We start from the raw sequence: 69,410 nt of genomic DNA on the forward strand, positions 1-69,410 counted from the left end.
TATTTATTACCAAAGTCAGTAATGAAACAGCACTGAATTAGAACACAGTCAAAATCCACACGGAAGCACCGCGGTCTGGCAGAGCTGGAATTCCAGTTTTACAGTTTTCATGCAGATAATTGAAGAGATACGGCAACCCTGAACCGAAAGGGATTAACTCCTTACTTACACATTACACGCTGCTTTCATGAGCTGAATCAAGTTATGCAAACTGCTCTATTCAGCAGGGAAGAGCGGCACAGGACTGACAGCAAACACAGCAGTGACTTCTCATTCGAGGACACTGCATTCAACTAAAAGCAACCAGCAATCCCTGAAAAATTACACTCCGTTTTTTGTCTCCCACAAAAAACACGATGACATACGTTTGCACAGAAGACCGTTCTGATGTTATGTCATCCCAAAAGCTGCACCTGCATGGAACAGCCAAAGCCACGCCGCTGGGCACAGAGCAACGATGCAGGTCCACCACCCAGCAGAGACAGAAGGGAACTCGGGGGGATTCTGGCTTCAAAGCAACTCAGTGCAATTCTGCAAACCTTCTCACCGTTGTTGCTCTCCCCTCCAGGATGAAGCGAGGAACTGACTCTCAGATACAGCAGAAGAGCTCATGCTTTTCTTCATCCAGAGCTCCCAGGAATAATGCTGCTTTAAGGAAGAAAACTCTTCTGGCTCAGGGAACAATACACAATTTAACTAACAGGTGTGGACGTGAAGAGATAGCTCTTAAGAGGAGGCATCCTGAAGAGCCAGAAGAATGCATTCAAAGGCCTTAAATCAGAGCAACAACTGAAACCTGAGGAGTTTTTTCCACTCGGAGTGCATGCTGCTCATTATATTTTTTAGACTTTCAGAATCACCAGCTGAAAAATAACTTCAAGCAGAAGCTACCAAAAAAAAAAAAAAAGCCCAAAAAACTTTGAAAAAAAAAACATTAAGGAAGTTGAATCTTCCGAGACAACGAAACCCAGCCATTTTCTGCAAGCAATGGTTACAGCCAGCCAAGAGCTCAGACAGAACCAGGGAGCTGAAGCCACGGCTTCTAATGAAGATTCATGTTCATTCACACTGAGCACAGCAGCTCCTGCCATCGCAGAGCCAACTGACACTTCAAGGATTTTAAGCAAGTTAGTTCCAGGCTACCAGGCAAACTTGGACTGTAAGAGCAACAAAAAAAACCCTCTGTGTCACAACCAACACACACATGCAGGTGTCTCAATCACAGCTGTCTGTCTGAGCAGAGCAGCTTTGCTTTCAGGACACCTGGAGCACCAAGTTACCCCGTCCTACAAACCCTGTACCCGTGGGGTGGCTCTGGGGCTGATGTCACCACGGTGCCCAGCTCAGGTGATTCCAGTCCTGTGCTGCCTGAGAGGCCCCAGCGAGCAGAGCACAGCACAGAGCAGCACCCTGAAGGGAACAAATTCAGACCGTTCAGCAGCACAGCAGTTGCTTAACTGGCCACATGAGGCCTCGTTATCATTTGAAGCTAACGCACTAAGAAAGAATAGAATAATTAGAGCTGGTGAAATCACAGCACTCATGGAAGCGAGATTTAAACAAAGGAGTGTGCGAAAAGGAATGGCAAGATGCTCTATGCCAAGAATAACATGTTCGTATAGAGAGGAATGGGAGGTTACAAATTGCACACACCTACGGCTGCTGACAGCCATCACGGTGCTTTGGGCACAGCACCAACCCACGGCCTCGCTCCGTGGGGCAGAGAACACAGCCAGAGAGGGAAGGAACCATTTCTCCAGCAACAAAGTGGTCCATCGTTCACGATCTGCACTTAACAGATGGCGTTCAATTTAGTATTCATATCTCTCGAGTGTCTTACCAAACAAGACTAAACAGTATCTTGAAATTTCCATTTTCCACTTTCCGTGAGATTGCTAGAAGGATCACAGACAGATTTCACTGCTGCCAACGAAAGCTGTTGCTGCCTTTTAATGAAGGATGCTCAGAGCAGCAGGCAGCTCGGCTCCCACCCGCTGCACACCTGCACTCAGCCCCACTCAGAACAGGCAGCTTGATCCCTGCACGGGATCTTAGAAAGATGCAGAATGGATGGGCTCGGAGCTCAGACACGTGGAAAGAGTCATGCATCACCACCTCTGCAGCTCCAGCACTGCTGGGAGCACTGGGATGGGAGCAGAGGAGCCCTGCGGAGCTCTGCCTGCTGCCTCTGTGCTCCTCCATGCACCCCCAGCTCCGTGCTTCACCACGGTGTCAACAGAAACAGCAACAGCCTGCTGCGTTTAAGGACAGCAAGTCTGACACAGAAGCTTGCTGCCAAAACCATCTGATGTGGTAAATAAGCTCACAATATGTTCTAGCATGGCAAAGCTGCACCACCTCGAGCACGGATATGATTTATTCCAAAAATTACATAAAATCAGCAGAAAAATGCCAGTTGTACACACAAGGCTCAGCCCAGTGCTCAGCACCAGCCCCGTCCCACCACGCTGTGTGGGGCATCGTGGGACCCTCACCTGTCCTGCAGCACCTTCCCGCTTTACACCGCATGCACTCATCCTAATGTCTGTTCTGGCAGCTTTAATGTGAAGTGTGGGACATCTCTGCTATGGAATCCCAGCGCAGGAACATCCCTGCTGCCCTCCAGAGCAAACGCAATTCCATTTGATACTCGTTATAGTTCCATCTCCCATTGACTTCCTCTTTTAAATAAAGATTACCGCCTTGTATTAATGAATTTGTTCCTTAATTTATTTACCTTTTCTGTTTTTTCTATTTTCCCCATTTCAATCAGACTTCCAGAGCTCTCCCGGATCCTCCATGGGTCACTTCTGTTCTGCTTTACGCAGGCGATACCCATCGCAGGCGATACCCATCGGGGCACAGCAGATAACTCTTAATTAGCGGTCAAAGGAGGAAACCGCCTTCAGGTACGCATTACCTACCAGCAAACGGCAGCCCGGTGATCGCAAATAAGCACAGAACAAAGCGGATAGATAAGAAGCGTGGAGCTGCCAACCCCTGCGGCACTGCTGGTGCTCATAGGGGCACAGCGAGCATTACAGCCTGGGGAGCGGGGAGCCAACGCAGCCGGACCGACGGATTTATCGCAGCGATGCCCGCGCTCAGAACCGACCCAAACCTTCGCCGAGACGCATCGAACGGACCGCGCTCCCGCCGCGGGACGCCGCGAAGGGCGCACGGAGCGCCCGCACCGCGCTGCCCCGCCGGGCCCGGCGCCGGAGCCGCCGCCCCCGCCCGCCCCGCAGCCCCGCCCGCCCCGCTCCAACTCCGGGTCCCGCCGCCCGAAGGCCGCGACGCCGGGCCCGCAGCGGACGGGCGCGGCCTGCGGGCTCACCTGGCCGCACGGTCTTGAGTCGCACGGGCTCCCTGAAGTGCCGGATGACGGCCAGCGTGTCGCGGTGCGTCAGGCCGCTCACCGGGGTGCCGTTCACTTCCAGCAGCACGTCGCCCGGCGCCGGCGCTTTGCCCGACAGCAGCGCGGGGCCCGGCGCGCCCTCGGCGCCCGTCGGCAGCCGGCCCGCCAGGTACGGGAACTCGCCGCGCTCGGCGCCGCCGTGCAGCAGCTCGGGGTCGGGGCCCGCCGGGCCGCCCCAGGACACCACGCACTCCTGCACCTTGCTCAGCCAGTGCCGCTTCTTCCGCAGCGTTTTGGACATGCCGCACCATGGGCGCGCCCGCGCCGCCTCCCGCACCGGCCGCTGCCGCCCGACTGCCGCCCGCCGCGGCGGCGCCGCCCGCCCCGCCCCGCCCCCTACGCGCGCGCCTCGCCCCGCCCCCACCCCCCTCCGCGCGCGCGCGCGCGCGCGCTCCCGGCTCCGTCGCGCCGGCCCCGCCCCCATTCAGACGGGGCGGGGCGTGTGACGTCACGGCGGCGCGCACCTCCTGGGTTGGCGCGCGGTGTGGTCGGAGCGCGCGCGAGCGCTTTGTGGCTGCGTGCCGCGGGGCGGAGCTGCGGCTGCCGTTGCGGAGCGGCGATGCGGAGCGCTCGCACCGCGCGAGCTTTGCTCTCAGCTCCGCATCTCAGCTCCGCATCTCAGCTCCGCATCTCAGCTCCGCATCTCAGCTCCGCGCCGCCCGGCACGGCCGGACGAGTGAACCGCCTCTGGCAGCGGTCATCACCGCTGTGAAAGGCGGAAATGAATCCCGGCGATGCGGTTTGATGGGCGTTTTTTTTGCCCGCTCCTCTTCAGTCTCAATTCCCGCTGCGTTCCGTGCGCGGTGCCCCATCCCGACGGAGTGGCCCCGCTGAGAGCTGCTGCGGAGCCCGGCGGTGTTTGCAGCTGCAGCACAACGGGTGTCTGTCTGTCTGTCTGTCTGTCTGTTTGCAGCGCTGCGCCCCGGCGCTCACCTCTGTTTGCACAACAGCGCAGTTTGGAGGAATCGCGTTTCAACACGGAGCGCTCCGCAATGGTAAACAGCAACAAAGATTCGTTTCTGCGTAGCACAGAAACCGCTGAGAACCTCCTGTACTGCAGCAGAACTGCTCCTAACAAACACCTCCGTGCTGCCCCGTTCCTGCACAGCTCCCTCCCTTTGCAGGCCTGCTCCTCTATGGCACACAGCTAACAGCTGCCTGCCCACCGACAATAACTCACATCGCTGTTCCTTTGGGCCGTACTTTAATTATCCATCTGCTGCTCGTTACCTCCGGGCTGCAGGTGATTGGAGCCAGAGCTGTGCTGGGTGTTCCACATTGTCTCCTTCTCTGCTCCCAGAGCACAGAGCACTGCTGGGCATCAGGCATCAACCCAACAGCGAGACCCAAACTGATGCAGCTCCATGTGTGTGTCGTAATGTATTTCATAGAATCCTAGAATGGCCTGGGTTGAAAAGGACCACAATGATCATCATCATCACAATGATCATCTCGTTTCAACCCCCTGCTATGTGCAGGGTCACCAACCACCAAACCAGGCTGCCCACAGCCACGTCCAGCCTGGATTTCTTACACATAAAAGCAGTTAATTCAGTGTTAATACAACAAGGATTTCACATTCTCACTTCAATCCATTTGTGCTTTGGGGCGATGTGATGCCATACAGACAGGGCTGAGCTCTGCCACATCACAGCCGAGGGAAGGAACTGCTCTGAGACCGCAGCTGTGCAGGGATGCAGTGTTTGTTTATTGCACTGTCAGAGTTCAAAAGCGATCAGAACAGCAAAAACATGTCAGACTGCTGTTTAATTAGAGCGTGAAGACGTACTTTTGGTGGAGAGGACAGGAAGGGAATCGTGGTGCTGCATTTGGACTCCTACAAAGTCATTCCTGTGCCCAACGCTTGCAATGCCACTGCTTGAGTTGCCAAGCTCCAAAAAAAAAAAGCCCAGAAAGCAAAGCCAGGTCTGAACACAGAGCTGTGCCATCCTGGCTGAGCCCTGCTGGCTGCACCCCTCACCTGGAGCTGGAGAACCATCCCCAGTGTTTGGTCCGTGCATCACCACAGTGCCAACAACAACAGCATTTGTGCATTGTGATGTCTTTCTCTCTCTCCCCCCCTTACACAAATAAAAAACACCCTGAGGCACTGCAGATATTAAATTGGTGCTCATTACGTTCAATGGGCACCGACTCTCGTAAATAATCACATAAAGTTTACAAACAACAGGAGGTCGGGGAATTCACCACCTTTTGGCGAGATGTTGCAGCAAATTCATCCCAATCACATCCTCTGTATGCCTCGATTTCCCAGCTGAAAACACAGCACTGCTGGACGTGGGGCTGCAGCCCCCAGCAGTAATTGTACCACTGGGGTGTGCAGAGCTCAGCCATGTGCCCCCAAGCGCTGTTCATCCACTCTGAAATAAAGAAGGCGACCACAGGGATTGCTCTACGTGTGCTGTAAGTGCAGCTGGTTGCTGCTGGAGCTTTGTGCATAGAAGAGCTAAAAAGATGAACTAAGAGGACTTGTCAGTGTGAATCAGGAGGCAGCCTATGCAAATCCCCCTCTGCTGCTCGCTCTGGGATGCGCGCTGAATGTCTGCGATGCGATCAAGCACTGCTGCTGCCTATGAATGCAAAGCGGAGATAAAGACCCAGAGAGTTGAACCGAGGGAGTCGTGCAGTCACACAGAATCACAGCTGAGCGTGGGTTTGAAGTCTACGTGTTGGATTTAGAGCCTAAAAGTAGTAATGGAGCATTTAAGTCTGGATCTTGAGCTTAGCGCCGTGCGGAACCATCAGGGAGGGATAAGCCTGTGGATGTGGGGAGGTGATGTGGGGAAATGAGGGCTGTAGGGCCAGGTGGGCACTGTGAGTGCTGCTGGGGGTCACAGCACAGCCTGGGATCAGCACACGTCCCAGCTGATAGCCAGAGCTGAGCGGCATCCCTGGGGGAGATGTCCCCCCTTTGCCATACTGATGAGCTAGGAAAGCTCCAGGCTTTCACCCACTCATAGAGGATGCACAGAAATGCCTCATATCAGCTGTGCTGACAGCCCCGCTGTCCCAGACAGGATGAGCAGTGCTGCTCCTTTCTAGAGCAGAACATAGCAGCACTCTGCAGCCTTCAGCTCTGATGGCTCCCAGCCTGCTGGGCCAGGTGAAGGCAAAGCTCTGCTCCTTGCAGCACGTCCTCACGTTGCGTTGTTCAGACTGCTGCAAGATCCAGAAGTGCCCTTTGAGCCAGGCAGTTCGGGCATTGGGAACCCAGCTGGGCTCCGTGCTGATGCACCCACTTACAGGGAGGGCTTTGATTCCATGATTCTGCAGTCATCTCCAGGAATGGAATCACCTGTTGCAAATATCACCTCCTGAGAGCTTACCTGAAACAAACCGAACCTCACAAGCTCTTGGCTTCATCAGTTCTGCCGCTGCCCTCCATTTTTGCACATCTCTGAGCACCACTCACTAAATCCCCTGCCTGAACCTTCCCCTGGTGTCAGCGCTCTGCCAGGAGCTGGGTGAGCAGCTGTAAGCAGTTCAGCTCCATCAGTGGTTTTACATCTGTAATGGGATCTGAAAGAGCTGAAGCCGCCTTGTCGAGTTTTACAGCCCCCGCTCACAGGGATTTGGGAGAGCTGACATGGCCCCAAAACCCATCCCAGCCCCTGACACACGTAATCCCACCAGTCGCTGTCTTCACCCCAACTGGAACAGCTGGGGCAGCAGCTCACAGAAAGCTGCAAACTTCCCTTCAGAATGCATAAGGAAATGCAGGTTGCTGAGGGTAGACGCCCACTCCTGCACATCACTGCCTGCCAGCACCGGGCCCTGGTAGCCCTGCAGGCGTCTGAAGGCTGTGCTGCATCCTGCTGCTGTCTGTCACAGAACAAACCACTGCCATTGCAGCAGCACAGCTGGGTGTAGCAGTGCTGTGCTGTGCTGTGCTGTGCTGTGCTGTGCTGTGCTGTGCTGTGCTCCCCAGGGCCCTCCAGTCACACTGCTCCCACTGCAGAGCAGACATGGGGAGGAGGGGGTGGGCTGTGGATCGAGGAGTGCTTCCATCTGCAGGAGGGCCACGATGCTCCCAGCAGCATCACTCCAATCTACCTGCACTGCTCTGTGCAGTGCTGTACGATTAATACATCTCCTATCTTCCCAAGATCAGGAATTAAGCAGCAGCAATGCCATACAAGAGTTTTTACAGAGCGATGTAGGAAGGCTGTCCCCGTTCTTCCCTTTTCATTGGAGTCTCAGCAGATCTGTCACAAAACCGTTATCAAAGGCAGCAAGATAAGCGCGGCATCACTGCATCACAGAAAGCAGTGATAACACGAAATAATTTCGATCAAAGTTTTAGAGAGCGTTTCTTTTTTCTCCATAGCCCGGTGTTAATTACAGCCACGTGCAGTAAACGACCTGGTGTTAATTTATGTGTTAGCAGAAAAGGTGAAACACCGCAGTGTGACACAACAGCCCATAGCTGGGAGGGGCTGGGGGGGATGGGGCCCAGGGGTGTCACTGTGAGCTCTGAATCCTCCCTGTTGTTTTGAACTCGATGATAACATCTCCGATTCTTGAGGCCCCCTTCTGTTGTACTTCAGTTTTGGGGTTATTGCTCAGAACACGAGGCTGATGTGCTCAGCCCTCCTCCCCAGCACTGTGGGCTGGGACCTCATCGGTGCTCCCAGGTTTTGCCATCACTGGAAAAGCAAAAGGGCTCCTTGGGAACAAATGGGACGCAGCAGCAGCTCCGTGGCTTTGCAGGGCACAGAGCTGATGCTCGGTGCTGATCAGAGGGCGATCAGGACAGAAATTAAACAGGCCATTAAGCAGCACTCCAGTGGATTAACGTTGCTGTGTCTCCTTACACTGCAGGATTTCAAAACTCCTTTGAAGTCTGCGCATTAGAAAATCACTTTCCAAGCCACATAACTTTGAGCTTTAGATGTTTCCTAACAATTCCGTGGCTGAGGAACAGCTGACTAATCCTTTAGGATTTAATGAGGTTAACTAACATGCACAGCTTTGTAGGGAGCTGTAGGTGGTATGTGGTAGCAAACACGAGGAGCGGTGGCTCTGAGCAGAGCTCTGCAATGAGCCGTGACGGCACCACAGCATCAGCTCCCAACCTTCTGCCAAAGCTCTGCTTTCCTCCCAGGAGCACAGGAAGGGCTCTGACCTTCTTCGGTCACCGCAATTCAGAACAAATGGCTGTTTGCTTCCATCTCTTGCTGAATCACAGAACGGTTTGGGTTGGATCCTCAAGGATGATGAATCTCCAACCCCCCCTCACATGCAGGGCCACCAACCTCCCCATTTCATACCAGCCCAGGCTGCCCAGGGCCCCATCCAACCTGGCCTTGAACACCTCCAGGGATGGACGGGGCATCCACAGCCTCTCTGGGCAGCTGTTCCAGCACCTCACCACTCTCACAGCAAACAACTTCCCCCTGACATCCAACCTGAATCTTCCCTCCCTCAATTCAAACCATTTCCTGAAGTCAATAGGCATTCCCATTTCTGCTCCTCACTCAGCCCAGTTTCTGGCTGGGCAGCCCCATCCCAGCACTCTGTGTGTGTTGGCACTTCTGCCCCTGTGTGCCTGAGAAGCGAGCGGCGCGGCCATTCAGCGCTTACAGAAGATGCCAGAGTTGACACATCAATTCATTAGGATGCAATTACGGAGTTCAGAACTTAGGCTACTCAATTATTCTTAGCAAGAAGACGCAATTAACGGCAGGTTCACATCCAACACCGCCTGGTGCCTCCAGTCAGGCTCGGCGTGTTGGCACCAGCACAACCCGCAGTGCTTGGTGCAGGTGGGTGTGTGAGGACAGCAGGTGGGGGTCCGGAGCACTGCAGCAGCAATGGGACCTGCAGAGGAGGGGGCTGACATTGCAAGAGCCCCTCGTGAGCGAGCACACGTGTGTGAGATGCTAACAGGGAAGGAACTGCTGAGCACTCCGGTAGGAAACGGCTCTTAGGCGAAACATCCTCACTGCCAGATCGCTGCCACTCAGTTTCCATGTCAGCAGACGCTCAGCCTCAGCTCGGTGTTGATTTCAAAGCTCATTTTCTGACTTGTCAGCTCTGCGTGGCTGCTGCTCCACGTGGCCCAGCCCCGCCGAAGTGGGGAGCGCACAGATGGGTGCTCGTGGCTCAGGCTGAGCCCCTGCACCCTGTGAGCACCAGGGTGCTGTAACTGGGTCGGGTGCTTCTGTGCTGCTGCCGCCTCGTGATTAAGCACCATAAATATTTATGATTTATCATTGCAGCTTTGGGAAGATCTGTCTGTTACGGCTCACGGATCGTAGTAGCACTAGTGGCAAATAGAAGGACAAAACTGCCTCGTGCTCGTTTGCAGCTCCCCGTCAGCTCGCAGGAGCCTGCAGACAGAGGCAGGGGCTGCTCTGTTTCTCTACCATCTATTCCATTCATGAATTATTTCATGGGAAGGTTTCTTTTAATAATAGGAATGGAAAACTCAGAGCACCAATTAATACCTCGGCCGCTCTCGGGCTCTCATGGTCCCTGAAAAAAAAGAAAGCAATGGAGACAAAAGCCCTTAGAGAGCAGCAGCCAGGTGTGGGAGCTTACAGGGCCTGCACATGGAAAGAAGGAAGGAAGGAGGGAAGGAGGGAAGGAGGGAAGGAGGGAAGGAAGGAAGGGAGGAAGGGAGGAAGGGAGGAAGGAAGGAAGGGAGGAAGGGAGGAAGGGAGGAAGGGAGGAAGGGAGGAAGGGAGGAAGGGAGAAGGGAGGGAGGGAGGGAGGGAGGGAGGGAGGCAGGGAGGAGGGAAGGAAGGAAGGGAGGAAGGGAGGAAGGGAGGAAGGAGGGAAGGAGGGAAGGAGGGAAGGAGGGAAGGAGGGAAGGAGGGAAGGAGGGAAGGAGGGAAGGAGGGAAGGAGGGAAGGAGGGAAGGAAGGAAGGAAGGAAGGAAGGAAGGAAGGAAGGAAGGAAGGAAGGAAGGAAGGAAGGAAGGAAGGAAGGAAGGAAGGAAGGAAGGAAGGAAGGAAGGAAGGAAGGAAGGGAAGGGAAGGAAGGAAAGGGAAGGGAAGGGAAGGAAGGGAAGGGAAGGACGGAGGGAGGGAGGGAGGGAGGGAGGGAGGGAGGAAGGGAGGAAACCATCCAGGATTTGCTGGGTGCACAAAGCTGTGGAGTGCTGCTGGTGGGAGCAGTGCAAAGGACTCAGATGTGCACCGTCTGCAGATGGAGAACTGCAGCCCTCGTCCTGCAGCAGCACTGCAGGGCTCAGAGTTCTCTCTGCTGCTCCTTCCCTGCCCAGCAGGGCTCTGCAGGGAGGGCTTCAGTGCCTTGCTTTGCTTCCTCAGGTCCTTGAAACGTAGAAAGTAAAACACTGCAGGATGAACAAAAGAGGGGAGCAGGCGGTCACGCTGAGGACGTTTGGAGGAATGTGCTGTTACATAAAGTGTGCTGAGGAAAGGTTGGTAAATACCACTCCTTCCCCTGGGAGCCCATGGCTTGCAGGAGCCATCAGTGCACCACGGGACAGCAGATCCTCCTCACTGATTCTCCGGGTCATAAGCAAATTAGAACAGCAAAGCCCATAGGCTCTCAGTCTCCATTGGGCACAGCAGCCTGCTCACCTGCTGACTGCTGCTGTCACAGCAAGGTCGGGGCTGCAGGCATCAAACTCCCAAACAAACGCCAGCAAAGGGCTTTAGAAGGCTGCAGGATTCCAGGCTCTGTGTGGTCACACCACAAAGTGGGGCACGGGTTGCCAGTGAGCTTCAATTGCTTTTCTGCTGCAGCAATGCCCTCTGCTTTGGCTGCACACAGCACTGCACAGCAGCAGTGGGGCAGCTCTGCACAGCAGTGCTGTCTGTGAATGCCCCATAGCTGCATCTGCAGGGAACAAAGTGCCGTCAGCCCGCAGCACAGCGCTGCAAATCCTGCCTTTAATCTCAGGTTCCAGTAACAACCTTCTCCGCATCCAATTACTTGTCTTAAAACTGACATCACGATATTAAATTCCTAAGAACTAAAGCGCTTTGAAAATATAACCTACTTTAAAGCAGACAAGATTTATGGACGAAGTATTTACTTTGCAGTCCTCGATGCTACCAGAACTGCTGCCACCCACCCAGCAGCCCCCAGGTGCCAGGCAGTGGCTGCTGGGCACGTGGAGGTTCCCTGGTACTCAGTGATGCTCAGCCCTTCCCTTCTCCTGTGGCAGTGCCCTGTCTGATGCACTGACTGCTGTGTGCTGCCCGCTGTGCTTGGGGCATCGCTGATAAGGAGCATCTCAGATGTGAGATGGGAAATCTGTCCCCTGGTGCAGGCAGAATGCCTCAGACCAGCAGGCAGACAGCGCTGCTCGTGGTTCACTTTTCTGCCTGGCCTCACCCCTAATCACATATTGCTGCGCTAACCGAAATGGAGAGGCATTAACTTTCACTCCTGAAGCAAGGTGCAATTAGTTGGGCATAAAAGAACACTGAAGTGATGCTAATTACCCTCTGAAAGATGAATAGAATTGAGCCAGAGAAGCAGAAAATTACCTTTGTGGAATATCAGTTTTGGAGCTCAAACCAAAGCCAGGAGGGCTCACAGTTGTTGGGTGGATGTGGCAGGGCTGCACGCTGCCCCTTCCCCTCATGGCACTGCTCTGCAAAGTGCCTGGAAGAAAAACACCCAACAGCAGCTCAGGGAGTGCAGCCCTGCAGGGACCTCAGCTCACCCTGCAGTGCTGCAGTGCTGGTGCTGCTGTCCCAGCACTCTGCAATTGAGAACAAAGGTGAGCATCAGCAGGGACACCATATTTCTCCTTCCCAGCTGGAAGCTCATGGATGTGGAGGCTGAACTGGAGGACCCAGATGCAGGTGGGGAGAATGGGAGCAGGGCATTGCCCGCCTGGCACCAGGATGTGCTCAGAGCCCAACATGCACAGCGTGGTTTGTAACAACAGCCCACCCTAACTGTCCCATGCTATTTCCTCCTGGAAACCATTCAGATTTGTAATTAGCCCTTAACTATTCCCCACCCATTTAGCAGCATTCAGAGAATCGAACCCATTTTCTCCCAGCCATCTGCAGGCTGCTCCATTTCTGCCTCGCGGCGCTTTGCTGACCAGCAATCGCTTCCAATAACAGCACAAAATAAATCACTGACAAACTCCCCCCCCACCCTGCACAGAAGGGACAGCTCTGCAGATGGGCAGAACCTGCACTGCCAGCTTCCTGGGGACGATGAAGCTTCCCAAAACACAGCACCCAGCCCACGACCAGGGCTGCCAGCTGCAGGGGGCTGCTGCCAACAAAGGGTCCCATTCCTGAGCAGGGCAGGGCTGTGCCATCCCATAAGCAGCCCCTTCTGCACGTGTGCTTTGTGCAAGGGCTCCAGTGTGGCTGGGTGCTGCTGGGAATGGGCTGAGCTGGCACCGACTGAGCAGCCTCCAGCTTCCCCTGCTGCTCTGAGTTCATACCTTCACGTTCCCACCAAAGCCTCTCCCTGATTTATGCTTCGGGGAGAAGCCCATGGAAGACGTTGTGGGAACCAAAAGCTTAAGAAGGCAATTAGGAAAGCAGTGCAGAAGGCAATCTGCTCCCAGGTCCCGCTGCGCCTGCCCTCCCTGCTGCACAGGACCGGCTGTGCCTGCAGCATGGGCTGCTCCTTCCAGTCCTCATTTGAACAGTGTTTTCATCTACAAGATGCATTATTTACCAGTCTGGCATGCAGCTGATTTACAAACAAGATTTATCAGCAAAAACATCGTGCTTGCTGCAGTGACTTCCAACCAACCCGCTTTGCTGGGCTGCTGCTGAGTGCGCAGATCCCAGCCCCATCCATCACCACGCTGTGCCACCGTGGTCCCCTCACACCTAGGATGCAAACCCCCACAGCACCAGCAGTAGCACCCAGGGCTGGCACAGACCCAGGCCCAGCAATCCAGCATTTTTGGGCAGCTACAGAACGAGCTCAAAGGAAATGCCCACACTCCTGTGCCACAAAACCAAGTAGGTGCCTCCAATGCTGCGGGCTCCCAGCCATGCCCTGTGCTCTGCTGGCAGGAGCTGAACAAAGCCAGAAGAACTGCTTTGGTGCTACGGAATTTTTAGCAAGCCGTGGGAAGCGTCAGTGGCTTTGCAAAGGTGTGACAGTTCCCAAAGAACAGAGAGTAACCGGAGCCCAACAGCTGATCAGAATCTGATCTGGAAATGGGACACCGGCACCCAGGGGACGCTGCCCTCACCCTGCACGCCCTGCCCTGGCTTCCCATCATTTGTGCCCCATGAGCCAGAGCTGCTGCAGAGCTGTGGGGGTCTGGCAGGGCCTGCAGCCCCCAGCATGGCTGGGTCACATCCTCCATCACTGCTCCATCAATAATGGAAAGCAATTTCCCCGGACAGAGCCGGGAGATTACGCAGGCATCCGCGCTCCTTCATCTGCTGCTGACAGGATGGGAAAAACTTTAATAAGATGTGATTTGACAGTAACGCAAAACAACAACAGCATTAAGGGAAGAATAATGGCAAAGGCAGCTGTCAAAAACCTCATGTTCTCTAACCAGGAGAAAGAAATCAGAGCTGTCAGGCCGGGCAGTGCAGCGTGGCAGAGGGCAGCCAGGTGCCCCTGTGCCCCTCTGCAGCACCCATCCCTTGGGGTTGGGGGGGGTCAGGATGTGGATGCTGGAAAGACAAACAATCAGGGCGTAATGAAACCTTTATTTTTTAAAAATATGGTTTTTAATTTAAATGCAAATTCGGTGCTTTGCTATCTGTAGGTCGTTTGCACTGACACGCTGCTTAATTAGCAGAGATGAGACTCAGGAAGCAATAGCAGCTAATGGCTGGCCCTTTCCTGCGCATTTGTTTTAAGTTAATTAAAATTTCTTAGAGGGATCCAGCCTGCAATGCCAGGCTGGGCTGAGTGCTGCCAGGGCTCTGCGGGCTCCTCGCCATTCATCGAGCGGGGCGCATTTATTTCTGCATCCTGAGATCCCCTTTGGCAACCCACAAATCACAGCAGCACTCGATGGCACTCAGCGCCGGGCAGGGCCAGAGCAGCAGTGAATCTGAGCGTGGATATGGGGGGATTTTTCTAAATGCTGGGATGAAATACACACATAAGTCTTCAGATGAGACATTCAACGTAATGTGAAATCGGATCCTCAGAGCAAGGAGCAGAGCAGCGATCCCCTGTGTTATACATGAGTTATGCTCACGAGGATCTCATTTAGGGGAGATCTGCCTCCACCAAGGGCTGGGCTGGAGGTGAGAGCTGCAAGTCGCAGCCTGGGGTCTGCACTGACCCCCACAGCCCTGCTCTGCCCCAGCTGGGACACGGCAGAACCCAGAGCCCTGCACAGCACACACTCCTGCCAGTGCCCCACCGACACGAAATACAGGCAGGACCTGTGGAAAAACACAGCAGCAGTGCAGGAAAACTGCAGCAGGGGGGGGAACTCACAAAGACTCACACGTGGCTGTGAGTGTGACACGCTGCACAGGGTGCAGCCCTGAACCACGCTGTGCCCCGGCACGGGTGGGCAGCACTGCAGGCAGGCTGGAGAAGGCAGAGAGGCAGGCAGACCCTCCCAAAGGGCACACAGAGCTTTGGTGCAAGGCCCTGCCTGCCAATAAACACGGATCAATCAGCTCAAACCCTTTGTGGTGCAGATCGATCACTTCTCGTGGGGAGAAAAGGAGATAAGTGGTGGTGTTCATCACGCTCCATTTCCCTGCAGAGAGGAACCCTGGATGGATCTGCTCCCAGCCTCAGGGCTAACAGGGATAATGAGAAGCCTTGCTTAGGGTTTGCCAGAGCTCTGCCACGCTGCACCCCACCCCACCTCCTCCTGTCGCTGCTCCATGCAGCGCAGCAGCTCCAGCTGCAGGATGGGAAGCAGGGAACTGCCCTGTGCTGCGCCCACCCCCTGGTGCAGAAGCTTTCCTTAACAGCCACGCTGACCTCCTGACTGGAGGAAGGCAGAGCTGTGCTGGGAGCACTGCAGGGCCAGGATGGGAGCTGCTGCACTGCAAAGTGCAGAGGGAGAGCAAGGAAGGGATGAGATCTTCCACGAAAACTCAGTCGTTAGCAAAGCCCAAGGGTAGATGCAATTGTTTTCTGTTTTTCCCCTCTCTTTGATGACCCAGTTTTTTGTTTGTTTGGTTGTTTTTTTTTTTGTATTTTTTTTCATCTCATCTCAAACCAGACTGCAGTGTTAATTTTTAAATATGCTTGGGTAACTGAGAGCATTAACTATTCATGATCTTATCTTCAATAGCTTCTGGTTCTCTGACACCGTGCCAGGGCTGGGATGTGCACAGCGAACCTGGGAGGGCTGAACTCACCAGGATAGCTGATAGCTGGTTTTTCCTGCACGCCGTGTTGAACTGATCCCAGGACAGGTGGGGTCCCATTGCTCCCTGCAGCCTCGCAGCACCGATGCAACGACAGCGGGTTGAAAACAGGAGCGTGCAAAGAGCTGAACTCTGGGGGATGCTGCAGACACCGTGTGAATTCAGAAACATCAGCATGCATCTCGCAGCAGCTGGGCAGGCAGGCAGCTGTGCTCAGTGCCCTGTAAGAGCTGGGCAGAGAGGAAGCCAGGTCAGCAGGCACGCAAAGCCCAGAGCCTCCATGCAGGGAAAGGGCAGGCCTTTAAGTCTTGCTGAAAAAGCAAAGGAACACACATTTACATACAGCCAACTCCGCTCTGTGGTTGCTGCAGTGAAGGTCCTACAAAGGTGATGCTGCTCTGCCTGGGGGAGCAGTGCTGGCAGGCTCACTGCATGCAGCACAGAGCTGGGCAGGGACCCAGGGCTGAGCTGCTGGGCAGCTGCTGCCAAGGTGAAATGGTGAAAGCCAGGAACTGCCAAGGCGATGGACAGAACACAGAGTAATAGTGATAGAAATAGGGAAAGGTGTTTGAAGGAATGGAAAAAGTACTCACAGCAGCTTGTAGGAGGTATGGCAGCTGGTGGGCAACCTTCTGAGGAAGGGCTGCACAGTGCCAGCATCGCTTTGCTGCCATGTGTGCCAGTTAAGTCATGAGCCAGGCTTAATGCCAGCTGTTCTTCCCCTGTTACAGCAAAGGACTGATGTAACATTCACAGTAAAAAGATCAGAATCCCACCTGAAACTCACTTATGAAGTTGACTTTATTTTCTTCCCTATAAAAATTAAATATTCAATAACAATACATTATTTAATCTGCAAACTAATGAAAATTACAATGGATACTCAGTGTACACAGCATTTTATTGAAGGTATAATACAATAGACAAACATATATTACACATTCTATACAAAATATACATTCTTATGTGAGGGAAAAAAAAATAATAGGAGACAGCAATAGGGAAGCAGAGCAGCTTTGATCACACTGCCCCCCATTCCCTACCATGAGTACTTTGGCATTGATTGAAGAAACTGTGTTTACTGAAATCAGAATGGCCACTGCACTGTCTGTACGTCATGGAGGAAAGGCTTAGGAAGAGACCCCTGATCTTCACGTGCAGGCCTTCCAAGGAAGTGTTTCCACAATGCTAAGTACTGCGAGGTGTTCACCTACCTGCAAGCTTCAGCTATTCACAACCAGCTTATGGCCTTCACAGAGATTCCATTTGTGCAAGGATGCCAATGTCCTAATTCATGATGGCAGCTTTTATAGGTCAATTAGTCTAGAAATCAGTGCAGCTTTACCTCCTAAATGCATTTCAGAGCTCAGGCTTCAGCTTGTTCTGGTGCACAATGTTAAAGCTTTGCTCCTGGCTAACCACATCTTGCCAACCTCGTGTGAATCTGGTCGTACTGCAGAGCTGTGCATTAAGAGCACTTCAGCTCTGGGTGCCCCTCATGCACACCAACATCAACAGCTGCACCGAGACAGCTGAGAAACCTGTGTTAGCTTAACCCAAAGGAGAGAGGAATGGAAGGAGAACTTCAACATTTACCAAAGGATGATGGCAGATCAAGCAACAGCAGCAGGGATGCTGCTTTCCTGCTCGTGCTAAGCAGAGCTCTGCCACATCAGCATGTGTGAATAGCTGCAGCCAGCAGTCCAACAGGAAACTCTTTGCTGCTGCTGTAGTTTTATGACCTGACCTTTCTCATTTGAATTTAAACTGACAGCTCCTGCAACAGAAACAAGTTTGGATAGAAAATAACCACAAGGTCTTCAATGCTGTCTGGAAGGGAAAAGCCTGGAGAAAGCAAAACCAGAAAGAAACAAACATATAATTCCTCGTATGTTATGTGCAAGTCCTTAAAATAGTTGAGCTGTCAGAGGCCAAGGAGAGTTTAACACACCTCTTTCCCCACTTTATACAAAGGTCAAAGACAATTAGATCCTCTTCCTACTGAAGCTGCTGGCTACCAAGGCAACTGCTGTTGCTTTCAAAACAAAGGTAAGAGCCCTCAGTAACATCTGCCCATTTACATACATCTACTATTCAGGCCCAAAGAGACGTGGGAAAATATTTTTCCCAGCGTTTCCTGGCTCTTTTACTTAACTATTCCCCAGTCTCCAAAGTTTCAGCTGTGATTTTGCATGACTGCATCAGATACCTCAGTCACACACTGCCCAGGAATGGAGCAGTGGGAATCCCAACATACCTAGCTTGGGCTGCCCCAGGAAGGTTTTTGTCTTTACAGATACACCATGCAGCTGTTTTCACTTTGGTACGTAGCCCATGGCTTGGAGAAAGCAGAGCAGTGACTGAGAAAGCCCCGAGCTCTTCAGGCATTGAAGCACTCCAAGCTCTGAGTGCAACCTCCTGCTGAAAACCCATCACTGATGGGACCATAACACCTCGTACACATTGATGTGTTTTCCCAGAAGAACAACTCTTCAGAACAAGTCTTTGTAATGTTCTTCCTCCTCATTCTGTCAGGCATGCCCCACTGTAACCAGTGAAGCTTCTGCACTTCCTCTATTTCTCCCAGCAAGGACTGGATTTTCAATAGTGGTTCTCCCCTGTACCATTTAATAGCTCACCTGTCAAATACTCACACATCTTGACCACTCTGTGGCCTACAGAACCGTTAGAGAGTTCAACAAAGCAAGAATCCTGCTGCTCTTTTATAAAAGAAAAGGCCCACGTGCTTCCTGGCAGCGCAGAGGAAACAGAAAATCCATTCTGGATTTCATGGAACATCCATCACATGCTTTTCCAACTTACCCTGTGCCTTTCATCAAGGCATTCCTTTCAGAAGTTCGTTTAACTGTCAGCTATGAAAGATACACCCGTGCCTCCCTGCAACAGCACAACACAAAGGCTTTTTAAAGACAGAACTTTACATAAACTTCTGAACCAAACCACTCTGAGGTTCCATCTTAGAGCTATCTTAACAGATGAAAACTGGTTTGTGTATCACAGAATTGCCAGGGTTGGAAGGGACCTCAAGGATCATGAATCTCCAACCCCCTGCCACACGCAGGGCCACCAACCATCCCACCTAATGCTAGACCGTTCTTGTTTGTTATTACAGAAACTCCTGAGAAGCTGGATAACATTGGAGGCTGGAGCAGGCTAGCAGGGCCTGTTGGGCTTTATGCTCTACTGGAAAAGACAGGCTGCCTAATACAGAAATTTAAGGACTCAATACATAAACGGATCAGACTTGGAATTCTGCTAACAAAATGGATCAGCTTGCAGGCAGGTCAGCCAAGCTTAATGCACACAGAGTTGTATGCAACAATGAAATTCATCAGTATCACAGTTTCACTAAGTACCTATGGTAATTCACTTCTTTCCAAAACAAAGTCACCTTTATCCCTTCAGAAACGAGCTTTCAATCCCACATAACAAATTACGACTTGATATGCAGCTGTCAAGACCAACAGTATAATACATACTTTGGCATAATAAAAAATATATTTACATTACAGCCAAGGCATTTATATGCTTAGTGTGTACAAAATATTTATAAATGCAACTTTATTTACAACTAGAGTTTGTTTTTTCATAGGGAAAAACAGCCCCACAGTGAGACTGGTAACAAACGCCTGCCAACAGACTGAGGAACAAAAAGCTGGCCAAAAGTTTTATGCTTACAATTACTGGGGAATTCCATGAGGAGGCCTTGAACATTTGTTTTTAAGCAGACAATGTGGTGTGAAATAGCTATGCATTCTTGAGAGATTTTCAAAGCATGCACCAACACAAAGGCTGTTCCCAACATCAGAAAATCCATGTTGTAATGCTAGTCACTAATCACTGTGTGTTCTGTCCCACGTTCCAGCACATATGAATCCAAGCAAAAAGGGCAGTGCCACCTCCTCCTAGGGGGTCTGTCTCAGCTCAGGCAGCCTGGAATTGCAGACACACGTTCTAAAGCATCTTTGGCCTAAAGGTTAGTCCTGAGGTAGTAAATACAAGTCAGCTGATACGGATTTGCTTTCCAAGACTTCATTTTCGTGCCTTACGTGGTTTCGCTGTAGTCACGAATGTTCCGTGTCCTATTAAAATCAAAGTTATGCTCACGTAACCTGTGGAAGGGTCTGGGTGAAGCAGCTTGCTCCCTCTCATTGTCAATGATACCCTCAGTTTGAAGAGGTCGCGGGGCCTCACGAGCTGATTGCTGATGCAGAAAGTGCGAGTGGGAGAGCGCCAGGTCTTTGTTTACTGCCCATAAGGGAAGCTGAAAGGGTTCTGAAAAAGAAACAGCAGAAGATGAACAGGAGTGGGTTCATGGTAAGTAAACACAAGGTTTAGATTTTTCGAGTTGTGTTGTTTAGCAACAGCCTCCTTCTGAGGCTACTCTCTCTGTTTTTGAGAGCACCCTTTGCTGGATGCCCTCTCATTTCAGCAATATTTGTTACAGTAACACAAAAACAACATACAGTTTCAGTGTGAATCTTTAAAAAGGCTACCTGGAAAAAAGGCCAGATGAAAATCAATAAATTTACAAAAATAATTCTTTTGGAGCCATCTGAAACTCAACCCAGCTCACACAGAATGTGAAAGACATTCCTTATAGTTTAAAATATAAGTGGCTCACAGACCAGAAGCAAGGTGTTTTTATGGCTATTTCCGTGCTTCTGAGTTAAAAGTGGACGGCTACACTTGAAGAAGAGGAAACACTTTAGCTACACGTGGATTTGGACAGTAGGATTTGGACACATTTCCTATGTGAAGTTTTAAGTCTGGGCTAACAGATGTGGAAGGGGTCACATGTCACAAGCTTTAAGAGATGCACTGCACACTACAAAACACAGCTTTTGTAACATCATCCTCTTCAACTCTTGCATACGGGATGCAAACTGAAGGCTAGCTCTGCTAACAAGCAGTGCATAAACAGATGAACTACTCCACACACTATGGAGTCTGTAGAATTAGCAGTGAATCAACAATGACAGTACAAGGAAGGTCAGCAATAACAGCAAATAAAAAAATATCTAGAGGGAAAAGGACAAACTCACCATTAATCTGTTGGGAAGAGATTTTCTTCTCACTTATTCTGTCGTGACTGGTAAGGAAGACAGACATGTCTCTGTCTCCAAAAACATTATCAAGAGCACTGGTTTCATGCTGGGTGTGTGCTGGGTATGTTTCCTTTGGCATCTGCACCATGAGATTAGGGAGAGTTTGATCCAGGGGGTCCTCTTCTGTGATGTAGGAGTAGGGACAGTACTCTCGTGTCCTGGAGTAGATGTTTGCGTTGTCGTAACAGTCTGAGCAGATCACCAATGGTGCTGTGCCACCTGAGCAGTGGGAAGGAAATAAAATGCTCTCAAAGAGGACAAGAATGCTTAATTTCCATCGACTTTCATGGCTTAGTCTGATCCTTGACTTTCGAGATGCCAAAGGAAAGGAGCAGCACAAAACTCCACTCAACACTGAATTGAGGAGCTCTAATGACAATGCAGCCTTGCTGGGCAAATCACAAACCCTGAATCAAGAAGCCTCTGGAGGCAACTGCACTACTCTGGGACTTGAAGGATGGCAGTCATGACATCTATACACAAAAGCACTCAGAGCAGATGTGACCCCAGACATTGTTGGACCAAAGATTACCCTACCTGCATGCAGCTTTGATCGCAGAATGTAAATACTAGAAGAAAAACAGGAGATGCTTCAAACTCAAAACATTCAATGGATGCTCAATTCTTCTCTAAGGAAAGTCACCTTTGATGTTAACATGCAGCACTGCCCTACATTGTGCAACACTGCTGCCAGCTACGAGGACTACAGCACTGGCATCCTGCTGAATGCAAACAGTACACGTGAGGACGTTGCTTACCATCTGTGCTTTTGTGCACGTAGCTACTGGCTGGAGGCATGAGCTGCTGATGGCTTCCTGCCTCTGAGTTGCTGTATCCTTCCTGAGGCTCTGACAGCGTTCCTTGGGAGGATAAATAACTGGGAATGTCAGCAGGTAGGTTCATCTCCTCTGCAAGGCAGAATTCACGCTGATGTTGTTAAGAGCTCAGTACTCACATTAACACACAATTTCAGAATTTGGTGGAGGGTGAGGAGGTACCATAAAGGTACTGTCAGCTTTAAGTCATTGATGAAAAATTCATATAGCTAGTTCGAAACTAACAGGGCCCTAACAGATATTCACACACTATTTCAGGTCCTAAAGACATCTGTAACCTAATTCAAACATTCATTTCCAAACTTTTTGTGCTTTCCCTCAAGGTAGAACAAATTCAGCGTGTAAGAAATGAAATATACTGCTGACATTTAATAAATAAGTAAATCATTCTATGCTTGCCTCTTCACCTGAAAGGTGAATCTGAGCAAATCCCTTAAGAGACTTTAAAAGGAAACCTTTAAACCTTTCATCCTATTCAGCTGTAACAAAACCAGAAATTTCACCTTTTGTGTTTTGGATTGAAAACATGACTGTAGTACTCTACCTGTATTAGTGATGCTATAATCTTCACTCTTCCTTCTCATGTGGTAGATCACAATAACCCATACCAGGGAAGTTCCCACAACGCAGCAAACCACAACAATAATCACAACACCTACTGTTGTCCAACCATCTTCCTCATGGATAATGCCATTTTGGGAGGAGTCACAGTTGGGGGAAGCCAGCACATTGAGATAAATGTGCCCACGCTCAGTGCCCAGTGTGTTGGACATAATGCATGTGTACTTTCCAGCATCCTCGAGCCCAGCATCCACGATGATGAGGAGCTGATTGGCTGCAGCAAAAAAATGCCTCTCTGTGACTGCCAAAGGTCCATCATCTTTAGTCCAGTTGAGGCGAGGGGCAGGGCTGCCACCAGCTATGCACTGCAGGACTGCAGTTTCACCTCTGGTTACTGTTCTGTCTTCCAAGGGCCTAATAAAGGAAGGAGTTTCTGTGGCAGTGGAGAAAACAAACAGAACAACTGTAAGATAACTTCACAGTGCAACCCCACTGTGTATTCCATGAGAAATAAAAATCCACTCTTACAACCTGAATGCAAACTTTAGCAATGAAGCATAGGATTCAGTATTCAAACAGCCCCAACCCCTGCCAAGCAGTTAGAAATGTTCTTCCAGAGGCAGAACGTTTAAATTTCAAGTTTGGTGGACAGGGCTGTTTGTGGTGCAACTATAGAGACAAAAAACAGTCTTCTCTTTTTCCTTATAATAGAATACCATCTAGAGCCAGAGGTAGAAGAAACTATTTTCTTCATATTTTAACTTCTTTCTGTAGGAGTTAAGCCTGCTACTTACAGATAAGCTATACAAGTTGAGTTAAATGATCCATGCCAGCAGAGATGAGCACGTCTCTTACCTAACACAGTCAGTGTAGCATTTGCTGACAAACCACCAGCAGCGTTTTGTGCCATACAGCTATAGATGCCCATGTCTTCTATTTTCACATTTGCAATAAAGAACACGTCGTCCTCAGGCATGACATGCATTCTCCTCTCTCGTGCAGCAGGGAAGTCTGTGCCACCATCTTTCTGCCAGGAGATCTGAGGGGTGGGGTGACCCTCTGCAGCACACTCCAGTCGGGCCATAGCCCCAGTGCGGATTGTAAGATCCATGGGGGTCTTCAGGAAGGAAGGCAGCTCTGGATCAAGAGAGACATTAAAGCTTCACTGTTTTCAGCACCAGGGAAAAAAAAAAAAAAGCGAAAAAAAAAAGCAGCAAAAGTGCTGCAGTACAGAATACCTGAAAATAAACAAATCTGAAATTTACTTCTTCCTGTTCAAAGGAGATCCTTCTAAAGAACTGCACTAACTTTCAGTGGTCGTTTCTAAAAGCCTAGCCTTCAAATTTAAATACAGTACCTAAGTATGGTATCTCTGGTGTTTATTTAAGATCTGTAGGACAACGCATTTCATGGGGAACAGTCAGGCTGAAGGAGCTGGGCCAGTGTGGAGGAGAGAAGGCTGCAGGGAGACCTCATTGTGGCCTTCTGGTATTCACAGGGAAATTATGAACAGAAAGGAAATCAACTTTTTAGACTGGTTGTGGAAGGACAAAGGAGAATGGTTTTAAACTAAAAGAGGGGGAGTTTTTCACTGACAGTGTGGTGAGGGGCTGCGACAGGCTTCCCAGAGGCTGTGGATGCCACATCCCTGGAGGCATTCAAGGCCAGGTTGGATGGAGCCCTGGGCAACCTGACCAAGTACTCGATCCATCTCTTGGCAATCCTGTCTGTGCCAGGGGTTTGGAACTCGAAACTGAGGTTCCTTCCAATCCAAGCCATTCTCTCTTCCCCAGCAATAGGGAAAGTGAAACTTCCACTTTCAAAGTTGAAATCTGCATTATCTGTTCTATGTAACCAAAAGAAAGAGCATGTGCACTTCTGCTCTCCAACATAGCAGTGGTTTGCTAGCTGATGTGAATGCTGTCTTCCCAACACCCTTCTCTGAAGCCAAAATAATAGAAACCCTTCATTTTGGCTAATAAATATAACAAAGAAACTCATGAAATGATTTTTCAGAGTTGGTTTCCAGTACCACAAGCTATTTTTTTTGTTGTTGAATCTTCTCTAGCTAGGGCAAGGTGCCTAGTTAATGAAGGGACAGCAGAGGGAGCTTTTAGTTAAGAGACTTCTACTTCCACTCAGACAGATCAACAACTAATTGAGCTAAAATCTCCCACGCTTTCATACCTGCCCCTTTCCAAAAGTGAACAGAAAGCCTTCCACTAACAACATTACTTCTTTCTGCTTTATTAAAAGGTATTTGAGATATCTAAACTCCAGCAAGACATCATTGCACAGCTACTTTGGGCCTGCTCTAATCAGGAACTAAGGAATCCAAATAGATTTTATAAATCAAAAGGGAAGTGTCAGAATCAGACTTGTTCCACTTGTAACCTAGAATGTTTCTTCTACATTACCATTATTACTTACCATTAACGGTCAGCTTGGCTTTGTCAGAATAGTTGGAGCCAAAGTGATTGGTGACAATGCACTGATATTTTCCTTCATCAGTGAAATTCACGTTGAAAAGGTGCAGGACAGTGGTGTACTCAACAACCTCACCATTCTGCTGCTGATACCTGGCAAAATTCTCAACCTCTGCATCATACAGCACTTCGCTGTCCTTACGCCAGGCTGTGGACATGGGTGAATCACTGCTGCTCACAGCAGTGCAGGTCAGAGTCACATTCATGCCACGCAGAGCAATCGTGGTCTCAGGATGTACTCGTATCTGTGGTTTAGGGAAATTATCTGAAAATAAAAGCAGTAAGATTAGCTACTCTCCTCTTCCACATGCAATTAATATTGCAAGAAAACTCACTCGAAAGACACAGTAAGCAGAATGAAAGCTGCAGGAACAGATGTCCTGCTTGGGAGGCACGTATTTAGCTGTTTTTATTTAGAAATCAAGCTGTGAAGGAGGATTAGAACCACAGGTAGGAGTGCAGAAGAAGCACTGAGAACAATCAGTGCAGAATCACGGTCTTGAGCAGCCCTTTCCTTTCCACAACCTTCTGGAACTCGCCCTATTTAGATCACATGCTCAGCTGAAGAGCTGGGTTAGTTCACAAGGAGCAGATTTATTTTCAGGCAGTTTAATCTCCTGAAAAGCCTTTAAGTTATACAAACACAAAGCATTGCAAGAAGTTTACACTATCTCAGTTGAACAGTTATTCTGACACCTCTTGTTACAGCAGAGACATCCTCACAGGCACACAGCACTCAGCATTGGTAACATCAGAATGGAGAAGCAGATGTTTGTGCCTACATGGTGATTATTGTATCCTTTACCACCAAAACAATTAAAGAATTATGTATGCAAAAGCAACACTTGTTAGACTACTCCTTTGGATAACAGAATAGCAGGCTATTTCCAGCACTGCTGCAGACTTCACACATGACTGTGGGCAGTCTCTCAGTTTTCCATTTCACAGTTTGGTTACAGAAATAAATAGGCTTATGTCTGAAACTGTGGCAGCACAGAGACCAGATAAACGTTACAGATTCTGAGCATCAGAAAATATGTCAGAGCATTAGCTATCCTAGCCTTGCTGGTATGGAGAAGAGCAAACAAGAAAGAGCCAAATACCCCTTCTAAAGCAAAAGGCATTCACACACAGGAGAAATGGAAACACAGTCAGTTTTTAAACAGTAATCTAAATGAAAAAAACAAAGCAGTCTCACAGAATTACACAGACCAAGCACCTCCAGCAGTGCTGCAGCCTGGTTTCAGAAAGATACCTGCACAGATCTGCATTACTACGTTTTGATGTCACAAGTAATTAAAAATACAAACCACAGACGAAGTCATTGGGGTCCACGCTGAACAGGCTTTGCCCTGCCAACCACTCAGGGTGAGCACAGCTGACGTTCACAGCCTGCTGTAAGTGACTGTCAGTGAGCCACTGTGGCAGCCACTTCAGCTGGCAATCACAGAGCAAGCTGCTAGTGTTCAAAATCCTGCAGAAACAAGGCAAAATGCAAGTGTGATCAAAGGTCATGCATTTCACCCAGTACAACAATTTTAAAGCATATACTTTCAGAACTTATAAGATTTACAGCATTCTTTATGCTCACATGTAAGTGTGCTTCTCCTCACCTTCCTCAGACTAGCAGACCTTGCAGACTAACAGTCCATATGGCCAACACTAACCAGATAACAGTTTTAAAACAGATTACATGATATTCAGAGACTTTATCTCATACAGACAACTGTGTTACGCTGGGATTACTCTTGGGTGCTAATGTCACTTCATGTTATCATACTTCACGTGTCTGAAGGTGACAGGAGGCTCTATAGCAGCTTAAGCATCCACTGAGCATCTAAAATCTTCTGTCTAGCTGTGAATGTTAAGGTCTTTCCCTAGCCTGAAAAAGGAGATGACAAAATGGATGTTTTGATAACCTCCCCCCTGCCCCAAAAGTCCTGGTGAACAATTTATTCTGAAATACAGATCATCAATTCTGATTATAATTAAGGAAATGGAGATGCAGATTTTGTCAAGCCCTACATCAAACTTAGTGTACTGCCAGTGACTTTTAGCAGGTAAGTTACAAGAACTGCTTGCTTTAACTCTCTTGTTATGGGAGTGGGATGTACATCAGTCAATTCCACAACACCTGATGGATTCTTTACAAAAGTCAGAATTGTAAGAACTGTAAACAACTGTCATAAACTTACAGCTCCTTCAGTTGAGCCTGGGCAAATGCATTTTCTTGGATGGACATTACTGCGTTGTTGCTTAAATCTCTGCAAAGAACAACAATGGGTAGGAGTGATTTCACACGCTACCTTCAGTTAAATCACTGTAAATTTGAGAGAGAATATAAAATTGAAAGCAATAAACAACTAAGAGTTCTACAGAGCAAAGTACTTACAGATGTTCAAGTCCTTCAAGACCAGAGAATGCTTTCTTCGTAATTGATTTAATCTGATTTCCTTGCAAGATTCTGCAACACAAGTACCAAGCCCAGAAAGCAGTCAATCTCAAGGCGAGCTCATAAATAAGACCCAGAGAAGTTCCCTAAGATGTTTAACAAAGGTGTTTTTCATTCTAGAAGAGTTTAAGCTCAAAAAAAAAAAAAGGTATTCAGTCATTTAATTTTCTGAAGGATAGTATTTTTCTTTTCTATCTTTGAGAAGGGCCAGAAGAAAATTAAACCAGCAGAACGGAACAGTTCTTGGGAGGGAGCAACAAGTTCCTAATCTGCCACAGACACATTAGCTCCTGAGACCACACACTTATGCTGTTTGTCATAAGCAGTGTTTGCAGCTCCACAGAATGCTTTATTTTCCTACAAAGCACACAGCACTGAAAAGAGTGCCAAAGTACTGAAAAACTGATAATTGAATGCTGTTTCGTATTTGCTCAACAATACTTTTTTCCCCCCTTCCCTCAGAGAAACATAAGTTTTTCCCAAACTAAGGCACAAAGAGTAACAGTCACCAAACTGTGACGAGTGAGCTATTCAGTAACAGCTGCATTCAAATGCCTGACTTCTTCAAACTGTCCTGCAAAACGATCCAGCACTACACAGACTCAGTGGTCACAAACACAGAACCCAAATCCACAGTGAGTTGTCCTAGCATAGAAGAGGAAACTCAGTTGCCAATCAGAAAGGCTTTCTGACTCAAGCCATTCACAATTACTCTATATTTTGCATTTTCCCTCTTTTATCTGCTTCTGAAGCACTGTCACTCTGATGCTTTGTAATACGTACAGCTTATCCAGCCTGCTGAGTCCCACGAATGCTTCATTCGCATCCTCTATGGCCCAGGAGATCTCATTGTTCCCCAAGTCCCTGCAGGAGCAGAAAAGTCTTCTTACAAACCTTGCAACATCATCACGACCACTGCTAGTGCTTAGCTATGGAAGAAAACTTACTGTTATATATGCCTGGGAAAGGTGTTCTGGGTCAGGCACTGGAACAGACTCCCCAGGAAAGTGGTCACAGCACCAAGCCTGCTGGAGGTCAAGAAGCGTTTGGAAAACGCTCTTAAGACATATGTTTAAATTTCTAGGTAGCCCTGTGTGGAGCCTGGAATCAGACATGATGACTCTCATGTGTCCCTTCCAGCCTGGGGTATTCTATGATTCTATGGGACAGTGTCAAATGGAAGGTCTCAGAACTTTTATAGAACTACATTTGTTAGAAGATGATCACTCAACTTGAGAGATGCGAGGGAAAATAGATTTGTTGAAGATCAGTGCCTCAGACAGAATCACAAATGAATTCTGAAGTATGATTTTTTGATGTGGTTTTTAAGGAAAGACCCAGCCTGACGAGCAGCACTCACGTGATGGACCATTTACCAGGAGCTGGGAGAGGCTCCTGCAGCAAGTTGGTTCATGCAAGTGAGTTAACCAATACACTTGCAGCATTAACCTGCCTGAGTAACAGGCTTATAACAGCATTAGCATACTAAGAGATTACACACAGGTTATGGAACAGGGTTGCCAGGCACAAAGTAGTATATTTTCAGACTGAAGTTGATATTCTGCTCACAAATCTTGTTACAAGCTAATGAGATTTCTGTTTGATCTCTGCACAGCTTTTCTGCCCCTCACACAGAACAGTGTGGTCTAAGCAGTAAAAGCAATAGAGCAGAACAGTCTGGGAAGGATCAAATGATTTTTAGAGAGAAGATGAAATAAATTCAGAAATTTTCAGCTAGAATGGCATGGACTAAACAAAGAGTTTTTGTGCCTTAAAACCACTGTGCACAGAAGAATTTGCAGACAGAAGTGTTTAAAGGAAGATAAACAGATGAAAAACAGTTTATATTGCACCTTACCAGGTATCATTACATGCCTCAGCTTGATGGACCTTCCAAAGAAGTTGTGACACAGAATGCTAACTACACATACAACTGTGTGTGTCATCTCATATAATGCTACTTCCCTTTTGCTAAAGGTGGAAAAAGGCAGTATCTATATTCCCTTGGGTGGAGCTGTAAAATGTGTAGATTAATGTCCTGGAAGATACCAGGATCAGTCTCCAGGATGCTGTCAGGGGTATCACACTTTCTCACTTTGAATGACAGAAGCCTTGTCCTTAATACCTTGCACGAGTCATTTCTGCAATAGGTGTACTTTAAAGTTTAGGACAAAAATAAAAGAGTGCTTGTGATTCCACAATTCATGTATCCCAGGGACTTCAATACAGCCTCAGCACTTGCTGACATTAAGATATTTTCCTCTTTGGAATGTGTTCAGTTTAATGTACTGGATACAGATATGATCTAATGAGAAAAACGACTAGATGAGTAATATGCCAAACACATTCCCATGTTGCTAATTCTTATGATTTAAACTATTTTCTTGAATTCTCTCCAGCTCTGCTTCAGAATTTTATACTACGAATGCCAGAGCGGCATCAACGCCAAGTCACAGTATTAAGAATTAATTAATTGTTTTGAAGTTCTAAATTCTCAAACTTCAGGGCTGTTCTTCAATCCACCTTTAATCTTACTGTGCTCTTATTACCTTGTGCTTTACGTACAGATTTGAGTTTGTTTTTGGTCACTGAAGCGACCGTGCAGAACGGTGGCAGGGGCTGAACATACAAACACTTATGCCAGTCTCAGCACTGAAACAAATCATATACAAGCAACAATGGAAGCAATCTGACAGCAGCACAGTATCTCTTGTTTGAAGTATTTTCACACTCCACTACTTCAACTGCTCAGTAAAATGAGCGAGCAGCCCAAAAGAAAAGCACTTCATTGTGTGAGTGGAGGAGTTTGCTCCTTCTGCTTGGTTGGGCACGAATGCTTGGAGCTGCTGTCCTGCAAATTCCAGCCTGAAGCAGACTGCACCCTTTCAGCTGTTCCTCGCCCCTGAGGAGCCCGGGAAAACCGACTAATTAATCTGCTCTTGTTCTTCTTTCATGCTACTCTAAATCTAAGAAATTAGTTCTAATTATTTCATTAAAAGGTTGCATTAAGGTTAACAGAATATGACTGCTTACATAAATTTCTCTGCTAAGTTTGCTTATTTAAGCATTTATTTAATGAACTGACAGAGGGGTTATAAACTTTCACTCTTTTCTCAACTATCTTTGTTTAGGATGATCGTAAGCATTTGGACCTACTTGAGGTTTTGGGGTTGTTTTTTTTTTTATTAATTAATACTTGGGTTCTGTCAGCAGTATTGAACAGCTCCAGCTGGTGACAAAGGTCCTGACAAAAGCAGAGCTGTGCCTCTGATGGAAAGGAGCAATCCTACACCTCTCCTACATGCTGTGCTGTGACTCCTGCATGCATACAGCAGCCAGCAGGTTCCAACCCTAAGAACAACACCTGGAATGAAAGAGAGGTCCAGGCTGGCATTTCTGCAAGCTGACTGTCCACACCTCCTCACACCTGGTATGGTATGCAATTGAGAGCTCAAGGTCATCAAGTCACTGCTCATTAGCACCACTAACATTAAGTGGTTGGTTTGTGTTAGCTATGCCAAGGTTCTGTTATCTCAGCACACCAAATGATGATCAGCCCTGTCGTATCTGAAGGCAGGACAGCATATAAGAACAGCAAAACACCGACCTCAGACTTGTTGAGAGCAATGCTCATCACCTTCACCTCCTAAAAGTTTTGCTGCATTAAAATGAGGTTGTTACTAGAAACGTTCTTCACTCACAAGGTTCGAAGGTTTGTCAGACCTCTGAAGACACCATCAGCAATGTGACTGATGCGATTGTCTCCCAAGTTCAGATTCTCCAGCAAACCAAGTCCCACGAAGGCAGATTCCCTGAGGCGAGTTAGCTGGTTGTATGACAGGTCTCTGAAAACATTGAGCAAGCACTTCAGAGGCATGTGGAGGAGATTTATCGTAATGACACCATCAAACAATTAAGTACTGAATCTTGATTAATTTCTAACAGAAGACTTATTAAAAAAAAAAAAACCTAAAATACACAGGCTTAGCAAAGAAGTCAAGTACTTCCTTCAGTAACTCACTGTATTTGTGCTATCCAATATGTTATTTGCAACATTACAAAATCCCCACTGAAAAGCAGCCCAGGGCTTACAGCTCAGCAAGTCTTTGGCAGAACTCCCACGCATCTGGGCTGATCTTGTTAATGGCATTCTGGCTCACGAAGAGTTGTTGCAGTGTCCGCAGACCATACAGCCAGCCCTTGTTTACTTCTGTCAAGTTATTATGTTCCAGTTCTCTAAGGAAAATAGAAGGAAAAACATTTGCCAAACGGATAATCAATGAAATATTTCTTTCCGAAAATTTACCAAGTAGATCTCAGAATGATTTACTAACACTAAGCCTTATAGAACCTGAAATGCATGATTATATTCATTTAATAGAAACCAAGAATGAACAAAAGGGTAAATAAAAAAACCCATAACAGCAGTGGCAAAAGCAATCCAGCAGAACTGAAATTACAGTCTCTAAAATATTACTTAAAAAAAAAAAAAAAACTTTTGCTAACACTGCATGGCACAGAAAGGAAGTATCCTTCCACCTCTAGAGTAACCAGATACACCAACATAATGGGAAAATGCAGATCTATAAACTCATATCCGAGTTGTTTCAGCACAGCCCTGGTGTAAGGGAAGCCAAACAGGACATGATTCTGCCCCTCCACACAGCTCAAAAATCCCTAAGAGAAATTCTAGCACTAAGTGTACTCACAGTTCTTCTATACTGTTGAGGCCAAAGAATGCTCCATCCATGAGTCTGCTAATCCCATTGCGCTGCATTTTTAAGGATTTTAGGGACTCCAGGCCTTGGAATGTAAGACTTTCCACGATTTTAATCCGGTTCCTTTTCAGTTCCCTTATATAAACAGGACAGCAAAATATTAAAACACAATTGATCGTCAAGAAAATACATCACAATGAACAACACAACAACACAAATGCACGCAGCATCTTTGTGAGCTTTCGAGACTACAACTTACAGAAACTGCACATGAGGCAATTTGAAGATCTTTGGTGGAATCACACTAATCCTATTTCTGTTCAGCTTCAGCACTATGAGAGAGCTAGATAAATTATCGAGACAGCCTGCTTCTAGGGTGCTGATTCTGTTGTTACTCAGATTCCTACGGGAGAAAGAGGGAAAAGAAACCTTTTAGAACATGGAGAACTCTATGAACAAAACCACAGGCCCACACTTCAGTTAGGCATGGTTAAAGCAATGTCAACAAGGATCTGCATAAAATGAGCAGAAATGACTCCACGTCCCTGCTGGCTGATGTACCAGCATTCTGACAGCACTGTTTTCCATACTATCTGAGAAAAAGCAAGACAAACTGCTAGGAGCAGCATTTTATTTCAGGCACGTTTGTTCCTGCCAGCTCAAATCCTATATTAAGACAGAAATATAGAGCAGGTGAGGTGTTCAGCACTGCTGCCAGGAACCCCAGGCACAACACACACATACTTACAGGTACTTCAGTTGCATCCGTGGAAAAGAAGCAGCTTTAATTTCTGAGATAAGATTGGAACTCAGATCCAGATTTTCCAATGAAAGGTAAACTTGGAGCTGCTCAGCATTTATTTCTGGAATGGCATTGTGCACCCTGAAAAAACACCAGCAAGAGATGATTCCCAAAACATCCCATCCTCCATGCTGCACAGCTGAAACAGCTATAGGATGCTGCATATCAGCATCATCAGTGCACCTCCCAAACTGGAAACGCAGCACACACTTCAGAACATTCCTTCTTAAAGCAATACTGGAAATCCAACAGTTATGTGCTGCTCTGACATATGAACAGATTCACATTCTGGGTCTGTAATCAGGCTGCTCCTTATGGGAAGTGTCATTCTAAGACCCAATCCCTCCCCTTCAAAGCTGCCTGCCATATCTGACTGCACTTCATTGGTAATTCAGGGTGACTCGATTGTCTCGCTGATTCCTACTTCTCTAAGGAGTGCTACTATTCCCCAAAGCACTGCTACAATTCTCCCATTTGCTGAACAAGAAAGCAGCCAAGCTGTTACTTACAGTGAGAGCAGGGTGATATTAGAAGTCGTTTCTCCAAAATATGGAATTTCACTCAGTTCATTGTAATTCATTTTCCTTAAAGCAAAAAACAATCTTTACTGACACAAAGAGGAGAAAACCACTTCCATATACATGCAGCAGAAAATGCAATCACCAAACATTCAACAATTTCATCTTAATAACATCAGTTGACAAAGCAGAGCATAAATACCAATAATTTGAAGAACTTCACAGTGAGGCCCATCAGCTTCCACCATTTTTAATGGACACCATCACTTCTCTTTAACTCATAATTTGACAGAGTGAAAACAAATGTCTCATTTCTTTTCACAAGTATCAGTCCTCTCATCTTTTATGAGAAAGTTTTCTTTCTGTGAGATCAGTTTTACATAAAACACGCTGCCAGCAAAGCATCCATGTTAAATTAACTGGTATTGCATATTTCTGCAAGTCAGACCAGTTATCTTGGTATGCAGTACTTATTATAATTAGGCTGAGTTTATCATTGTGAAAAATGCTTACACTTCTTGCAGCATGTGAGCAGACAAATCCATGCTCCAGTTGGATGACAAGATATGATTGTGACTTAAATCCCTGCAGAACAGAGAGAAAAGTTATTCTGGGTGCAGGAATTAAGAAAAATCGTGCATTTTATGCAACCTAAAAGCTGTAAGCTGTGTTTCTGATGCACACAGCTCCTCTTTCACTAAAGGAGGGAGATGCTGTGATGGTTAAACTGGGATGATGCTGTTAACAAAGTTTTCATGTAGACTTCTTAGGAGAAATTTTGTATCTGGTTCATCCTTGGAGAAGCACTGACTTATTTCCACCTTGTTACTGCTGCCCTGTGTGAAGCAGACTGATGGATGAATGAACACAAAGTGAAAAGCACAGTGTGGTCTACAAACTGACAGTGGGACTGATGCTGCTCCATCCAGAACCAAACAGCATCCCATTGCCCTGGAAAAGCCAAAAACTGACAACACCCCATAGGGTGAGTTCTGAACAATGCTACAACACAGAGCAGCATTCACCAAGTGCCTGATTCTCCATCACCCTTCACTTATCCACACAGCACATGTGATTTAGCAGGAAAAATGCACTTACAGCTGTCTGCTTTCATCAGGACAATGTGCACCAAAGGTGCTTTCTTGGCAGCAAGGAAAACCAAAGCACACAGCCAGCATCACTGCAGGTCTGGCAGTTATGAGAAAGGGGATGTTTTGGTCCTTACAGATGGGTGAAACGACAGCAATGGGGGGGGGGGGGAACCCATCTGGGACTTTGTGATGTGAGGAAAAATACGCTTTGATTCATTTTAAACAGCTTTTATGCATCACAGCTCGCTGAGATTCAGAACCACCACAGCTGTCAGACGGAAAGAAAAACGTCACACCCCCCCCCCAGAAATGCTCCACGTGCCAAAATCCTGAAAGCCACAACAGAGAACGCACTGAATGTTGTTTGCAGCAGATGCGGGATTGCATAACGCTGCTCAGAGCCAGCATGGCACCCAGCAGAACAGAACCACAGAATGGCCAGGGCTGGAAGGGACCTCAAGGATCATGAAGCTCCAACCCCCTGCCACAAGCAGGGCCACCAAATTCCCTATTTCATACCAGCCCAGGCTGCCCAGGGCCCCATCCAACCTGGCCTTGAACACCTCCAGGGATGGACGGGGCATCCACAGCCTCTCTGGGCAGCTGTTCCACCACTCTCATAGCAAAGAACTTCCCCCCGACATCCAACCTCAATCTTCCCTCCCTCAACTTCAAACCATTTCCCCTTGTCCTGCCATTATCTGCCCTTTCCAAGAGTTGACTCCCCTCCTGTTTGTAGGGAACACCCAGCACTGCCTGCCAGCACGGTGCCCATCTTAGAGCCGCGGTGCTGTGCGGGTCAGTGCGGGTCAGTACCGCTCAGCACAGCTCATCCCATCCCATCCCATCCCATGGCACCGCCCGGAGGCCGAGCGCGGCTCGCAGCACCCGCAGACCCGTTAGGCCCCGGCCGGGCCTCACCGCAGCCCTCAGCCCGCTAGGCCTCAGACTCGGCCTCGCTCCGCCCGGCCCCGCCCCACTCACATCGCCGTGATGCCGGCGGGCAGCGGTGCGATCCTCCGCGGGCCGGACCCGGGCGGCAGGCGCTGCCGGCTGCAGTCCAGCAGGCCGCGGCGACACGAGCAGGGCGCGGCGCAGGGCTCGACGGCGGCCGCCCTCCCGCGCAGCGCCGTCAGGAGGTGCAGCAGCAGCAACAGCGGCAGCGCCCCGCGGGCGGCCGCGCCGCCCGGCCCCGCTCCCCGCATCCCCGGCTCAGCGCGGCGCGGCCCGCACCGCCCGCCCGGCCCCGCGCCGCGCCACGCCCCCGCCGCGCTACGTCACCACGTCAGCGTGCGGGCGGCGAGGGGCGGGGCTAAGGCTGCGAAATGGGCGTGGCCCCAGGTAGCCCCGCCCCGAAAGCTCACGCGCCGCCCCACACGGCGGCCCCGCCTCCTGAGCACACCAGGCCACGCCCACAAAGCAAAATAGACCACGCCCACTATCACACTAAGCCACGCCCCTTTGAGAGACCATGCCGCGCCCCTTGAGCACATCAGACCACGCCCCCCCGCACATCAGACCACGCCCACTATCTCGTTAAGCCACGCCCCGCACGAATCAGGCCCCGCCCCCTTCCCGCCGTGCGGTTTTAAGTTGCGGTTGCAGGTTGCGGTTGCAGGTTGCGGTGTCCGGCCCCTTCCCGCCCCGCGCCTCCTTCTGTCGGGCTGCTGAAGCTCAACGAAGCGCCTCAGCGAAACAAAGCCGAGCGCCCCGCGCGGGGCTCCGACAATGATTCCCACCGCAATTTGCATGCGTGACAGCATCGCTACTGCAGCCGCGTTCGCACGCCAACAGCGGCCCGCCCCAGCGCTGCGCCGCTCCCCCGCTCCGACCGCAGCCGTCGGGATCGCTCCCCGCCCCGCCCCGCCTCGGGCTGTCCTTGCGTCCCGGCCGTGGGAGCGGCGGTTCCCCTCCGCCGGCTGCGGTCCCTGCGCCGGGCCGCGCTGACCGCTGGGGGGCACGCGAGCCCCGAGGAGCCCGGCGGTGTCCGGCGGTATTTCGCTCCGACCGCCCCCCGCGGGGAGTGCGAGCTGCCGCCCGGTCTGCACCGCGGAACCGCCCGCTGGCACCGAGGAACGGGGCCGGCCCGGGGCGGCGGCTCAGCGGAGCGGCCCTTCTCCTCCTCCTCTTTGTACATAGCTGCAGCCGGGGGTCGTTTTTCCAGGGAAATTACTGCAGCAATAATAGCATCTTCAGCTGGCCCTTCCTCTCCTCCCAGCGGCTTTCTTTCCCTGAGGGCGTTTATGGGTCAGCGGGAGTCGCAGCTGCTAACGAGTGGGGCCGGGGTGCTCCGCTGGTCCTGCTGCAATGAGGACACGAGCTGACCCCCAGCATTGCATCTTTTGAGCAAATAGGAAGAGTTTAACGTTTATCCCGGTGTGGAGAGTGAATGCTGTCATAAATTGACCAATAAAACACAACTGTTACATCATAACCTTGGGAATTAATAGTTTGAAAGTTCTTATTTTATTCAGCGCTTCCATTGCCAGACCAGATCAAAGAATGTCCCTGGGAGTTTTATTTTAGGAACGTTTCTGGGCCGTTCACCTGCAGTGCTGCTCAGACCAACAGAACAGCAGTTCTTCCTTGCTGCTGCCCCAGGGTGCTCCCAGCAATGCAATGGGCACAGCCTGACCTTGCAGCGTCCCATCAGACCCACACCATGCTCACCAAGGCCTCCTCCTCCCACGGGGGTCCTGCCTGCAGCCATAGGAGCTCCCAGGGCCAGCGCAGGGTCCAAGGAGCACAGCAACATCAGAGCCAGGGCAAAGTCCACAGTGAGAAGTAAAATGCCATCACAATGCATGTGACTGCAGGTGGAGGAGCAGCTCTGCCTCCTGCACACAGCCGGGGCAGTGATGGCAGAGCAGCAGCAGGGCAGGGAGCTCTCCCACCAAACGTCCCCTGGGACTGGCGGCAGCAGGAGGAGCATCCCTGCCCACTGCCGTGCACCCCTGGCACACCGTGCTGTGCAGTGTGGTTGTGCAGTGTGCACCCAGCCCATCACATCCCTCCCTGCCCTGGGATGACCACGTTGCTGTGGCCAGATTGCTTTTGCCGCGTGGGAGGTGCTGCCCAGCCAGGGCATTGCCTTCCGTGAGCCTTTGTCTGCACCATCACGAATAATATCAAGGTGTTCTGCCAAGTTCCTTCCAGCAAACCTCTGATTTCATTCAAAGTGACAGGGGATCTGATTTATTATACTAACGAGCAGGCAATAAATAAACATGACCTGAGAGAATCCCAGGCCCACAATCCCATTCTTGTTCAGCTCCTTGGGGGAGATGAAAGGTTTCCTGCAATTTCCCAGTGCTGCCCAGAATCTCTCCTACCCGATCTGCCAAAACTTTCCGCTGCTGTCGAGCCTGGCATTTGATTGAATTGACAGAAGCGGCTTATTAATTGCACTAATGAGGGGCTGAGCAATATGGAGCAGTGGAGAGAGTCCAGTGTGGCTGATATAACACTCAAAGCTGCGCAGAGCATAAGGTCACCGCGTTGCCAGGCTACTGGCTGAGCTGCCTGGAAAAATAATATGCAAACCAGTAGGTGACTCTGGGAAAAATATTGCTCCGTAACTCACATAATTAATAGGACAGTGATGCTTTATTTTCTTAGGAAGAATATACAGCGGGAAGGTCTGGAGCTTGGTGCTGCAGCTCAGCGCATGGCAGCAGAGGGGCAGTGCTGGGTGAGCTCTGCTGATGGGGAACAGCAGCGGTGGATTTGCAGATTGAGCACAGATATGCAGGCCAGGCTGCAGAAAAAAGGTAGTGTGAAGGTGTCCAACGTGAACCACCCCAATGCGTGACCTGAGGGAGGCTGCAGATGGGTGGTAGTGTTGAGGAAGCTGTCCTGTGTTTGACCCGTACTCGTTTCTCAAATAGAGTTGCAGAGGGAGATGAACGGGGCTGATTAGAGAGGCAGCTTTGGCAGGAGGATGTTCTTGGGATCTCTGATCTCCTGAGACATTGGTTCCCGCTGGGAGTTCACCATACAGCCCCGAGGGTTTGTAGCAATAAACAGGAGTATTTTTGCTCCGGTAGGAAGGAAAAAGGAAGAAAAGGGACAAATACCGATCTTAATCTTTTACTTTGCATTCAACTTTAGAGCCCCCATTCAAGTTCTCCACATGGCACTCACCAGGGGAGCTCATCCTCATACCAAGACCGTTATCTGCACCAGGCCCTGCAGCACGAGCCCCCTGATTTGCAGCGACAGCTCTGCCTAAAGCAAACACCAAGGAAAACTCACTGCTTCCTCAACTCCTTTGGGGCTCACCTGGGCTCCAGAGAATGGCTCCTTCATCCCTGGGGTGCTGTGGGGGCTCACACAAGGGCAGGAGGTGTGGGGGAAAGGTTGTGGGCAGAGGAAGGGCAGCCTGACCGAGCACGAAGTGGGGGGGAGGGGATAGAACATGAGCCCACCTACCTGCCCTACGGCCCCTGCATCCCAGCTAGCCATCCCATCCCATCCCTGCCCCATCCATACCTGTCTTGCCCCACCCCTGCTCCATCCCTGCCCTATCCTCCCCATCCTCCCCATCCTTCCCATCCCCACCCTCTAGCTCCTGGTGGCCCCAGCCCTGCAGCCCCTCTCCACCCTGCCCTCTGAGGCAGTCATTTGAAAGCCTTTGTTTCTCTCCTCTGGAGGGAAATGGAGCTACGGATCAGGTTTCCAAGATGGAACAGCAATTTCTTCCCTTTTAAATTACCCCCATTTTGTTTCTCTTCCTAATCACCACTGGCTGGGCTCGCAGAGGCCACAAGCACTGAGCACTGCCTGCCAAGCCCAGGCCTCCAGCCCAGTGCTGTGCCATCCCTGTGCAGCAGGGCAGAGTGCAGGAGTTGTAGTGCTGGGAGCTTCAATTCTATTCCCACTGCAGCAGAGGTGAGAGCCCAGGTTTGCTGGTGCTCGGGGTGGACCGCGCTGCCACGCTCCTCTGCCTGGCTCCACTTGGCAGCTTGAAATTCACTTGGGAAAAAAAAAAAAAAAAAAAAATACTTAAAGAGACCAACAAATAACAAATAACAAGCCTGGCAGCCGGCCAGCGATTCAAAGGCTCCAAAAATGAACTAAATTTGCAGCTGGCCACGTTCCCTGTCCTGTCTTGGCAGCAGCGCTGCTGTCTGAACACCTGCCAAGGGCAGAGCGCTGCAGAGCGCTGCTCGGGCGCTGCGGGAGCACTGCTGGGTTTGGAGTGCTGGGGTTTGTGCTCCTGCTGGCTGCAGGGAGCAGGTGCTGGGCCAAGGAACGTGCCCTGCAGAGCTGTTTGCAAACAGCAGAGCTCAGCATGGCCACATCACCCTGCTCCTCTGCTCCGTGCGCTGGGCAGAGCAGCACTGCAGAGTGGCCAGGCGGTGCTGGGGCTGATGCTTGGGAGCTGCTGGGAGGGAGGCCTGGCTGCATGCAGGAGGCACAGGGAGCTGCTGTGAGGCCAGCACTCCACTAAAAAATTGGCTAAACTTGCTAATGCTGAGTGACACCAGGGCACGGGGAGCGGAGCTTGGACGGCACTGCTCAGCCCCCCATTCCGGGATGGTGTCATGCAAAGCAGTAATTGGATCCTGGGATTTGCTGAGTGATATCGTGGATTATTTCACAGCCGTCGTGTCCTGGGGTAATCTTGTTACGGTATTACACAGCCACGTGCATGCACAGCTCTGCAGTGCCCACGCAGGGATCTGCCCAGCGCCTTCGTGCCGAAGCATTGTCTGAAACCTCACAGAGGGATGGGAGGGGTGCAGGAACAGCAGCGAGCTGGGGCAGAAGCAGGCTGAGCAGCAGCTTCCTGCTGCAGGAGGTGCAGCCGAACCCCAACTGCTTCCTGCAGGTGTGGGATGGGGACGTGCAGCGCGGGGCACAAAGTCTGTGTTTCAGCGGGGGAGGGATGATCTTTGGTGCTTGTGCCCCAATGAACTTCCACCCACAAAATACGTATTTGTGCCTGGCAGCGGTGGGTTTAATCAAAAACAAGCTTCTGCTGTGTTTTTTTCGTTTGTTTATGCCCAGCTGAAACGCTGCAGCTGCAGCCAGCTCTCCCGCAGCAGATTTCCAGCAGGTTAACTTTGGACTGTGATGATAACGAATTATCTGTTAAATGCACATTGAAAGGGAAGCTAATGGAAGTGTGTCTGACATGTCTCTTACTGCTCCTGCTCCAGTTTTCTCTGGCTTTTTTTGTACCTGTTAATACACTTTGTCCTCTTTAGCCTGTAAAGCAGGGAAAGGGTAGCAGTGTCTTCATCCCAAGAGGGAGCACGACCTGCTTAGAAAGAAGGCAGGCTTTATTTATCCTGAAGTGGGGCTTGGGGAGTAGCAGCGATGTTTGTTGATCCACAGCTTATCAGCTGTTATTAGAGACAGACGATAACTCAGAACGAGCAGCTTGTGGGGCACATTTACCCCCATCTGCTTATGGGATATCTGGGATCTGTTTGAATGGTGGCTGCGGTTGTTCAAGGATCTTCTGCATCTCTGTGGGGCCAGCACATGCATGCACACAGCCAGATTCCTGCCACGGGCTGCTGTGCGGCTGTGACTGGGTCAAAAGACATTTTATGGGACACCCTCAGGTGAGAAAGCAGTTCTGGCTTGTCCATCAGAGTCATCAGATTGCTTTGCGTAACTTCTCTGCCTTCACAGCTCAACCGCAGGAGTTATGCTCAGCAAACACAAAGAGCACACGAAGAACGTGGGGCCGAATCGGGCAGCAAGCGATGGTTTTTATGGGTGCTTGGCAGTGTTTACAAGGGGTGTAATCTCAGGCTGTGCTGCTGTGCTGCCCGTGGCAGCACCACGCTATCTCAGACAGCAGCACTGCGCTGTCGGTGTTATTGTGGGAGCGTCTGCAGGAGTGCAGCTGAGCAGGGGATCTCAGAGCATGCGGGGAGCTGCAGGATGGCTGCACAGCAGCTTCTAGGGCTAAGAGTCACCTGCAGCCCTTTTGCTTCAGCAAAAGGCAAAGTCCCATCAGCCGCATGGGGCCAGGACTTCCTCCAGCGCTCAGTGTACTTTGGTGGTGCTGGACTTGGGTCTGTGTGTGCACAGGGAAAGGGCCTGACCTGCTTCACAAGGTGCCGGCCCTGGGGACAAGCACACAGCGCAGGGCCCCACCTCTCCCCCAATGGGCACAACCCTGCTCACACATCCCAGCAGCCCCAGGGTTGGGCAAACCAGCAGCTGCCATGCATGCAACATGCCATGCTGGGAACTCCTCTGCAGGGAATTTTCCTCCCAGTACACGCAGTTGAACAAAGCTGTTGGACGGAGGCTTTCCTGACATTGTCCATCTTGGCTCTTTGGGAAAGGAACAAGCGGGGTTTTGGAACAAGCAATCTGTGTATTTACACATGCACACAATAGTTCGTGTGCTCACTCGTGCTAAATGGGAGCAAAATGTGGCTGTCCCATTGCCAAACCCTGCCAGCAAGGGGAAGGCCAGGAGAGCATTGCTGATACTCACAACCGAGGGAGCTGCCAGCACGGTGGGGGCTTTCCTTCCATTGCTCACACCCACACAGCCAGGGGTGAGCAGTGGGGTGCTGAGACAGAGCTGCTCCACCCCACACCCAGTTGCTGCCATGCTGCTGCCAGTGAGCCACACTGGGGCACCCGGGTGGGCTGGCAGGGAACAGACACAGAGCAAAGTCTGTGCTGGGTCCCCATGGCCTCACTCAGCCTCAGAAGCTGGGCCACTCTCACTCCATGGGTGTGAATGTGTCTCCAGCAGCTCCGGAGCTGCTCCGCTTGTGTGCCCATAGGATTCTGCATCCCCTTGACCACTGTGGGGGAAATGAGCACATCCCTCACTCCTTGGCTGCTGCCTTCCCCTCCTGGCTGTCACACGGGCACAGGGCAGCCCTGGTCCCATCCTGGCAGAGAGAGTGTCTGCTGTGAGGACAGAACCAGCCCTGCTGCTGGCACGGGGCTGCAAGTGCTTTCCTCCTGCAGTGCTTTCCTCCTGCAGTGCTTTCCTCCTGCAGTGCCTTCCTCCTGCAGGTGCCTTCCTTCCCAAGGCTCCTGCCAGCCTGGCCACCCTTGCTCACCCCCATACAGGTAGCCAGCACTTCCCATATGGCACGGAAGGAGTAGGCTCCTCTCATCCACCCAGACCAGGAAATCCCAGCCCTCTGGCCCTTCCCAAGCTCCAGGTTTAAAAATACTTAAGGAAAATAATCCTCAGCCTCATTGAGGCCAAAGAAATTCTGGGCAGGTTTCAGAACAAACATTGGCGGCTGTGTTTTGTCTCCTCAGCTCCCACACTCCAGCCCTTGGCTGGGCACTCGATGCCTCCTGGGGACTCACACAGCAGTGAGGTCCACTGTGTTGGCAGTGCTGCCAGACAGGGCAGCCTCTGGTCTCATCCTGCTGTGTGTCCCGAGGCCCTGAGGTTTGTCCTCGGCTGCTTCAGAGCTCAGAGAGTGCACTGAGCAGAACTGAAATGATGCAGAACTGAAAATACCAAGTAACACACAGAGAAATCGGGCGTTGTGCAACATCCCAGGGAAACAGCTGCTGCAGCGTGGACTGGGGCTGGAGAACAGCCTGGAGCTCCAGATTTCCCCTGTAGTGAGACTGTCCTGAGATCACCATGTGAACATTTACCATCCTTGCTGGAACAGGACAGGAGCCAAAGGTGCAGGCAGTGGGGGCTGATATGAGCAGTGCCATCATGGCAATGGATGCTGTTGGCAGCAGCTGTGGGTCACACGAAAGTAACGCAGCCACTGTGGATGGGAGCAGAAGGGAGAGGACAAGGCAGTGCAATTGACACATGAAGTCATTTCATGTGGGATGTGTTTAAATGATTTGCAGAGCCCCCACCTCTTCCTCCCCACCCCGAGAACAGGAATAAAGCCATTAAAACAGAGTGTTCTGGGACAGCAAAATCCTGCTGGAGAGCACTGAGGCATGGCCAGGTCCCCCTGCTCTGCAGAACCAGACCCTGCACCGGTCAGACCAGTCTGGATGTCCCTGAGGCACTGACCCCAGTGTGAGGGGTTAGGAGTGAGGTGGGGCTGGAGTGGAGTGTCCCTCTGCAGCATCACCTGAGGATGGGTCCCTGTGCCCCACACCAGTGCAGTGCTGCATGGCTCTGCCATGTTCCAGCCCATGGTGTGATTCACCTCCAGGTGGGTTCTGATACCCTCTGAGCCCCTGCCACCCCCTGCAGGCAGGGAGAGCACCAGAGTGGGGACCTGTTGGGCAGCCAGCACTCAGGGAGCTGCAGTGGGAGCAGATGGGCAGCAATCTGCAGTAGGGCCAGCAGCCCCCGCAGCATGCAGAGGCCTTCCAAATCCCCATGGAGCCAGCACTGAAAGTACACCGAGCACCACCACCTCCCTCTGGCTGCAAGGACATCAAGGGAGGATGAACAGATGTGATTTCTTGTGCCAGATAAGCTTCTTGGCAAGAGGTGGCATGCTGGCATATGCTGTGCAGCAGCGGCCCCGGGAGAACAGCCTGAGCACATCGAGAGGTGAGGAATGGGCACAGATTGGAGGGGAACAGTGGGACCACACTGTGTATGATGTCCCTTAGTGTCCACTGTGCCACCTGCACGTGGCTGAGGATCTCTTACATCCAGGCTGCACACAGAGGAGAGCACCCTGCTCCCAGCCACGTGCATCACTGCGTGTGCAGCGTGAAGGTTGTGGCAACTGCAAGGATTTTCTATTGATCATGAGTGGCAATTTCAAACATTTTATCAACAAACAATTTCTTCCTAAGACACGTTATATTCTAAACAACGACAGCAGTTGTAGCACAGCCCTAAACAATGTCACGCCTTTGGCATCCATCAGAGGCAGAGCTGCTGCTCCCCAGGGACTGCCCAGACGCCTTCTCTTCCACAGCCATTGTCCCAGGGCTGCTGGGGTGGGTAACCTCAGGACCTGGAGGTGGGGTGAGAAGTGTGAGCCCAAAGATTCAGAAAACCTTCCCAAAGCCATCAGGAAGCTGATGGATATCTCAGAAGGACAGGCTTTCCCAGGAGATTTCCAATAATTCCTGGATTTGACTCCCGTTGTTGCCTCTCTTATCAAGCAGGACACGCATGCTGACAAAGGCGGGAGGGCTGAATTTGCAGCTGCTAGAGATATTAGTTCCAATGGAAACCAAAGCTAGTGATTATATTTTGAGGTTACTACAGGCCCTAAGTGTTTACAATGGGATACAGAAATCCTGAACTCGAATTGCTCTGCTGTGACCTCTCTCTGGAAGTGCATCAGCTGTACCAAATCTTAAACTCGATTAGCAACGAATGCAGCCAGTAGTGAGGACGGCAAGGCTGCTTATAGCTGCCACTAAAGGGCAGCTTTGTTGCCCAATATCCTGAAACAATATCCTGTTTTCCTCATGAGAAAAAAAAAAAAAAATTCCTGAAGGGATTAATACTAAATCCATCTTCTAAAGGAGGCGGAAGTGCAGCGGCTCTGAGCATGAAGGACTCCTTCCCTCCATCTACAAATGAAGGAGCATGGCAGCACCACCCCGCAGCCATCCCAGCTCACTGCTGCTCCCATCCTACGCCCAGGCAAAGCACTGCTTGGAAGTGAAGGCATTGCAGGAGTGGCACTTTGAGTCTGCTCCCAAATTCCCCGTCTTTAATCACTATTCATCTCTTGATGAGCGCAGACCTCTCCCTGCTCTCCGGGTTGCTCAGAGGTAGATGCAGCAGGAGAACCGTCCACCCACTCACTCGTTGGGTTGCATTGTCCTTTAGAAGTGGGTGAGTGAGGTTGCTCTGCTTCCAGAGGGTGCCCCCAGTCACGGAGTGCCCCGACATGCACAGCACACACCCATGCACACACTTGTGGGGGTGCAAAAGGGATCGCATGCTCCTGCTGCTGCTCCTAGTCCTGTAGCTGAGCTCTCCCCTTCATTCCCTGCCATGGCTGTGAGGTGAATTACACCATTACTTCTGCTTTAAAACAGAGCGTTCAGCACGCAACCCAGAACACAATTAACTTCATTAGGCTGCGGGAGAGAGCAGCTCCAGAAAAACATTCAGAGTAACAGTTATCTGTGCAGGATTTGTCACATGCGATGCGTCAGCGCTGCAGATCTGCATCCTGAGCTTGGGGAGCTCTGGTGCTGATGTAAGAACCTCACTTGTGTGCCATGCAGTGCCTTTCTGTGCCTGAACTGTGCAGCAGCTTTGTCTGGAGTGGGATGAAGACAGCAGTTGGACATCTCTGAACTGGGGAGACCTGCTGGTGGCCTGTCAGCACCTAAAGGGGCTGTAAGGAAGAAGGGGCCAGATTCTTCAGCAGGGTCTGTTGTGAAAGGATAAGGGGGAACGGTCTTAAACTGAGACAGGGGAGGTGTAGGTTAATTATTAGGAGGAAGTTTTTCACCCAGAGGGTGGTGAGGCACTGGAACAGGTTGCCCAAGGAGGCTGTGGATGCCCCATCCCTGCAGGCATTCAAGGCCAGGCTGGATGTGGCTCTGGGCAGCCTGGTCTGCTGGTTGGTGACCTGCACATAGCAGGGGTTGGAATTGGATGATCACTGTGGTCCTTTTCAACCCAGGCCATTCTAGGATTCTGTGATTCTATGATTCTATGATTCTATTATTCTATGATTTAGAGTGGATATAAGAAAAGTTCTTTATGCTGAGGGCATTGATGCCCTGGCACAAGTTGCCCACAGAGGTTGTGGTGCCTCGTCCCTGCAGACACCCAGGCTCAGGCTGGGGGCTCTGAGTGCTGAAGGAGCTGTGGATGTCCCCGTTCAGTGCAGGACCGGATGGTTTTTGGGGATTCCTTCCAACTCGAACCATTTTGTGACTCCACGAGGGCTGAGCCCGGCTCCATGTAGGCGCAGCGCTGGGCCCCTCCCCGCCAGCTCTGCCTGCTCCGAGCCCACGGATCCGGGCACAACATCTGTTTGGGCACAGAGCAGCGCAGCCGGCAGCGGGGGTTGCTCGAGTCCGCCATCCTCGCGGTTACGGGCCGCCTGCCAGCTCATGCTGGCGACAGCCAAAAACGTTCCGGTAGACGAGGGAAGCGCCGCAGCCCAACGGCACAAAGTCGGGCCGGGTGATGTCGGGCGAAGCACCGCCGCCAGGGGCCGCGGACGGCGCTTCCCGCGGACCCTCGCGGACCGAAGCGCGGTCCCAGCGCTCCCCCCGCCCGCCGTCGTGCCGCGCTTTCCGCCCGGGGCGGTACGTGCCGGGCCGCACGGGAGCCGCGGCCACGCGTGGGACGCTCCGCGCACGTGGCGCGAGAACGGAGGCGGTACCGCTGCCGGCCCACCCGCTGCCCCCGCCCCAAACGGAAGGCGCGGCCCCTCCGCCCTTATAGCGGCGGGGGGGGCCAGGGGAGGCGGCACTCGGCCGGCGGCGGCACGCGCAGGTAGGGCTCGGTACTGCGTTGGGCCCACGTGGCGGCGGGGGGATGGAGCTTAGAGCTGGGCAGGGGGCAGCGCGGTCCTTCCTGGGAGGTTTCGGGACTCCACGTGGCTGGAGGTGGGGATGGAGGATACGCGGGGAGGCGGCGGGACCTCGTGGCGGGAGCCTTAATGCTCCGGTTCCGGGGGACGCGCGGCCCCGAGCCCCGCCGTTGGGACGAGTGCGTGTCCGGTGCGCGCTGAGCTCCTGCATAACGTTGGGGGCCCTGCCCGGCTCCGCCGCGGGGATGCGGGGCTGAGCCGCGGCCGGTGGGCCTGGCGGTGGGCTGGGCTGGGATCCCCCGCCGCTTTGCGATGCTCTCGGCGCGGCCTGGGGAGCTGCTGGGACCTCGGCCGCGTGTTCGGGGTCGCACGCGTGCAGCGCCGGGTCGCGATCCGACGCCGCTCGGCGGGTCCGCTCCCGGTTCGCTGTGCCGTCGGAGTTGCCTGCCTTTGTGTTCCGTCACCTTTCCCATCGTAGTAATTCAGGCCTTGTGTTTTGTTTTTTTTTTTTTGGTCGCGGTCGGGCCCGCGTTCTGCTTTTTTCCCCCACGTGGAAGAACGGCGGGAGGCGGCGGTGACCTCCAGCGCCCCGCGAGGCGCTTTTGGGGCAGGCAGAGACGGGGGGCCCGCGCCGTCGATGTTACTTCCGAAGTGCTCCTGGCTGGGGGCCGTCAGAAACAAAGGTGGGCGCTGAGCGGAGCGCTCGGGACCCTCCTGTGCTGCGGCTGCATCCGCTCGATGTGGCGGCCCCGGGGTGGGCGATGCCCCGGTCGTGTTTTTGGTCGCTGAACGGGGAGGGTAAATCCGCTCCACCTTGCGCGCTCCAGATAGCGGGAATGGATGCGAGGCGATTAACCGAGTTCTGGATGGCTGATAAGAAAAAGCTCCTGCGGGAGCTGAGGCCCTGGGGGCCGCGTGGGGAGCGTGGGGCCCATCCTGTCCGCTCGGCTGCGGAGCCGTGCTCAGCCCGGGACCCACGCGTGGTTCCCCCCCGCAGGCGGTGAGGCTGGACCCCGGGTCCTGGCAGCCATAAGCAGAGGTTGCAGCGTTCTGCCTGCCCCAGGTCTGGGATTGCAGGAGGCACCGGGGAGCTGTGGGGCCCTGGCTCTCACCAATAAGCCTGATAACAGCTCAAGGTGTGGGGCTGCCCTGCTGCAGCAAGCCGGGCTGGGTGATATCCAGATAGAAAGACCACCATGGCCTGCTGCTGCTTGGGGCAACATGGCAGCCCTTGCCAGCATATAGGAATGTGTCCCCCCCCCCCCAGCACGTGTTGTGGGGTGTGGGGGAGCCTTTCTGTGGCCATATGGGTGGTGGGCAAAACACTGGGAAAGGCTGAGGTGCTCACAGTGCTGGGAATAGGCACAGTACATCTGTAAGGCACCCACCTGTGCCATAGGTGCTCTCGGTGTTCTTGGGCTTTAGTGTTGGGGAGCCTTTTAGATTCATCCCAAGGCACCTGAAATATGTTTTCGTATTCGTGGTGTTTGTTTTCTTGCTTTTCTGTATGCCTGAAGCCATTTTGTGGTGCGCAGGCATCCCTTTCTCATGTTAAGTGAGGTAACTTGGTGTGGGCCGTCCCTTGGATGCCTCTGCTCCAGGCTTTTCTGGCTATGGAGATGAGCAGGGCTGAAAAATGCTACTCTGGAGTGCTGCTGGGGTCAGGAACTCCCCAGACATCCTGGCCTCAAAGGAGCCTTCTCCATCTTCAGCTCATTCCTGCCTGGTAAATCTTCCAGCTACACACAGGCCTGGTGTTGGTGTGCTGTGAGCTTCCCTGCAGTGTCACAGCTGTGGCTGTATCCTGTCCTGCCCTCCAGGCAGAGGTGTGAGAGCATTATCTGCGCTGTGCCCACCAGGAGGTGTTTCCTAATCAAAAGGTGCCAGTGGTGCATCTGCTCTCACACTTGCCTTGATTTGTCTGGCAGCTGAGGTGGAAAATACCCGGAGACTTGTACAGGGCTGGAGGCTTGCGTGATTCCGTTCCATAGATCCTTCATGAGGAGTTGAAAAGTTGCACGTAGCCTAAGGGAGGCAAGTTGTATCCAAGCACTTCAGTGTTAATGTTGTAGTTTTATGACTTCTCCCACTTCCTTCGGTGGAATAAGCCCATAATAGCAACCTTTCTGATGAAGAAAGCAGGAGCCTCTTGCCATTATTGTCTGAATGACTCATTTTTGAAATGCTCCCTTCAAGCTACTGCTGTGTAATTGTGCTGCAGCCAAAGAAAGTTCGTGTGGGGCTGTAGTTGGTTCCCAAAACCACAGTCCTGCAGGTGGTGTCAGGTAATCTCCATCCACATAGCTGCAGCCGCCTCCTCTGTGCTTGGGAGGCTTTAAAGAGGGATGAGATGGATGTGGCTGAGAACAAAGGGGATGAGCTGCTGCCCTCAGGGAAGAGAGGGGTGGTTGTTTAGACCGAAACAGCTGTGGGGCTCTGAGATTCTGCAGCCCTACACAGTGAAACCTGGAGTGGCTGCGTCCTTGGCTGTGCGTATCGATGCCTAAATGAAAGAATGCTGGTGCTGCTTGGTACCGCATTTTTCTCATTCTGAGAATTTCTTGGCAAGGCACAGATCGTCTCTGAGGCATCTGTGAGTACTGCAGTGCTGAGGTTGATGTGTGGAGAGAAACATCTCTGCTCCTATTAAAGTGTGGTCTGTGCCTGGGGACCTGAGATTGAAACCTGCACGAGGAGATGCTGAGAGCCACAGCCCTCCTGGGATGGGGTTGGATGGCTGCAGGTGGGCTGGGGGCTGTGCTGTGCAGGGGAGTCCAGCAGGAGCTGTGCTATGGGGCCTTTACTGCTACCATCCTAGAGCTGTGGGTCAGAGGGATCTGGAGGAACTCTGCTTGAGTTGTGGCCATTGCCAGCATGTAATGTTATTAAAAAAAAAAAAAAAAAATCAGTCAGGGTTTTTTCCCTTGATCCCTCTGGTTGCTTGCTTAAGCTTGCTTCATGCTTTCTCATACTAGTAAGGCTCCTGGTCCTTGCTCAGACAGGCTGAGATCACTGGTGGTAATACCTGGAGACAGCAGCCTGGAATGGGTGCTTGTAATGGACTTCTTCTGGTGGGAGAAACTGGTACTTGTTTTCTTGTTTGTTTTGTTTTTCTGACAAACAACCTCAGAGTCCTGTTGCATCAGCTCCCTGCAGGCAGGAGGGCAGTGCTGATGGCTGCAGGCAGTGAGGAGCTGCCTGGATGGGGTCAAAGCACAGCGGTGCAACCTCCTCGTAGCCCACAGGTCAGGTGTGGCTGCTGTGTGGGGGATTATTATTTTCAGATCCCTACAATCTCTGTCCTCAGCCACTGTTTGTAGTGGGTGATGCTCAAGCAGAGCCCGTAGCCCTGCTGAGGTGAGCAATGGTGCTGCTGCACACCTCTGATCCTGCATTGCAGGCTGGGGCTTGTGCTGCTGTGGATCCAGCGCTGAGCAAAAGGTGAAGGCAGCAGCCACTGGCACCTCTGCTGAGGAGCACAAAGCCATGCCTTCTGGCATCTGCTTGTCTGCTTGCCAGGTCGGCAGACTGCAGCATGTCTGGGGCTCTGCTGGCCATCCTTGGGCAGAGGAGGGGTGCTGAGCAGGCTGTGCTGTGGCTGGTGAAGGAACCTTGAGCTCATCTGCGTGGGCTGCTGTCCTTGGGCAAACTTTACGTGCTACTGACCTCGCATCACCCTGGGAACAAATGCTTCAGCTGAGCAGGACCTCAATTGAGTATTGTTTTGGTGCAGAGTCCCTGCAAATACTGGGTCGTCACGTATGCCATGCACAGCCAGGTTAAAACCCTGCCTGGGGCACTCACTGGAATTACACCCCTATGCTTAATTCTGTAAATGTGCTTAAAACCAGTGGTAGCGGTGTCTCATTAGTTCATAACAATCTCTATTTGATCTTTTCTCCGGCCAGAAAATGTCCTGACTTGAAGCTGTGAGGTGTTACTTGCTCTCACCAGTTTGCAGTTGGTAGAAGCTCCATCTCTCCAGCGATAAGTATAAGCCTGAAACTCAGGGTGAGGACCTCTAAGGGGTGCTTGGGTTGTGCCCTGGATGCTGCCTGTCCATGGCAGGTGAGCAAGCTCTGCCACTGGGAAAGGCTTTAAAAGCCTCTGAGACAGCAGGTGTGAGAGGAATGTGTGCCTGGTGCAGTGAAATCCCCAGTGGCAGGGATGGATGTGAGGAGACAGGCAGGGATCTGCAGGGCCGGGGTGCTGCTTGTGGGAGAAACCCCTCCTGCCCTGAAAAAGAGCGTTGTGAGGTTACCTTTGTGAAGGGATTGCCCCAGAAATATTTTGCAGCATTTGCGGTGCTTTATAAATGTGAGCCTCTGTCTCTCTCCTCCGGAATCCTGCCAATCTGGGGCTTTAAAAAGCACAGCGATTTGCTGGGTTATGTAAGTAGAAGTCTTTAAAATCTTCCTGATCCAGGCACCTTCAAAGAAGAGACCACAGCAGCAATGTATAGGACGTGGGGGAGGGAAAGGACTGTAGTCTTCTCCAGGGTCTGTTCCCATTTGATGCAGTCTGGATTGCATAAAAAAAAAAACATAGCTGTTCCTGCCATTGCTGTGCAGGATGAGGGCTTGCTGTAGGCTACCTGTTCCTGCAGGTTTGTCAAGACTTCACAGGCTAGCAGATGTGATACTTCCAGTCATTACTTGGTCTCATCAGTCTTAATTACAGCGAGTATGGTTGCTTTGTTTCCTAATAGGGCAAACTGTAGCTGGCTGCCTGGCAGCTGTGAATATGATTTCCAAACACATCTTACATGTTGCTGCTCTTCCAAAACAGAACTGTAAATGTCATAACTGTTCATTTACTTTATATATTTTCTTTTGCAAAGGGGAGGGAAGCTTTCCCTTTGGACTGGCTGCCTTCTGTGTGCTTTTCTTCTCCCATTTGAAGCCTCCCTTTGATAGAAGTATTCTAAAACTGGCCTTCCTTAATGAGGTTTTGCAGTGAGTCAGGGCAAAATGCTGTGACATGCAGAGCTCGTGTAAACCCTCTGGCATCGAACTTTGGGGTTCTTGCTTAATGGTCTCCAACTTCAGTCCAAGGTATTTCACTATGCATTGGCACCACAAGAGAGGTTGTCTTGCTCTTCAAAAGTCTTTTATGGAAGGATGCCACCTGAGCAAGCATAGAAGAGGAATGAGCCCAGCCACAATGATTTTGGCACAGCTCAGCTGCTTGGGACTGATGGAAGATCTAAACCTGTGTTCCCCAAGGCCTCAGCAATATCCCCAGATGTTACTACCAGTGACCTCTATTTATGCTATCAACTGGTTTGTATTACTGAACAGTAGCTGGATTTTCTGTTACCAAAATTCAGTAGCCTCTCTTTTTCTTTTTTTTAGCCTTTCAGGCAAATCAAAGCTGTTAGATGATGCCTTAAAGCATCGCTGGGTGCTGTGAGAGCTCAGTGTGACTCAAAACCTAAGAGTGAGCTGCAGGCTGTGCAGCGTGGCTGGAGGTGATGTCAAACCCCAGTATTGCTATCAGTGTGTAACTTTAAGGGTGGGTTGCCTGTGTGGCCAGAGGGCAGAGTGTGTGGTGGCTGTTTGGGGTGAGCTGATGGGAATTGCTTAGAGGAACATCCTGTGAGTGATTCCTGTGACTGGAGGAGCCTGTGTGCTCATGACAGTCATGTGCTGTGCTGGAGCGTGGGTGAATTACCCTTCCAGCCAAAAAGATCCACGCCTGGCTCAGGCTAAACCAGTCTTAAAGGCTTAGGGCAGGCTCGGGTGCTGGGCTCCCTGTGGTGTGGGGCTGGCTGCCTCCTCCTGCCCGCCACCGCAGGCCTGCAGTTTGGCAGATGGAGCTGCAGGGCCGCGTGAGGCCTGGCCTGTGCTGTGAGGTGAAAGCGATCCGGGCACCCATGTGAGGGAGCTGGCTGCCAAGAGCACGGCAAAACGTGCCAGGTAGATGCTGGCATGAGAACGGCTGTGGATGCGATGGTAATCGCCGTGAGCCTGAGCGGACGTGTGCTATAAATAGGGCTCGTGGCACCTCTGTGCTGCTTCACATGGAGCTGTCGCTGCGTTGTGGTGTCACTTCCAGGAGCTCTTGTGCTCCATTGTGTCTCCAGGTGAAAGCCTGAGCTGGGAGATTGTATGAGAGGGTTTAGGTTGTGCTGGAGGAGCTTGATGTGCTCCTTCCTTCCCCTCTGTGCTCAGTGTGAGCAGTGCTTCAGCTCTGCCCTTCTCGGCTGTGGCATCTTGCTGTAGGGAACCCAGCTCTGAAAGCATCCTGAAATCTTCAGGGCCCCATGGGAGCTGCAGGGGCAGTTCCTGTTGTTTTGCATACGGTGGAACAACATGCGAGCAGCTGATTTGGTCGTGTTTCCTCTGTGGGATGGATTGTGCTGCTCTCTGCTGTCTGAACAGCCTTGTTTTCTCAAGTAACTGCAGCTTCAAGGTGTGTGCCAGCTGTGCAGGCTGTACAAGAGCTGTGGTGCTGGGGCTGCATGAGCAGCACCGTCCCAGCTGCGTTCCCTTGTGCTGGGAATGGCCTTTTTGGTCTCAGAGGAGGGGTTTAGCAGTGCTGGGATGCAGAGTGTCCTGGGAGGGCTGGAGCACCTCCCCCTCCCTGCCCCAGGGAAGGACAGAGCCCTGGCAGCATCCCACTGTTGTTGCTCACAGCTAAGTTTAGCCGCAGCCTGTGACCTTCTGGGACTGCAGGACTGATGGTGTGCTGTCTTGACACCTGCCTGCCTTTACATTGCAGAAAGCCCTGGCTTGTGCGCAGTTTTATCTGGTAGGTGTATATTTAAGAACATGGGGGGGGCTGCCCTGCTGTGGGCAGCCCTCTGTTGTATGGGGTGCTTGCTCTAGAGGACTTTGGGAGTCCCTTCCCTTCTTACTGATTCCCCATTTTGGGATTTCCCAGCTCTTCCTGCCCACCTGTGGGCTGCAGGATCCCCAGCACGCCTGCCCCTCACCTGCCTGTATGGAAGAACTCACTGTTGGCCAAAGCACTGGCATCTTCCTTACTTTCTGTGGGTAACAGATCAGAGAGGTGTGTGTGGATCTGCTGGGATACTGCTCATCAAATGAGAGCAAGTTTTAGGGTCTCCAGCTGTGCCGAGGTTCCCAGACCCCAGGCCTGATGGGTGCTGTATTGTGGGACCTAGCAGGGCACAGCCTGGTGCTGCTGTCAGAGCAGCCATTTGTGTGCCTTCTTTTTGTTGCTGTGTTCAGCTGCTCTTGTAAGATCACAGCTTGCCCTTTTCAGCTCATAATAGGATGTCATCTCTTAAATATGTACTTTATAAACACCTGCTTGCCAGTGCTTCTAAAGGCCACCAGTGATCTGAGCGTTTGATTTAAGATAACCTTCCAAGGCCTGCCTGCAAACCTGGGTTCTCCCCAGTGGAAGCAGCCTTCCTGGAGGGAGTTGGGGTGCTGGTGTGGCTGCCAGCTTCCTGTGCAGCATTGGGTTTGTTGGGTGCTGTGTTGACCTTGTGGATGGGGCCCTGCATAGCAGTGGAATGAGGTTACAGCATTCTGTACTCAGCTGAGATGATACTTTGTCCTTTGCAGATCTTTGAACCCCGACTGATCCATTGCCAGCCTCATTCAAGATGCCACCGGCCATTGGAGGCCCTGTGGGATACACTCCTCCTGAAGGAGGCTGGGGATGGGCTGTGGTCATCGGAGCCTTCATCTCCATTGGATTTTCCTATGCCTTTCCCAAATCCATCACTGTGTTCTTCAAAGAGATTGAGGTCATCTTCAACGCATCTAGCAGCAAAGTCTCATGGATTTCCTCTATCATGCTGGCTGTTATGTATGCAGGAGGTAAGAGAACTGAGGACAGCATTGCATGTGCTTTTGCATTGGAGTATGTAATGCTGAACCTCATTAATTGCATCTTGCTGTAGTGGCAACAGTCCTAACTTTTATCAAAGTTAGGATTTTCTCGTTACGTGAGAGCAAAATTTCTTCAGCAAGCTTGCTTGGAGTAGATTGCTCAAAGTTCTTATTCAGTGTCCAGAATGCAAAAGCTGGGTTAATCTGTCCTCTTCAGCAAAGCTGTAGGTAAATTCTTTCCGGGGTATTACAACTTGTGTAATTCTGCCCTTGTTCTTGTAACAGTGTGTGGCTGAGGATCTGTCTGCCCTCAGCACCTGCCAGAAGGCTGGGGAGAGTAGGTGTGCTGAGCACAGAAGCCCTGCTATAGGGTCTTTTCCTGGTTCAGGATGCTTAATTTTGGAATCCATTGAGCGCTGACTGCCTACCAGAATCTGTTCCCTTTTCTGGTCAGCTCTGACTACTGAAATGTGCACTGAAAACGGATGTAGTCTGCTCTTCCCCAGTGGTGCTGAGCAGTGCCTTAGACAGCTTGCGCTGTTTGGAGGTGGCAGCACGCACAGGAAGAGCAGAAACATGAGCAGAATAAAGCCAACTACTTAAAGTGAAACAGCTCCCCTCTCCTGTCCTTCAGAAACTGCTCGGAGTCTCCTAATCCCCAAGCTGTACATTTCATGCTTGCTTTTACACCAGCAAGTAGCAGGCAGTCTGTGCTCTGCTGGGGTTGTGTGTTCCAAGTCTTTGCATCTCCTGTCCCTAAGCCCTGGTGCCTTGTGCCAGCCTGCACATGCAGTTTTGCACCGGGTAAACTGGCTGAAAGGAGTTCTTACTGGGACCCTGCTGTTGTGTGTACTTCAGAGGCAAATCGGAGCTTGTGCTGCTGCCATCCCCAGCTGGCAGGGTGCCTGGTCTTATTTGCATTTGTGCATCAAAAGGAGCTGACGTTAACGGCCTGGCTGAGCATGAGGCTTTTCCTTTTGGGGAACAGACTCTGCTTTGTCCTTGCTTAGCAAGCGAGGCAATGGGCACATCTCTCTGCTCCAATGTTATAACAAGCTTGTAAACAGTGTAGCTGCCTTAATGAGGCTTGATTTGGGCCATTCCTTTTCCTAATGCACTGCGAACAGTCCCTCTGCGTGCCCCAGAACCTGTGATGCCTGCTGCTCCTTGGACTTGGAGTGACTTTTGCTTCTAATCCTGAAGACTCCCTTGTCCTGTGCCTCATGCTGATGCTGCCAGCTGCTCGTACTGAACAGTGCCCGTCGGATCCAGCAGCTCACTGGCTTTGCACCACTTGCTGTTACCTGCACACAGGTGGATGCATCCCTCTGGCCTGGTGGAGCACAGCTTCCTCCACTGCAGAAGCTGCAGTAGCAGCTGGGCTTCCCAAATGTTCTCCGGGCTTTGTTTAAACTAGGCAGAAAGGTCAAGTAGTGTCTGAGGACCCATGAATAACATGTTGACAACCTTGCTATCTGTTAATGGTAAAACTAGGTCTGTTAATATTCAATGGATGTTCATTCAGTTTATTTAAATACATCTTAGTATCTGTAGAGCATGCTTTGCAGTATCTAATCACTGTTTGCTTTGGATTAAAGCTCCTGATAATGAAGCACTTAAAAGGCGGTGTGCAGAGCGATTGGGCTGCTTCTGCTTCAGGGGGTAGCAGTGAAAACTTTGCCTCAATCTCCCTGGCATTGTGCGGGGGCCTTCCTTTCTGCAAGCCCTTGGTGCACTTTGCCCAGCACCCATCAAAGCTGCTGCTTCATGGCCTTGTCCTCCATCAGAAACATCATGTTGGATGCAGGCTGTCACCTTGTTATGCTTTGCCCAGCTCATGGGCCATGGTGGCTACAGAGTATGGGGCAGGGCCTTTGCCCTGGTCCTTGGGAAGCTGCAGGGCAGCTGGCAGCCTGACAGGTTCTGCATAGGCCATGGAAGGCTGCTTGCCCAGGGAAGTTGTGGCTTTCAACAGCTATAAACAGCTTCTGGGGCTCTGCAGGGCTGTAGTCCTTGGCACTTGCTAGAATCTTGCTTTTCCAGTTGGGATTTCAGCATGTGCTTTAACTAATGTCACCATTTCTTGTCTCCAGCTGTCTTTGGTCCATCAGTCCTTCCCTCTTATCCAGTTCCTTTGCTGGGTGAAGCGGCACTGTGCAGAAATGAAGCCTGTGACAGCAGGTTTCTGTGTGTATGTCTGCCTGGTCACTTGTGCAAAGGTAACCATGACAGTAACTCACCTCTGGGCATGTCTCCTTTGACTCTCCAGGTCCCATCAGCAGCATCCTGGTGAACAAGTATGGCAGCCGGCCCATCATGATCGTGGGTGGGTGCCTCTCGGGGTGTGGTTTGATTGCAGCCTCTTTCTGCAACACTGTGGAGGAGCTCTACTTCTGCGTGGGAGTCGTAGGGGGTAAGTGCAGCTGTGCTCTAATGGGATTGCAACTGAGAAGCCTTTCTCAGAGGAGCAACTTCTGTCTAGTAATTCTTAGGAAATGCTTACTATGAATTTGCGTAAGTCCCAATTCCCTTTATGTGCTCTAGTAAGAGGATGGCCCTGGTGATGCAATGCAGAAGGAATGTAAGTGCACAGGCGCTCATTCCCTTACTTAAAATAGAAAGCCTCCCATTATTCCTGTCTCAGGTTAGGGTTGTGCCACACTAGTAGAGGTAAGGTCTGTCAGGGGTCACAGCAGTTCTGTCTTTTCAGCTCTTCTAACTCATGCACACAGCTTGTCCTCCCAATTACCTCCACAATGGGTGTTGAGGTGCTGAGTATTGCTCATACAGGCTGAAGGTTAATACAGCTAAAGTGGTGCTACTGAACACAAAGAACTGAAGCCCTGATCTCTTGCTCCTCTTACTGAGCCCCTCTGTCATCGCTGTTGGCTTTTGGGGATGTAGAACTCTGAATCCTTCGTTTCTCCTCTTCAGGCCTTGGACTTGCATTTAACCTGAACCCTGCCTTAACCATGATTGGCAAGTATTTCTTCAAGAAGCGTCCCCTGGCGAATGGACTGGCTATGGCAGGCAGCCCTGTGTTCCTGTCGACCTTGGCACCTGTGAACCAGCTCTTCTTTGGCATATTTGGCTGGCGAGGGAGCTTCCTCATCCTCGGTGGTCTCCTGCTGAACTGCTGTGTTGCTGGGTCCCTCATGCGGCCAATTGGTCCCAAGCCAGACCAGCTGAAAAAAGAGCCCACTAAAGAGGTATTGCAGGAAGCTGGGAAAGCAGTGAAAAAAGGTGATGGTGATACTAGCACAGACCTCATCGGTGGGAAGACAAAGAAACAGAAGAGCACGCTTTTCCAGACGATCAACAAGTTCTTGGACCTGTCCCTCTTCACACACAGAGGCTTCCTGCTCTATCTCTCAGGCAATGTGATCATGTTCTTCGGGCTGTTCACTCCCTTGGTCTTCCTCAGCAATTATGCAAAGAGCAAGAAGATTGCCAACGAGTCTGCGGCCTTCTTGCTGTCCATCCTGGCCTTCGTAGACATGGTAGCCAGACCTTCCATGGGACTGGTGGCAAACACCAAGTGGATCCGACCGAGAGTCCAGTATTTCTTTGCCATCTCTGTGATTTACAATGGGGTGTGCCACCTCTTGGCCCCCATGTCCACCACCTACGCTGGGTTCTGCATTTATGCTGGCTTCTTTGGCTTTGCCTTTGGCTGGCTTAGCTCGGTGCTGTTTGAAACCCTGATGGACCTGGTGGGAGCGCAGAGGTTCTCCAGTGCTGTTGGCCTTGTGACCATTGTGGAGTGCTGCCCCGTGCTTCTGGGACCCCCTTTGCTCGGTAGGATGCCTCTGTGTGCTGCTTCTCCTTGTCTGGCATTGCTGTGGGGCTATGGGTCCCATCTGTGGGCATTGCTCTCTGTTCCTATGGGGCTCTGTGCCTGGGTGGAGGTGAGGGAGGGTGAGGAGCAGCAGCCCCAGACCTGCTGTGACATCTGGGGAAATGAGAGGTGGGCTGAGCCCTGGCATGAGCTGGGGGAGCAGAAGGAATAGGCCTGAAGCAGATGTGGTGGCTTGGGCTGCTCTCGGGAATGCTTCCTGAACCTCGAGCAGTTTCCAGGCAGCACTGGAGGTAGTCTTGCTAAACTGTCCCCTCTGTCCCATCAGGTAAGCTCAATGACATGTATGGTGACTACAAGTACACGTATTGGGCCTGTGGGATCATCCTCGTTGTCTCTGGGATCTACCTCTTCATTGGGATGGGCATCAACTACCGCCTGGTGGCAAAGGAGCAGAAGGCGGCGGAGGAGAAGACGAAGAACGAAGGGAAAGAGGAGGAGACCAACATCGATGAGGCTGAGAAACAGAAAGAAGCAAACAATGATGTGGCTACCTTGCCTCAGAAGAGCACAGAAGACGGTGTCAAAGAGGAGGAAAGCCACATGTGAGGGACTGGTTTTAATCCCAGGGTGTCGGGGGAAGCGCCGCTGTCCTGAAGCAGTGTCTGGGGAAATGCTCTGCTCGTGTTGGGCGGCTGTGAGAAGTGTTTAAACCAGGTGTTCATTTTTTAACCAGGCTCTGAACTGTCTTTCCATCTGTGTTCAACAAAGGTAACAGAGCTACATGCGCAGTATCCTCGCATGTTTGGGGTGGGGGTGGGGGAAGGGATGACTTTTTATATTCTGGCTTTTTAACAGTAACATGATTGTACTAATATGTGCCTTACAGTCTTCAAATCTAGCTGAATCTGAATGAGCCTTAACTCTACTCTAAGCCGTGCTTTAGCTCTGTATTCTGCTTGGGGAATGATGTGTGTGCGTTCGTGTGTATCTTTGGTGTTGATAAAAGCCATAAAAAGCAGGATACTGGGTTTGTTGGAGCATGATAGATGTCAGGGCTGAGCCCCAGATGAATCCTGCTTCACACGCTTCTTACTGCAGACGCTGGGCATGGGGGCAGTGGGTCTTCAGCTTCCATGCCAGATGCCTCCTGGCTCTGTTAGGTGGTCTTCAGGCATGCTTTGAAAACTTTTAGCTACTGTAGTTCTTTAAAATCCTTCCTTTTTGTAGTTTGGTTCTCATGGGATAAACAGGCTGGAGAAGGATGGCCACAGTTCATGTCAGGCAGCATCTCCTGTGTGGTCGCCCACTCTGGGCCTGAGCAAATCCTCCCCCAGCAAGGCATGACCTATGTGCTGGGGTCTGTGCCCACGGGTGGGGAACCTGGCACTGCTGAGGCAGAGACTCTTACCTGTGTAATAAGATGTAATATGAAATGTGTATGAGTGGAGCTCAGCTGGCACCACAGCAGGGCTTGGAGCAGGTGGCATCCCTTGGCCTCTCCACAGCAGATCCAGGACAGGCTTCTACCTGGAAGGCACCAGCCCAGCATCCTATCCAGCTGAGACAAGTGGGTTTGGATGCTTCATGCTTTGCAGAAGGGGCCAGATGAACCAGACTGCTGTAGACGCATCCCTGAGACAGGCATTCTGCTTTTCCTCTTTTATCTCTTAGAAAAACCTCTTTTACTTGCTTCTGTTCAACTTAAGATCATAAGGTGATGGATGCCTTACCGCTCTCATTTAGGACATGTAAAGGGGAGGAGAGAATTTGTAAGTATTTATTTTTTATTTTTTAGTGTTGGAAAATATCTCAATGTACGTGGAGCAGGTTCATGGCTCTCAAGTTATAGTACACGTTGATCAGAAATCTTGTGAGAGGCTGAGTATTTTTTTTCAAATAAACTTTTTTTACAATTATCCCTTTTATGTTTAACTCTTATTTCATGCTGACAGCATGTTCCAGGAACATGCCAAAGGATGTGCATTTGGGGAGATGAGTGGGGTTAAAGCAGCAGGCTGACCGGCCAGGTATGGTGCAGAGTACTTCCTTAGCAGGTTTTTTGTGTTGTGAGAGAGGAGGCAGGAAAGAAACTTGGTGCTTCCCTTTGAGGATGGCTGAGCCTTGGTATGCAGATCTCTTCCTGCAGCAAGAAGCTCCTTGGCCTGAAACTCCTGCCTGCAGGAGACAGTGCCTTTTCCCATGGGCCTGGCCAAGGCTGACACAGTGCCCAACATGGGGTGTGTAGGAGTGCATGTGTGTGCATGCCTGTGTATGTGTCTTACTGCTTCACTTGCAGCCTTTGCATGTCAGGAGAACGCAGCCTTGGGGAGAAACTGAGTTCCTGCCTGCTTCTCCAGCTGCATAGAACTGCTGCTGGTATGGTGTGTCTGCCCTGCTTGGGCCAGAAGCTGCTGTGGCTCCAGCAAGGGATGGAGTTTGTGTTTTGTGCCTCTTTCAATCTCTTTAGCTGCAAGATGGCAACAGCCAGGTTGTTCCTATGCACTCTGTTTTTAGAGACAGCTTTCCTCTCTTTTTAGCAGGATGCCTATGAAAGCCGTAAGGTTCTTCTTCACTGCCCAGTGGGGGCCCTTTGTCTGCTCTGTGGGTAGGGCTGTGATGGAGGGGCTCCCACCCCAAGCCCTGCTGCAGCCTCTGGTGCTGTCTGTGCTGCTGTGGATGTCTGCAGGCCTGGTGCTGCCAGGAGGAGGGAACCCAGCTGCCCCCCATCAGCCCTGTGGGGTGCCTGGTGCCCGTGGTGGCCTCACTCAGGGTGCTGACTGCTCTGCTCTGCACCTCTCCTGGCTGCTGCAGTTCTCCATCGTTGTCAGCCAGCTCCAAATCTCACAGGAAAAAAAAAAAAAAAAGGCCAGGGTATTTCATACTGTAGAGTAACTTTATAAAGCCAACAGTATTTTTGTACAAAAGGACTTTATTGTACTGAGCTTGTAATACTGGAAAACCAAGTAATTGTATTTTTCATTAAGTGCTGTGTCTATTGTAGTTACCATAACTGGTTCCTGTTGCAATAAACTAACCGTGATGAGCTGCGGTGTGGTCCCTGTTCTGTAGGCACAGATGGTTCCAGTGGTGCTGGGCCTCACCTGGTGGTAAGGGGGTAGTGTGGGTGTGGAGGCTGAGCTGGTTCCTGAGCCCTGTGTGGGGGTCAGGCAGCCTGCAGGCTGTTCCTGTGCTTGCTGGGCATTCTTCAATGATGATTCCTTCTGCAGAAGGAAGGGCTCAGCTATAGCTGCTGTTCTTGACCCCTGTGAGCCTTGCACGAGGAGCAGTCCTTTTCCCTGGAATCCAGTAGCACAATTACTGATACGCACTTTACTGTAAGTAACGCTGCTTTCCTGCCTGTGACTTCTGAAAGGCAACTGGGCTGCGGGCCAACCTGGCCTCTTAAGGAAAAGATGTTTAAATAATTTCCTCCTGTTTTGCATTGGTGAGCTGATAACGCTCATTCCCCAGTGCTGCTGTTTACTCGAGGTGGCTGATGGCACGGCGCTGCTTGGGGGGCTGGCTGAGGGCTGCAGCCCTGCCTCTTGGGCTGATGAGGAAGGGGCTGGTGTGTGGCACTAGGACTGCTACAGCCCTGCATTGGGCAATGAGGTGACTCAAGCTTGAGGGTGTGGGCTGGGCTGCATGCATGCTGCAGGTGGCTGATGGGTGGCACGGTGGCCTCTGCCCCTGCAGCCTCACATCCCTGGGGAGGGAGTGGTGCTGCTGTGAGCAGTGTTATTCCTATATGGGGCTGCTGCAGGCAGGCTGGGGGCTGTGGGGTGTGGTGCTGGCCTGGCTGTGCTCTGCAGGAGTTATTGGAGGTGTTTCCTCGAGGCACTTGGGCAGGCTGCCTTCCTTCCTCTCAGGGCAGCAAAATAAAATTCCCTTCATAGCAGGTAGAATTGAGGAAATAGTTGGGAGCTAATTCCCATGCCGTTTGTTTTCCCAGCCAGCTGTGCTCTCTGGCCAGCGATGTGCAGCAGTGACTGGGGCTCTGGGGGGAGCAGATGGGCTGTGTGGCTGCTGGCCAGGCTCACACCTCCTATCACAGTGCCTGCTGCCTGCCTGCCCAGTTCCAGGTATCGAGGCAGTGTGGGCAAGCTCCCTGTGACCCCACTGGCCTCATTGCCCCCTGGCCCCACGGGCTGGGCTGTGTCCCTGTTGGGTCGCCAAAGGCTGGAGCAGGAGGGAGGGTGTGAGCCTGGAGCCTTGCACACACCGGTCCTGGTGGAGAAGTCTAATCCCCCTCATAATGCACACAATCCCCTCTGAGATGAAAGGCGTGAGCCCGGAGCAGAGCTCATTCATGTGACAAGCATGAGGAGAGGATCTGAGTCCCTGCCCACTGCAGGTTGGCTCCACGCACGCAGGAGTTTGTTCAGGTTTTTCGGGGGCTTTGAGTTCTGCTGAGTCTGCAGCTCTGACTGAGCAGTCAGGGCTGCTGCTCTGCAAACAACCTCCTCTGTTCCCAGCCGCCTGGTGAAGGCACTGGCACGAGTTGTGCTGATGCCGTGCTGGGAAGAGGAGGCGGTGGAGCTGCTGGCCTGAGGGCAGTCGCCCAGAAAAGCTGAGTCTGCCTGGGGCTGCAGCAGAGAAGCAGGCTGCCCTGCGTGCGGCCGAGGCTGCAGTGTGCCCATGAGGATGGCCATGCAGCACCAGGTTGTGCCATGCATGTCCAGCTGCTCCCTGCCCTCCTACAATCATCTCAGTGCACCTGAGGTCTGTTCAGATGCAGCACAGGGCAGGTGGCTGCCGGCACGCTGCGTCTCCGCTGCTCTGAACCGCGCAGGGAAAAGCACCATCCATTAATGTACGAGCAGAGCGGCGGAACAGCGGACAGATAATCAATTGTTACAAGATGCTCATCAATTATTTTCACTGCACATTATATTCTGTTAACGAGAGCCCTTTGCCGGTGCCACAGAAACATGAAGGAGCCGGTGAGTGATGCTCAGCCGTTGCGTGGCAGAGAGGCGGCTGCAGAGCGCAGCGCACCCCGGCGGTGCGGTCCTGCGGGACCGGATGGGCTGCGTTCACTGCAAACACGGCCAAGGACGCAGCGTGCTGCACTTTGCCCCGGCCTTTTCCCTGAGAGGATTCGAGACCTTTGCTCTGCTTCCTGCAAACCGTGGTGGCCTCGTGTTGCTCGGGTGCACCTGGCAGCTCCGCAGCGTGCAGCGGTGGCTCCATCTCTGTGGCCAGGCGTGCTGCTGCCCGGCACGGGGCTGGGGCACTGCCACCACGTGCGGGGCTTCGGGCCAGCACAGCACTGCCTGAGCCCTGCCGTGTACATCTGACCCATCTGAGCTCCGTGCTGTGGCTGTGCGCAGTGGGGAGTGGCTGAACTCGGCCTTGAGATGGGTCTGGATGTGTCCTGAGTCTGCTGTGCTGTCTGCACGGTTCCTGGGGCTGTGCTCAGGTCGTGTCCATCCTGAACACAGTGCACAGCTGGAAGCTGGTGAGGTGCTGGAACAGCTGCCCAGAGAGGCTGTGGATGCCCCGTCCATCCCTGGAGGTGTTCGAGGCCAGGTTGGATGGGGCCCTGGGCAGCCTGGGCTGGTGTTAAATGGGGAGGTTGGTGGCCCTGCATGTGAGGGGGGGTTGGAGCTTCGTGATGCTTGAGGTCCATTCCAACCTGGGCCATTCTGCTATTCTGTGAGCTGCTGGTGGGTGCCCAGGACCCCTCTGCACTGCATGGCCAGGGGGACAATATCACCCCCTGAGCATCAGCAGAGGCTGCAGGGAAAACGTTTCTTCTTCTATGGCCTCAGCGCATCTCTGCTCATCCCAGGGGACCACCGGCATCAGAAAAGAGGCTTCCTTTGCCGTGACGGTTCTCCCTGGCTTGGTATGGATTTTATGATTACCATTAATCACTAGGAGATGCTGCCCTCGTGGCTGCAGAGGCTCTCATCGGGGTGCACAGCCTCGGAGTCGGCTTTGGGTGGGCTGGGGAGGAGCCGAGCAGTGGGATCGGGAGCGGAACTGGAGCGGGGCGGGCACGAAGCGGGGTGCGGGATGGGCACGGTGCGGGATGGGCACGGTGCGGGGTGCGGGGCTCCCCCTGGTGGCGGCGGTCCGGACGGTGCGGGGGGGGAGTGGGGGGTGTGAAGCTGGGCTGCGTACCCGCAGGGAGAGTCAGTGCTTCCTACGAAAATTTTAGAAGGGGAACGACAGAAAATGAAACGTGTCTAAAATTTAATTGGCGGCTGCATGTTGTACATAAGAATGAGCCTGATTTGGGGGATTTGATCTTTGCAATTAAAGATCCGTGTCTCGGTTTCATCTCCCCCTGCCATCGCTCTGCCGCAGCTCCTCCTGGCAATGCCCTCGTGCCTCCCCTCCCCTTGCCCTGCACGGGTATTGCCCTCATCACATGCATCTGCAGAGCTCATCATTCCCCACAGCCTAATTGAATTGAATTTGGGGATAATTGCTGCTTAATCACATTGTCACAACCTGCAGAGGTTGAATCTGCTTGGGGCGAGGAGCAGAGTCACAGCTCGGTGGGATTGCCCCCATTCCTGCCCCCACAGCACACACCTGAGTCCTGCAGCAGCAGCAGTGGGAATGTGGGGGTGCACGGGAGCTGTATCTGGGTGGGGAGGAGGGGGGGCTGAACAGCATCAGCTCCAGGGCTGTGCAGTGCAGGGACGGTGACCCTGAGGGCAGCTGTCACAGCCCACTCCTGCACATCCACATCGGAAGTTCAGTTTATCGCCTGAATCAACGGCCTCAGAGCCTCCTCCCTGCAGTCAGATGGAGATTAACAATCAGGGGAAGTGGCTGAGCAAGGCCCTGCCAGGATGCAATCTGATGGGGAAGAAGTTAAGGGAAGATATCAGTGAAATATTTCAATTTACTCTCCAGATAAGAGACCTTATTTGGGGAAAGATTCTTTTTTTTTTTTTTTTAAACTTATTTAATTAACTAAAAAAAAACAAAAAAGCCATGTTTTCCTGAGCCCTGCAGGTGTGTCCCCATGATGCAGCTCCCTGTAGATGTGGGTCCTGCCCCACTGCCCCACATCTTTCACCCCCACATCTTTCACCCCCAGGAGTGCCCCAAGCCTGCAGCCACCATGGCAAAGCCAACTGAGCTGTGAGCTACAACAAATGTGTGAAAATGGAATCAGTTCTGCAGTCTGATAACTCAGTAACAAAGAGTCGAGTCCCACACTGCTCTGTGTCACATCTCAGATGGTTTCATAGCTTTTATCTCCACGGAGGGAGCAAATTTACCCAGCTTTCAGCTGGTTTTGTAGCAAAACGGGCTGAGCATTGCCCTCTGCTCTGTGACATCCCAGCAGAACGTCCCCAGCATGGCACTGGGAGGAGGACTGCCATCACAGAGCTCATGGGTGCTGCACGGCCCAGTGCCTGTGGAGCTTCCTCTGCAGATGAGTCACTGTGTGCAGAAGTGAGGGGATTGGGTTCATCTGTGCACAGCTGTCGCTGCCTGGCACAGGAACTGCGTGCAATTTCTCATAGAAAAGGAAGAAGGAAAGCAAAGAGTTGGCTCTGCTCAGGCTGCCCTGCTGCAGGGCTCAGGGAGCCACCCTGCAGAAGGCGGAGACTGATGTGCTGCGAATGGGATAAAGGCAAACCCGTGGTGTCACCTGGAGCAACTCCTGAACTCGACCGTGGGCTGGGGAGAGGCAACACGTGCTGGGTGCTCCCATGAGCTGCTCCCACCTGCAAAGCACACAGAAGGAAAGCAATGCCTGCGTAGCACAGCTCTGGGGTCACAGTGTGCAGGGAAATTCCCAGCAGCAGCCCCTCTGCAGCACTGATGTCAGTGATAGGAGTACATGGGGTGCAGCACTGCTACGCTGAACAAGAGGCACTCACAGCTGCCCCTGCATGAAGCTTTCTATCATAAAAGTGAGACCTTATGGGCCTAAGTGTGTAATGAGCAGCGCATGAGTCAGACCCAACCCAGCTATAACCACACCTGTGCTAACAGCAGCTCCTGAGACCAGCTGGGGATCTCACACACCTCAAACAACAGCCACTATTTGTAACGCCTGCATCTCACACAGGCAGGTACTGAAATGATTATGCTTCGTTATAGGATATCACCTCAGAATACCAACTCACTAATTATTTCGTTTTCCACCCGCATTGCGCGGGGCATCGGCCGCAGCACCGCAAGGCGCGGCACCAAAGGATCCGATCCTCTCGGGCTGAGCATGAAGGGGACGCGCAGCCCCATCCGTGCCTGGCAGCACCCGCACGGCGCTGACACCACGCCGGCTGCGGGACGGCAGCAGCACAGCGCTGCGGGCGGCACCAGAGGGCAGTGCGGGGCCGGAGCGGCTGCGGGAGGCGGGGATGGAGCGGGGTCCCGGAGCGGCACCGCCGGGCTGAGCGCCATCCTCACCCGACCCCCCTTTTGGATTGATCAGCGCTGTTTCCCCCTCATCTCCGCCCTCCAGCCGTCTCTTCCCCAAGCGAACGGCCCCGGAGCTCTCAGCCTTTCCTCTTCTGCCGTTTCCTTTGCGTTGCTCGCAGCCGCAGAGCATCAGCACACGGGGCTTTAGAATTGAGGTAAAACGCTGCTTGCTGGAACACACCACTTCTAACAGACCTCTTGCTAATTTGTTGTTGTTATTAGGAGTAATGGACGGTCTTGAGCCATAGAATTTAACAGAGGAGACAAAAAAAAAGGAGTACAAATAAAGACCCGTGCTCTCAGCACGTCTCCGTGGAATTAGAACAAGGAGCATCAGCACATGGTGCAGCTGGGTGAAGAAGTGCTGCTTGCAGGGACCTGAGAGAGACAAGAGAGGAGGAATGAAAATGGGATGATGGCAGGGAACTCCAGCAGGATGGAAATAGAGGGCTGGGGGGCACCTCACTGAACTGACCTCACCTGGGAGCTGAGGAAGCCCAAAGGACCCCCGGCTCTGTTCTGCAGCCCCCAACAGTCAGAGCCAGGAATCCTCCCCTGCCAGCACTGCCCCACCAGCACTGCATACACTGGAGGTTGCAGAGCATTATCTGCAAATTAATGCGTAGTCGGCCAGGGGGCATGGATTATTATGGTGAAATTATGCAACTAAGTAGGTTGTTAACAAGTGGATTTAAAATTCATAAATGAGAGGGGAGGATAACGGGGTAGAGAGCGGCGGGCTCATGTTAATTTATATTGTCTGATGAGGAATCAGTGATGCTGGGGATGAGATGGGGTGGAGGATTGAAGGGAATTCATTCTTAAAATGAGCTGCAAAGGGCACAGATAGCACTGCACTCAGCCTGTCACTGCAGGGCTGCATCCCTTCCTCCATTCCTGCTCCAATGAGCATCGCTCCCAAACCAGTTCCAAACGGGGACGTGCACAGAACCCAATTAAATACATTCCAGCTTTGATTGCAGTCCTGGTGCCGTGTCAGCTCAGCCAAGGGTGCTTACAGCCATTAATCACCTGGGCTCAATTTGTGCTGGTGGACTCATTTAGCTCCTGCGCAGGGCTATGATGCTTCCACCGTGTGCTTAACTTTACAAATAATTTATCAAACACAACACCCAATTAAATTGCCCTTTGGTACCTTTTAGACATTATATTGATCTTCTTTTTGCTACCTTCACCTCTAGCTGCGGTCCTTGGGTTTGCTTAATATCATCAACATTGCTGCATCTCCTTGAATCCTGCTACTCAGTCTGTGCTGTGCCTTGCTTTGCTGCACACCGCCTGTTCTGAGCTGCAAAAGTGCATTTCCTGCCCAACCCTGGGATGCAATAGCAGCAGGGAAGCACAGCCTCATGCATGGAGCATGCAGACCTTGAGCACAGCCTGCACAAAATGGGGTTATGGGAGCACTCAGGCTGTAGCTGAACCTCCCCTCCATCACCTGCAGCCCTGACAGCAGCACTGCAGGAACCACAAGGATCCCCAATGGGGAGCTGCAGTTTGACACAGGAGGGGACAGCTGGGGACAAGCATCTCCTGCCCAGCCAGCAGCCCTGAGCGCTATCAGGGCTTGTGCAGGGGAGTGCATGGCATCTAAATTAATCGCTTTATTTATTTGCTTAATTAAATTGGAGTGGTGCCACCAGAGAGTGGAATGAAAGTCGTAATAAAGGATAAATGTGTGGAGCTGGGCAGTGCTTCTGGGGCAGATGGGAGGTTGGGAGGGCTCTCCCTGCTCCCCCCCACCCTCCCCACCCCTCACTCAGCCCTGGGGAGTGCAGGAATTCATGCAGGGAGCAGCATCCTGACAGCACCCACCCACTGCCCACACTTTTCTTAAGGCTGCTGAGGGAAATGGAAAATAATCCACGTGCACATCCATCGCTTCCACTTTTATATCTCCTAGTTTGCAATGCGGCACCACATCAGCCTCTCAGCAGCTCCCCAAATCCCCCTGCCCTGCAGTGGGCTCAGTGCTGGGGTGGCTGCAATGTGACCACATCACAGTGCTGGGATGGGCCCCGTTCTGCATGCACAGCACATCCCCATCGTGCAGTGCCCGCAGCACTGTAGTGCCATCACCGCTCGCGGAGTGCCGAGTTCCTGCCTCCTCATTTAGAATGTCACAGCTTGCATTTTGCTCTTTTATGCTTTGTACTTTCAATGAACTTCGCCTTCCCGGGCCCCATTAGCTGGTTTAGGACTTTCTAACAATCATCAGGGAGTTGTTCATTGCTAATTGTGCAGTCAGTTACACGCCTGCCAGGCTCCCTAGAGCTCCCTCCCTCTGCTGCTCATTACGGTGCTTTTTGAGGACCCAGAGCATAGCTGGCACCCACGGGCAGGGTGGGTGCTCCACAGGAGCTGTGCACAGGATTAGGCCAAACCCTGCACTGCTCTGAACCTCAGTATTGTCCCACGCTGACCCCAGAGCTTCACTGCCATCAGAGCAGAGAGAGAACAACAATTTCCAGAGGTCCCCATCCATTGCATCCCACTCCGAGCGGTTGAAAAAGGGATATTCCAAAAATGAAAGCTCTTTTAACACAAAAAGCACAATGCATAATGACTGCAGGCAGATAACACATTTAATCCTCTCGAGCAAGAAGGAGGATTCCCATTAATCCCTGTGATCCTTGAGGAGGGGGTGGGAGGCAGGGAGGGCGTGGGAGCAGCAGCACGGGGTGCGAGCTGG

The 69,410-nt window shown here is 51.6% G+C and overlaps 3 protein-coding genes and 1 long non-coding RNA gene across 6 annotated transcripts in view; 2 read left to right on the top strand and 2 right to left on the bottom strand.

Annotated features, from left to right (window-relative positions):
• The window catches only part of MAGI3 (membrane associated guanylate kinase, WW and PDZ domain containing 3), a 51,951-nt gene extending 48,237 nt beyond the window's left edge, over positions 1-3,714 (bottom strand). For both annotated transcript variants that reach the window (XM_031605708.2, XM_031605709.2), the window contains exon 1: positions 3,338-3,714. In XM_031605708.2, coding sequence (XP_031461568.2) covers positions 3,338-3,659 — 322 coding nt within the window. In that variant the 5' untranslated portion in view covers positions 3,660-3,714. The remainder of the gene's footprint in view (positions 1-3,337) is intronic.
• A 12,873-nt stretch (positions 3,715-16,587) lies between these two features.
• Positions 16,588-35,503, bottom strand: LRIG2 (leucine rich repeats and immunoglobulin like domains 2). The gene is made up of 18 exons (XM_031605869.2): positions 35,283-35,503; positions 33,721-33,792; positions 33,199-33,273; positions 32,636-32,770; positions 32,147-32,290; positions 31,879-32,022; positions 31,262-31,405; positions 30,871-31,014; positions 27,953-28,033; positions 27,110-27,181; positions 26,913-26,981; positions 26,028-26,191; positions 24,662-24,982; positions 23,087-23,368; positions 22,215-22,664; positions 21,593-21,742; positions 20,772-21,053; positions 16,588-20,001 (listed from the first exon to the last, which is right to left on the bottom strand). Exons 1-18 carry the CDS (start codon positions 35,501-35,503, stop codon positions 19,772-19,774), a joined length of 3,180 nt encoding a protein of 1,059 aa, XP_031461729.2. The 3' UTR covers positions 16,588-19,771.
• An 11,003-nt stretch (positions 35,504-46,506) lies between these two features.
• On the top strand, positions 46,507-60,216 carry SLC16A1 (solute carrier family 16 member 1). Of its 2 annotated transcripts, none has more exons than XM_031605814.2 (5): positions 46,507-46,656; positions 54,232-54,489; positions 56,771-56,914; positions 57,436-58,299; positions 58,626-60,216. In XM_031605814.2, exons 2-5 carry the CDS (start codon positions 54,273-54,275, stop codon positions 58,904-58,906), a joined length of 1,506 nt encoding a protein of 501 aa, XP_031461674.1. In that variant the 5' UTR covers positions 46,507-46,656; positions 54,232-54,272; the 3' UTR covers positions 58,907-60,216. The 2 variants fall into 2 exon arrangements, with proteins under 2 accessions (XP_031461674.1, XP_031461675.1); XM_031605815.2 differs by lacking the exon at positions 46,507-46,656 and adding an exon at positions 53,055-53,446.
• Positions 60,217-63,572: 3,356 nt separating this feature from the next.
• On the top strand, positions 63,573-66,913 carry LOC149915036 (uncharacterized). The gene is made up of 3 exons (XR_016459879.1): positions 63,573-63,832; positions 64,095-64,151; positions 65,361-66,913. It is a non-coding gene; the product is annotated as an uncharacterized LOC149915036 (long non-coding RNA).
• Positions 66,914-69,410: the final 2,497 nt, after the last annotated feature.

Source organism: Phasianus colchicus, chromosome 25 (assembly GCF_987193195.1).
Source record: "Phasianus colchicus chromosome 25, bPhaCol1.hap1.1, whole genome shotgun sequence".
NCBI classification, from domain to species: Eukaryota; Metazoa; Chordata; class Aves; order Galliformes; family Phasianidae; genus Phasianus; species Phasianus colchicus.

Coding starts and splice junctions, on each gene's coding strand:
- SLC16A1 (XM_031605814.2), top strand. CDS start 54,273: ATGCCACCGGCCATTGGAGGCCCTGTGGGATACACTCCTCCTGAAGGA. Junction 56,915..57,435: donor CTGCGTGGGAGTCGTAGGGG/GTAAGTGCAGCT, acceptor TCTCCTCTTCAG/GCCTTGGACTTGCATTTAAC. Junction 58,300..58,625: donor TCTGGGACCCCCTTTGCTCG/GTAGGATGCCTC, acceptor CTGTCCCATCAG/GTAAGCTCAATGACATGTAT.
- LRIG2 (XM_031605869.2), bottom strand. CDS start 35,503: ATGCGGGGAGCGGGGCCGGGCGGCGCGGCCGCCCGCGGGGCGCTGCCG. Junction 32,771..33,198: donor AATATCACCCTGCTCTCACT/GTAAGTAACAGC, acceptor GTGTTTTTTCAG/GGTGCACAATGCCATTCCAG. Junction 28,034..30,870: donor CTGACAAACCTTCGAACCTT/GTGAGTGAAGAA, acceptor CTGCTCCTGCAG/GGACTTGGGGAACAATGAGA.